This window comes from Gracilinanus agilis, chromosome 2 (genome assembly GCF_016433145.1).
Source record: "Gracilinanus agilis isolate LMUSP501 chromosome 2, AgileGrace, whole genome shotgun sequence".
NCBI classification, from domain to species: domain Eukaryota; kingdom Metazoa; phylum Chordata; class Mammalia; order Didelphimorphia; family Didelphidae; genus Gracilinanus; species Gracilinanus agilis.
In genome coordinates this window covers 522,157,584-522,225,057 of record NC_058131.1, presented here as the reverse complement: position 1 = coordinate 522,225,057, position 67,474 = coordinate 522,157,584, and the positions used below count along the sequence as shown (strand labels likewise).

The 67,474-nt window shown below is 38.2% G+C and overlaps 1 protein-coding gene across 1 annotated transcript; it reads left to right on the top strand.

The window, feature by feature from the left end:
• Nucleotides 1–7,748: 7,748 nt before the first annotated feature.
• EGLN3 (egl-9 family hypoxia inducible factor 3) lies at nt 7,749–47,665 on the top strand. Its single transcript, XM_044662158.1, has 5 exons — nt 7,749–8,412; nt 42,792–42,911; nt 44,476–44,612; nt 46,031–46,104; nt 46,232–47,665. Exons 1-5 carry the CDS (start codon nt 8,056–8,058, stop codon nt 46,261–46,263), a joined length of 720 nt encoding a protein of 239 aa, XP_044518093.1. The 5' UTR covers nt 7,749–8,055; the 3' UTR covers nt 46,264–47,665.
• The last annotated feature ends 19,809 nt before the right edge of the window (nt 47,666–67,474 follow it).

Here is a 67,474-nt window from a genome sequence, read left to right as displayed (position 1 = left end):
CTGTCCAGCTGTTTTATTCACTATTCCAGTGAATTACTTGACTAAAGCTCCCTTCCCTGGCCACCACTTCCCTAGGTGTGTTGTTTTCCCCTATTAGAATGTAAGCTCCTTGAGGGTAGAGGCCATTTGTTTTTGTTTTAGTATCCCCAGCATATAACAAAGTGCTTGGTACATAGTAAGTGATTAACAAATGCTTTCCATTCATTTATTCAGTCAGTCAATCAACATTTATTAAGGCCTACTATGTGCCAGGCACAGCAGGCTGAGGCTGGGGATATAAGGAAAGGCAAAAGATAGTCCTTGGGGTCAGTGGATAAAGGGTTATCAAAGCTTGGGGAAGGGAAATACTGGGTTCAAATCTAACCTCAGACAGTTCCTAACTGTGTGACTGTGGGCAAGTAATTTAATTCCACTTACCTGGCCCTTACTACTCTTCTGCCTTAGAACCAATACTTAAGCATGGATTCTAAGACAGAACATAAAGGTTAGAGTCTAATGGGGGAAGCCAACACCCAAAAGGAAGCTGAAAAGGCAGAGAGGAAAGTACCTGGCCTGGGTCCACTCCATAAATGGAGGTTCTGGGAGAGTCATCTGCAATCAGAAGGAGGGAGAGGCCCAAGGGAAGAAGAATACTAATAAGGGGTGATCTTGACATGATCTTGCAAGATGAAGAGAGTGGCTAGAGGTATGATAGACAAGTCCTGAGGAGTGCAATTGGGTGGGGAAACAAGGAGATGGCTGGCTTGGGTGCCTTTTTTAAATGGAGATTTAATCATTTATTCATTTATTTTCACTGGACAAAATTGCTCCTGCTGTGATGCCTGGCCTTTAAACTCATGGAACACAGGAACCCTGGGGGTCAGGGTGTTGATTGCTGGCAGAGTTAACAGTATTTGATGATCTCCTCTAATTCTCTCTTTTCTCCCACTTAGTAAAAGTCTGTCTAAGTCATTCTAAAGCCCTTTTCTCCTTTGTCCTTATCTTCCACTAGATCCTTGGAATCTTTTTTTTTTTTTTAAATTCTAGAAGCTTCATTTTCTCTTAAATCTCTTTCCCTTATGTTTCTTCCATCTGATATCTAATGAAACAACTTTCTTCTGAAGATACCACCTCTCTTGGCATATCCTCTAAGGCTGGTTGCTCTTTCCTTCATACTCCCTGACACACAGGGCCAGCAGGAGGAATAGGCATACTCATACCCAACTTCTACTTGCATAACCTGCCTTTGCCTCCATCCATCAGTGCAAGGCAGCTGGATAGCTTAGTGGATAGAGAGCCAAACCTGGAGATGGGAGGTCCTGGGTTCAAATCTGTCCTCGAATTCTTTCTTTCTTTCTTTCTTTCTTTCTCTCTTTCTTTCTTTCTTTCTTTCTTTCTTTTCCTTTACCTTCTATCTTCAAATTAGTACTATGTATCGGGGGCTAAGCAATAGAGTTTAAGTGCCTTTCCCAGGGTCACAAAGCTATGAAGTGTCTGAGACCAAATCTGGACCCAAGATTTCCTGTCTCTAAGCCTGGCTCTCAATTTCCTGAGCCACCTCACCGTCCCCTGTTATGTCCTTTCAAGGAACTTTAGTGCTATTCAATTATTGTTCTCTAGAGCTGGAGGCAGAAAGCAAGGGAGGCACATAGTGTAAAGGTATAGGTGAATATGAAGTATAGGTGTACAGGAAAGAACCATAGTGTAGGGGCCAGATGAAGAAATGCTGAAAGTTCAGGGTCATTCAGGGAAAGTGGCTTCAGGAGAACAGGAGTATGGTCTGAAGATGGCTAGGAGATGGTCACTTAGTCATCCACACACTCACAAAGCCAATTTGGAACTTGTCATCTAGGCAAACGATTCTCTCTAGTAATAGATATCTCAGCCTTCATTGATTTAGCTATGGAAGTATCAAGTCAGTATTCTATTCAAGAAGTATATGTTTTCTAGGTATCTTACTTTCTGGCCCAATTTGCCCTTTTCCTTAATTTGTTTTCAGTGAAGTTATATGGGAAATCAACTAATTCAAAGTTCTTGACCTTTCCTTTTACCCCAAACATACATCAATGGACACCACCATTGTTAAATTTTCAGCATGAGGATTTACACCTCAAAAATCAGAAAGGCTAAAAATCAGGGCTTGATTTATGTTTTGTTAATTGTCTAGATTTAATAGTATAACTGAGAGAATGTTAATAATGCAGATTAAACTTATTTTGTCAGAGTAAGTTGTTACAATTACAAAGAAACCCTCTCAGTTCCTTGTGCTCCTCCTCATCCCCTTTGATTAGGCAACCCAAGGTCCCTTCATCTCCCTCTTCAGTACTCCTTCCAGTGTAGAAGGGGTAAGCAAGGTGAAGAGATGGTTCTTCAAAAACTGATTCCCACTCCCCACCTCCAGCCCAGTTTATAAATCATAGAGGAGAAGGAACGGAGAAGGAACAGAGAAGAGCCTATTCTACGCTATCCTTTTATAAAATGTGACATGTCCTGATGGAATGGAAGGGCATCTCCATTGCCTAGCATAAGAATACTACATCTGTGGTAACCTTTAAAAAGCTAAACTTTGCCCAGAAAGCAATAAAACTGTGTATATCCTTAGATCCAGCAATACCATTGTTGGGTCTTTCCCAAGGAGATCAGGGAAAAGGAAAAGAACCTCTATGTTCCAAAACATTCATAGCTGCTGTCTTTGTGGTAACAAAGAACTGGAAATCGAGGGGATATCCATCAATTGGGAATGACTAAACACATTGTACTATGTGGTTGTGGTGGAATGCTATTGTGCCATAAGAAATGAGCGGATTAATTTTTTTTAAACTTGGAAAGAACTACATGAGATAATGAAGAGAGAAATGAGTAAAATCAAGCAATTGTCTATAGCTACAGATATAATATTTGAAGAATAACTTGTGAATAACAGAGAACTAGAAACATTAAAGACAATCTATATACTTTGCCATATGATGCCTTCTATGATGTGAGGGGAATGGGGAAAGGGGCTAAATGAATAAGTACATAAAAGCTAAATCAGCCACCCTAAAAGCAGGAAAGGCACAAACGAATGTAAATGTAGTTTTATGGAATATGCCTTTATCAGAGGACAGCAATAGGGTGGGAAGACATTATCTTCTAATAGGCTAGAAGACCTGTCTGAAGACCCTAGAAGCCATTTTAGAAAATACCTCTAACTTTGAGCTAATTGTATCTACTTTTAATGATCAAAGTAAACAATTTGGTTGGAGTTTGTGGGTTACAGTTTTAGGAGTCCAGACCCAAAGAGTATCTTAGAATCTATGGAAGTAATCTCCCTCAGGGGAAAGAATCTATACATTTTTGATGACCAAATTAGGGAGAAAGCCAAAAAAGGGAATGATTCTTCAAGGGGTCTTGACCAATCAGGACTGGCTTCAAAACTGATTGATTTCCTCTGAAACCTACCAAATGTATTATCTTGAGGAAATGGAATGAATGAGATTTTTTGAGCTGTAAGAGGATCCATGAAGTCCAAACTTCCAATTTAACAGCTGAGAACACCGGGGAACAAAGAAGTTGAATAATTTACACACAGTCATAGAAGAGTTGGCATATGTTGGAGGCAAGATTCAGAACCAAATCTTCTTTTCTCAAGACCAGTACTGAGTCTTGGAAGAAATATGCTTTGGACATTGATCTTGGACCAAAGACGGATTAGGAAGAAGCCTGATTTGTGTTAATACCTTACCTTTGCACTACTTCTGCCCACCTCTCCCCTTCTCTTTTTGTTCCCTCTCAGATGCAACACTTTGGGGGCATTTTATCTTGCTCTTTAATCCACTATGAAACTAATTTCAGACACTAGTACTTTGCAGTAGTATCTAGGACTATAAACAATTTTTTAGTGGACAAGAACAGAACTCCCAAGACAGGTAGGGAGCACAATGGACAGAGTTCCAGACCTGAAGTCAGGAAGGCCTGAGTTCAAATGTGGCCACAGACTGGCTACATTACCCTGGGCAATTTACTTAACCCTGCTTGCCTCAGTTTCCTCATCTGTCAAATGAGCTGGAGAAGGAAATGGCAAACCCATTCCAGCATCTTTGCCAAGAAAACCCCCAAATGGGATCACAAAGAGTTGGACATGACTGGAAAATGACTGAATAACAAAACACAGAAGTCCCACAGAGAGTAATAACTAGGCAATTAAAAACCTTTAAAGTTGCTCAGTCCCATGTTGAGAAGGACTGACTTGTACTTCTGATGAGAAGATCAGAAGAACTTTTGAGGTTAGTTTCCCCTTTGGGTTGCAGGAGCTTGTTTCTTTATTTGGAGCAATAAAGTCTAGGCTCTCTGGAACATGTCTAAAGTTTGGAGCTGAGAGACCATTGTTAGTTGTGTCAATGAACTCATCAATACTATATGCAACACTCCCAAATAGGCTAGAACCAGATTAAAATGTAATTGGAGAATATTCAACAAAATAAGTACAACTTTTTGTTATTTAGTCATTTCAGTCATGTCTGACTCTTCATGATTCCTTTTGGGATTTTCTTGGCAAAGATGCTGGAGTGGTTTGCCATTTGCCTCTCCAACTCATTTGACAGATGAGAAAACTAAAGTAAACAGGCTTAAGTGACTTGCCCAGGGTCAAACAGCTAATAAGTATCTGAAGCCCAGATTTGAACTCAGGAAGATGAATTTTCCTGACTCCAGACTCTGTTATTCTATCTACTGGGCTACCCAGCCACCCCCAAATACAATAAAACAGAGATAATATTACATTTTAAAACTTAATCAATATACAGTCTGCAAGGATCCTTATGTATAGATTAGTGACCCTATTTCTATCTGAATTTGACCCAGGAACCTAGACCACTAAGGATTTAAGCAATTTATCCAAAGTCACATAGTCAGTAACAGAATTTGTACCCAAGTCTCCCTGTCCTGCTGCATCTTTCCACAATTTATTTAAAGATTGTATCATTAATCATCCCCTCTCACACCCAAGTTTCAGGTTTCTGTTGTATTTGCTTTCTTTTACCGCTACCAATTCCCACTCCCCATTTCCTTTAAAGTAGATAGAGCCAGTTTTCATTCCCCTTAAAGCAGGTACAGGGAATATTTCTCCTGTTGATTTTCAAGTTTTGGTGTTTGGCCTCATTCTTTTTTTCTGTCATCATCTTTCTTCTGGCAAGTGAAAAGAGAGCAAGGGTATATGATAAAGGAATGAGTAGTCAAATGTTAAATATATATCACATATATATTAAAATATATCCATAACTAACATTTACATAACGCTTTAAAATTTACAAAGTACTTTATAGAATCATAACCTATATAGCATTTAAACATGGAGTACTCATATATGTGTATATATGCAGAAATAATTAAAAAAAACTTACCTTCTGTTTTAGTAACAACTCTATGTCAGAAAGGCAAGGGCTATAGTGGAATTTCGTGTTGGCTATGGGAGGGGAGTGGGAGGAGGGGAGGGAAAGAACATGAATCATGTAACCATGGAAAAATGTTCTTAATAAAATAAATTTTTAAAAATTTTTAAAAATTAAAAAAAAAAAAAGGCAGGCAAGGACTAAGCAATCCAGTGCAAGTGACTTATCCAGGGTTACACAGCTAGGAAGTATCTAAGGCCAGTTTGAATGCAGGTCCTCTAGACTCCAGGCCTGGTTCTCTATCTACTGAGTCACTCAGTCTTCCCTAAAACTTAATTCTTACAGCAACTCTCTGAAAGACGTGATATAACTCTTATCAAGCCCAGGATACAAATGAGGAAACTAAAGCTTAGAGATTAAGTGACTTTCCCAATATCCACAATAGCCAGCATTTATGTAATGCTTTAGGGTTTGCAAAACACTTTACAAGTATTATTTCATTTTTATCCTCACAATGACCCTGGGAGGTAGGTACTATTATTATTCTGTTTTTACGGATAAAGAAACTGAGGCAAACAGTGGTTGAGTGGCTTGCCCAGGGTCATATAAGTAGTGCCTAAGTCTAGATTTTAACTCAGGTGTTCCCGACTCTACATCCAGCTTTCAGTCTTCTAATTGTACCTTTAAAAACTATAATTTTTTTCTGTTAAATTCAAATAGAAAAAAACATTGAATATCAATGCCTCTTATACAGCAAAATAATTATGCAAGTTATAATGCCTTTTTTGTCCCCTTTCAATTCTGGTCACTAGTGTAGAAAAGGAAGGAGAATGTGTAATAAGTTAAACTGGACTTTTATCTATAGATAACTGAAATTTTACTTGTTTGGTTAAGCCCATCCCTAGGGTATAGGGTATAGTTCATCGTACTATTAAGATACAGCCATAACAACAACAACAACAAAGCAGGAGTTGGGGTTTAATTACACTGACACATATGCCAAAGCAAACATTTTTCTGGCCCAAATCCTCTGGCCACCCAGCACATCTTGCAAATAATGGGCAGTCAAATATGCAGGTTATTATTGAAGAGACTTAAGACTTCCTCCCTTCTTCCTTGCTTCCTTCCATCCTCCTTCCCTCCCTTTCTCCTTTCCTCTCCCTCCTCCTTTCTTTCCTGTTTCCCTTCCTTCTCCCTTCCTCCTTCTCTCTTTCCCCGCCTCCTTCCCTTCAACTTCCTTCTTTCCCATTGTTTTAGTTTAATTTTTTTATTTTTAAAACGATCATACATTTATTTTCTCTCCTTCCCATCTCCCCCTTTCCCCCAACCAAAGAAGGATGGGAGGAATGAAATCCCTCTAACAAACATGCTTAGTCAAGTAAAAAATCACCCCAACTGGATGCCTCCAAAATACATGTGTGAGTTTGCAACCTGTGTACAATACCTCTCAGTAGGAAGTTAGCTTGCCTTGGGAATCTTAATTAGTCAATGCATTGATTAATTTATGTTTTCTAATAGAAGATATGATTTTTAAATTGCTCATATTTGTATAGTACTTTTAGGCTCTCAAAGCAGCTTACAAATATTATCTCATTTAATCCTTACAACCTTAGAAGGTAGATGCTATTATTGTCCCCACTTACAGATTAGTAAACTAAGGGTAGTTTTAGACTTGCCCAGGACTACTTCAGTGCCTAAGATGAGATTTCATCATTAGGTGAAATCTCTCTCTCCACTGGGACACCTACTCGATTAGTTTTTTTTAAATCCTGGTAGGCAATACACTAGGATTCAATATAGTTTCAGAAGTTGGTATAAGATAAGTTTCACCGAGTTTGGGTTCAGTAGCTCAAGTTTATGAAAAATGTATAGAAACACAAAAACAAGCAAATCAATGGTATCTTGAAATTTGGCTTTACCCCTGTCAAATTGGCCAGACACACAGATGGTTACCTCTCCTCCTAAACCTAAAGGAAAGAAAAGGAAAGAAAAAAAAAAAGAAAAGGAAAGAAAAGAAAGGAAAAGAAAAGAAAAGAAAAGAAAAGAAAAGAAAAGAAAAGAAAAGAAAAGAAAAGAAAAGAAAAGAAAAGAAAAGAAAAGAAAACCAAATTATCGAAAAAAAAACACTTGAATTCCGCCTAAGGAAAGCGAACCGTCCCCACTTTTATAAAGGGGCGAAGGGGGCGGGGTCCACTACCAAGCTGCCCGCTCTGCTTGCTTCAGCCAGGGGCGGGGCCTCCTGACGTCCTTAGAAGTGAGTGTTGCCCAGTTATGGGCGGGACCTGGTGACGTCCAGCGGAGTTTGGGTGGCCCGGTAAGGGGCGGGGCTGGGCGGGAGCGGATACTCAACCCCTAGGTCCCTGTCTGGGCCACAGAGGCTTGCGCTCGCGCTCCCAAACGGTCTCCATTCAGCTCTCTACCCTGGGCCAGTCCAGTGGTGGGTCAATGAGCCCCGCGCAAACTCCACAGAAGCGCGGACGGGCTTTTGTTAAGTGGACTCCACTCCAGGAGTTGTGAACGGCATCCCCTGGGACCTTGGAGTCCCTTTCGCAGCTGCTAGTGTGGCGCCGCCCACCGACTTCTAGGTATTGGAGCCCTGGGTCCACGGGGCCCCTACTCTGGGTATCTGTCTCCCCTAGTAGTGCACACGCCGCCTCCAACCACGCACGCTGGGGCCCCCGCGGCTCCTCTCCCCTCGGGAACCGCGATGCCCCTGGGTCACATCATGCACCTGGATCTGGAGAAGATCGCCCTCGAGTACATAGTGCCCTGCCTGCATGACATCGGCTTCTGCTACCTGGACAATTTCCTGGGGGACGTAGTGGGCGACTGCGTCCTGGAGCGCGTGAAGCAACTGCATTGTAACGGCGACCTGCAGGACGGGCAGCTGGCTGGACCCCGCTCCGGGATATCCAAGAGGCATTTGCGGGGAGACCAGATAACCTGGATTGGGGGCAACGAGGAAGGTTGCGAAGCCATCAACTTCCTCCTATCCCTGATCGACCGACTGGTTTTGTACTGTGGAAGCCGCCTGGGCAAATACTATGTCAAAGAAAGGTCCAAGGTAAGGGCGCTGTTGCTTTCAATTGGGGACTGGGAAGAGCGGCGCTCCGACGGATCCCAAAGTTAAGCACTCCACTCACTGCAAGAACTTTCCTCTTAAAAAATTATAAGACAAAGAATACCAGTTTGGGTTAAAACAAAAAATACTAGTTTTGAGTTAAAATCTTGGACCAAGGCTACTGGCACTTATTTTAAGAATTAATCCTGCTGATATTACGGCACAGTGGAATGAGCCCTGGACTTGGAAACCTAATCCTGGCTTTTGCCAGTAGCACTTGTGTGACCTTGGGCAAGTCATTTCCCCTCCTCTGAACTTCAATTTCCTTATATACAAAATGAAGGTGTTTTACTAGATGTCAACCGAGATCCCTTCCTATTCTAAATCTGTGATCAGCACCACTGCCTTCGAATTCATGTCTTTGGTTGCTGGTAAAAGACCAATAAACTCTTGTTTCCCGGTATTTTGGTGATAGTTTGATCTGGAGATCAATTAAGAAGAGAGGTTACCATTAGGAGTATTTTAATGATTTGGAATAGGAGTAACCTTTTTTTAAAAAATTTTTTTTATTTTAAATACTCCTATAGCCCCCATACCTGTTGTTAAGGTATCCCTCCAGATACAGTCTTTGAGGACCCGCAATTGTTTTGTTTGTCTTTCTTAAAGTGACAATTTCTTGGACTCACGGGAGTTCCTCTCCTCCCCCATTTCAGTCTGTGCATTTAGCCCATTGACCCCAAGACACAGTTGAGCTAATTTGTTGGTTGTCGAGATCCTTTCTTGCTACCATTAGAACAGGCCCTTCTGTAGCAGTAAATAGATGGTGAAATCCACCCAAACAACTAATTAATTGATCATGAGAGAGTAGTCAAGTACTGTTGGAAGGAAAAGAGGTTTCGGTTCACTTATCCTTCAAGAGATCCCCTTGACAGTAATTTCTTAGAAATGTTTATAGCGAATACTGGCAGCATCTCTGCAAAGGTGAGAAGTTACCTTAATTGTTGTACCTACACAATTCATCTACAGACATGGAGGGACCACGTGCCATCTGTCTTCAGGTGTTTGTTGGTCCACCCAAAGTTGTTTCCGGCAGCTGTTTCAAGTGACTCCATTTTCTTTTATCATAAGCAGACGAGTGGTAGACTAGAGCATGAATAATATTTAAAAGCCTGAGGTGCACCGAGGAAAGCAAACTGGCCATAAGCTACAAGATCAGACACCTATGTCCCATTTAGGGGAAAAATAAAGAGTGTTTCACAAGTCAAGACTGATCTTGAGATAAAAGGAGCCACTGCTGTCCCATTTGGCCCATGAACTGAGATGAGTACTAAGACAAAAAAATAGAGGACAAGTGGCACAGATACATTTTTGAGTCCTTGAAGAAGTGAAGGAGGGAGGCAGAAAGGAACAAGTATTTATTTAAGCACCTACTATGTGCCAACCATTGTGCTAAGTGCTTTATAAATATTATTTCCTGGTGTGTGTATGTGTGTGTGTTGGGGGGAAGTATCAGGACACAGTATATGCTTTCCGTATCCCTGGGGAAACTAAAAGAATTATTTAAGAGTAGTTCAAATTCTTTAAAAGCAAAACCAGTCCCTAAACATTTGCTTTTAATTTGGGGAGAGTGCATCACAGAATTTTTGAGGTCTATCAATAGGCATTTATTAGGCACTTGGTCATTTTAATTAATTAATTTAGGTACTAGACTTGGTCCTATTTTGAAGGACACTAAAGATGCCTAAAGTTCTTTAAGTTAAGGTAGTAGAGAGTTTGAAATAAACGAATGCTTCTTGTTGCCCTCCTTCCATCCCCTAAAAAATATATAATTTTGAGGTGGTGGTGAATAAATAACCAAGAAGGTTACTCATCATTCCACATAAATCTCTCCAGTTCTAGCTTCTTATGATTAGCAGCTTGGCTCACTTAGAGTTAGAAGGGATCTAGACACCATCTCTCACAAGTTCTGTTTTACAGAGAGGACAAAGTGACTTGCCTAAGTTACTCTTAATTACTAATAAGTCAACAAGCATTTTATTAAGTGCCTACTATTTATTAAGCATTGGGCTTATGTCAAAAAAGATTTAAAAAAAAGTGAGCGGAGCTATTATTGGAACTCAAGTTCCAATTCAAATTAAATGTCCTTTCCACTGGACTACTCTTTTTGTAATTCCTATCTTTTCAATCCTAAAAGTTTAAGGGGGAGATTTTATTGGAAAGAATTTGAAACTTGCTCAGGGCAAAAAAAAGTGTACATGGGATTTGATGGTTTTATCCCCTATTGGTGGGATATCATCCCATGATTGAAATAACTCGATTAAGTGTAACTCATCCAAAAAGTAAGTGGATTGTAAAATCTTTACTGGATGGCTCACTCAAATACTTCTCTGGCTCCCTTATTATACTTTCATTACAAAACCAATTCCCACTCCCTTTATGATTTGCAACATAGCAAAAATAGATGTTTGTTTGTTAAATGAATGAAAGTTGAAGCTAGGAAATTTGATACTGTTGTCCAATCTAAGAAATGGGATTTAGGAAGCTTTCACAAAAAAGCCTACTTTTGTCTACATTCTCATCTGCTATCTTAAACCATTGTTCTTCATATTCAATTTGTATTCATATTCTAATTCATACTCTAATTGTACATTTTTTTTAAAGTAAGGAAAAATATTCCCAAACAAATGAAAAAATGTACACGGTGTCATACCTTGACTTGAAAAAAAAAAAGCTATATCAGAAGGTTTGATTCAAATTTGGTCATAGAAAAAAACCTTTTAGCTTTTTGAGGGCAGAGCTGACTATCAAGCTCTTCATTTAATAAATTTTGATAGAAAGAAATCCATTTTTTTCCCCTAGGAATTTTCATTAACTTTGCCTATTTATTTGTCTTGATTGTCCTTTCCTTATTTCCTTCAATCTCCAATATGGAGAGTACATTTCCTTCTGTGAATACCTAGGCATGGAAATCTAATCGAACATAAAGCAGAATCTGCTAAATCTATTTTAGGTCTTTTGCTGTTCTCATTCATATGAGCCCATGAACACACTTTTCTTAGTTTTAATGTGTCTTGTGAGGAAGCAAAGGCCATCAAAAAAGAAGTGTGTCCCAGAGATTGACTAAGTCAACAGGCTGCAGAGCAGAAATGTTGTTCAGACTTCAGTTGCTGAAGAAAAAGGATTGTTAGGATATTAAGGGAGCCCTTCCTTAAGTTACCTGGGCTGAATTGACCTTGGCAGTTGAACTTGTTGGAAAACTGTCTTTAGGGGCTTAATTGAGGAGTCTGGGGAAATCTTTCCTGGTTGTAATTTCTCCCAAAGTGCAGCAGTATGGCGCCCCCTAACTTCAAGTGTGACCCCTACTCAAAGACCCTCCCTGTATTCATTTCCAGAACTGCTCCCTCCTTTTTCAGGAATGTAGGAAATCTCCAAGACAAATATTGGTCACCACTTTCTCCTTTTACTTTGCTGCATAAGTCTCAGGGAACAAGGATTTATTTTCCTTGTAATTTATAGAACCAGGAGTATTCTTGCTCAGTAATAGTCAACAACTAGTTAGAGTTCTCATGATAACTCACCAAATAAAAATGTCACTAACTCACAAGAGTGGATATATACATCTATGTATTTCTATGTATACACATTCATGTTCATATGTATATGTGTATTTATTTAGATATAATATCTATTGCTGAACTGCTGGCCCATTCTAATTCACATTTTACTATTCCCAGACTTTGCCCTTAAACAACTAGAGAGACCAATACTGAGTTCTTGGAAAACTCAAGAAAAGGCAAGAGCTTTCCTAGTGTTTCCCACTACTATTTTTAGAAAATCCACTTATTAACTGGGTTGATCTCAAATAGCCTTAACTGGAACAGCTCCAGAAGGTGGTGTATTTAAGGACACAAAGGAAGTAGCTTCCCTTCCCCAAAGGGATTCTTGTGTGAACCAGTCAAATAGTCCTAGGCCAACCCTCACCATTTCACCTTGAATTACTCTTGGAGAACAATTAAATTAAAAAGCAGCTTGTAGAAATTAAAACAAAACAAAACAAAACAAAAACCCAGTGTAGACTTCTGTGGATTTTATTTCTGTGCTTATTAGTAGCCTTTCCTATCAGAACTTGACCACTTCTTCATTGGCCATTGAGAAAGAATGAATTCTAATGGGAGGGGGAAATTGTTTGCTATTTTTTCTTGGGATATGTGAATATAGGCTGTCCTAGGCATAGATAAGACAATGCTGTCCCCAAACTTCTATTTCCTAACCTGGATAAACAATCCGGTTCTTACTGCCAGGAGTAATATCCTTGATGTAGAGTTTCTCCAAATAATATGTGTCACATCCTTACACAAATACATTATTGAGGCTTCCAGGCTGGTTTAAGTTATTCTCGAGAAGGTGCTTTGATTCATATGAACTCTCAAAAAGTCATTGCATTGGCTTTTTCTAGGACAACTTGGGGAGAAAAGGACCTTCCTGATTATTTGGGAACTCTTCAGTTCCCAAATTTCTAATGGACAAAGAGGGGACTCGGAGGAAAAGAATTAATTTTACATGAGCTTTTGAGAATGTGTACCTTTTTTTCATTTAACTTCTACAAATTTGATCAAGTCTCTATTTGTTTCTATTTGTTTCCAATGAATTGGGTTGAATTGTACTGGGTGAATAATCTTAGATTACCTTAAATGCCAAAAATAAATGGCTTTTAAAGATAATATTCTGGTATTAATGGTAACATGTTGTGGCTAAATATTGAGATCTTGTCATTAATAGATATAAATCTTCCTCTAAAACCTTCAGTAGTTAGCACTTTGGCAGTTTAAAACAAAACAAATTCTTGGCTCTTGGGCAGAACACACCCAATTTGGAAGTTTCAGTCTAGGGAAGCGAAGCATCTCTAGAAACTGATTTCCCAGGCTTCTCTGCTTTATCCATTGCAGTGTTGAATTATCTTTCTAGACTCAAAGTGTATGTGTGCTATTTATTTCACTCTCTTGCCTAGTTTATGGCTATTTCCTTACATTTTGTGTTTAGTGAAGCTAGACCAGCTGGCAGCAATTTGATTATAGCTGCCAACCCTTGTCTTTTCCCTAGACCTAAAGAAATCTAATTTTATTAATTTCTCACATATTCTTTAATCTCCTTTCCTCTCTGGACCTGCTTAAGTTTTAGGAAAAGAAAACCTGTAGGCTTAGAAAAAGGACCTTAGAAATCCTGTATTCTATCTGTCTAGGCTTAATTAAGCTTCTTTTGTTTAGAGGAAAGATGAATTTCCAGCAGGAGTATTTAAGTAGCTGAGAGAATTGAAATTGGTAAGAGGTTAGATATGAACTTGATTAGGTTAGACACGAGGTTGATAAGAACTGTATTAAGAAATCTTAGAAATGGGAAGGAACCCCAATTGTCCAAGTGGGCCTTAAAGGATATAGAAAATAAATTTGCATGGATGTGGTAGTCTGGAATATTTGAGGGCTATTTTAAAATTATTTACTTTTATTCATTTTGGATAAATAAAGCTTTTTATTAAGCACTTTACTATGTGCACAGCCTTAAGGATAACAAATAGAAAAACAAGACAGTTCCTGATTTAAGGTGTTCATATTTTAATGGAAGAGACAGTGGGAAGGTACAGTGGCATTTCTGTTTGGAATATTTGAGATAAAATTCTGACTCTTTCACTCATATGAATCCTAAAAAAAGGATAGCCACTATAGAATCATAGATTTAGAGCTAAGTGTCCTTAGAGCTATTGAGCCTAGTTCTTTCATTTTGCTGATGAAGAAACTGAGGCAGAGAGGTTGTGACTTACCCAGTGTCAAATAGAGGTAGTAAAGTGTTTAAGGCAGTATTTGAATGTAACTCTTTATGACTCCAAGCCCAAATCTCTAACCCTTGTATCATCACCTATGTACTTCCAGCCATCTGATCCTTCTAATCATATGTACATTGAACTTTTCCCTATGTTTCTTATCTTATTTTTTCATTCCTCTCTTATTCTTCACCTTTCCTCTGGTAAAGCAGTTTTTCAACTCTTACCTTTTTTTTTTTTTAAATTTTGACTGTGGCCTTTAAAATCTGTTACTCCTGTATTTTCTCCATTTGAAAATCATCTTATACTGATGACATAGAAAGGTATTTGTATAAATATGAATGAAACACTAAAACATCTTTTAATCAGTCTACAAGCTTTCATTTAGGACTCCAGCAATATGGCTCCCTTTAATCTTTTAACTTTTAGAAGAATGCTCAAGTCTCCGTCCTATGGATTGAGATAGATGGTACAGTGTGAATAATCTTAAATTGTATTCTTTTAAAGTGGGGTGTATGTATGTGTGTGTGTGTGTGTGTGTGTGTGTGTGTGTGTGTGTGTGTGTGTNTTAAAGTGGGGTGTGTGTGTGTGTGTGTGTGTGTGTGTGTGTGTGTGTGTGTGTGTGAGAGGGAATGCTACTGAAGACTTAAAATGCAAAATGGGTTACAGTTGCTGAATTTAAGGAACTTACTTTTTAATAATGGAACATTAAAATTCATTAACACTTTTGGAATACCCTAGACTTTGATAACGGTATTTCAATATGTTTGGTTTCCTTTATATTCTATATTTTGTTTTGGGCATTTAAAAACATTCTGAGAAGGGGTCCTATAGTGGCAACCAGACTGTCAAAATGATACATGATTAAAAAACAAAAAAGGCAAGAACCCCTAATGTTGATTGAAGGCAGCTCTTGAGCTCCCTGGCAGGAAATCTGAGATTTCTAGGAATACCAAGTACTGGAGGATTTAACTCTTTTACTGCAGGAACTCCTGCTCTGGGGCCCCACAGTTCTGATCATAGAATTACCTCACTGACTGCTGGTATGCCTATAGTGGCCCCAAACCATGATTCTCTTCTTTCCCTGACCATGTACTCACCATTGAACTTATGCTTGAACTCACCCCCTTCCAGCTCTCGAGCCATAATCAAATCATTACTGTCTTTGCTCCTAGAAAGAATTTATCCATTTCTCTTATGGCCCACCATCTCCGTAGTTTTCCAAATCAGAAGAACTTTCCCTTCCTGCCATCTATTCCCCTTTAAGTGATGTCTATGTTGGCTTAACAGATTGGTACCTTAGCTCTTTGAGGACAAAGGATTGCTTTTTTCCTTTTGTCTTTGTTTCTTAGCCTCTGTGTTTGGCTCACTTTACTAAGTTGCTCAATAAATGTTTTTTCATTCCTTCAAGGTAAGGGGGAGTGGAGGGCCTCTTATAAAAAGGGAGTGCCTGGGGAGAGAGGGAGAACATCTTCTTAGTGCCCACCTATGTTGGGCAATATAAATGGATCACAAGGTCAGTGGCTGGGAATAACTTTTTGGAAGAGGCCAGTATGTGAGGAGATTTAAATGCCAGAGAGTTTATATTTGATTCTAATGGTAATAGGGTATTGAGATGGGAGTGGGTAATACTGTCAGAAACTTGCAGGGCAAACAATATGGCAATATATTTTATTAGTGATGGGTGGATTTGAGGGCCACTAGCTTTGCTGCTCAATAAGGATTCACCTTTGTGGCTCTAGGTAAATCAATTAACTTCCTGATCACAGCAGATGAAGATGAAAAAGTAAGGTTTCAGGGCAACCATCTGCAAAGGTGGCTTTTGTTTTCGATAGGCTTATGAATTCTTACCAAGCAGCATGCATTGCAATTAGCTGACAATGAGCTCTGTTACAATATTTCTTCAGTAGTAGTACAGTAGCTATCATTTTTCTTTCTCTAGTTCTAATCAAATGCACATGGTACATTCTGGCATAATAGTGGATTCAGATCTGTTCCCCTGGGCAACTGCCAAGGTGCCCAGTGTGGAATTGAGTCTACAGCCACTGAAACTGTAAACACCGAAGACAAGTCATTTTTATGATATCCAGCTAAGGAATTCAGTTTTGGCTGAGATCCAAAAAACCAGTGATTTGGCTTAGATTCAGAGTTGATGTTTTATATCTGCGTTAGTCAAGCAAGATTAGTTAGCTTGGTTAATTATACATAGAATTTGTTGGGTTTTTTACCTTGTCTTATCTTGTTATTTACATGGTTGAGAGTTTTTGGTTGTTCTTTCTGTAAATGTGTGATCTCGTATAAATGTGTACTCACACACTCCCCCTCCACTTTTTTTTTTTTTTTTGCAAGGTAAAAACAACAATAATCTATGGCTTTCTTGAATAAATATTCAGCGAATATTTATTGATCACACTTTAAGTGCAAGGCAATGTGAATATCTAGTCTTAAAATGGAATCATTTAAAAACCTACGATATTTTATTATTATTTTGGTCATGTCATATGAATTTATCTGTGTGGAGCCTTTCCAGTGAGAATAGTCTTAGTGATTTTCCTGCATCACTAAGAAATTAAGTGACTTGGTTATTATAGCTAGTATGTGTCAGAGTCTAATGTTTCTAACCCTTAAATCTAACCCTCTGGGCTACATTCCTTTTTTGGGATATTATGTATTATAGAAAATTACAATTTAGTGATCAATATTTTCCAAGATGTAGAATATATCTGTTTCATTTGCAAAACCTTTCGGACTTAATCAGAATGAAGTGAAGTGGGGTATTTAATATAACTTTAATACAAATAACTATTTCCATTTTTTATGTTTGTACATAAAGCTAAATATAGGAAAATTCAGAAGTTCACTGTAATTAAAGGACCTCATTTTTTAGCTCCCATGGAGCATTTAGAGCTTATTATATACATAAGAATGTACACCCCCTTGAAAGCAGGAACTGTTTTCCCATTTTTTTTCAAATGAGGTAATATTTATAGAGTGCTTAGCACTGTGTCTGATAAACAATAGGTGTTTAATAAATGCTTGTTCCCTTCCCCTTTCCTTTCCCCTCCCCTTCCCCTTCCTCTTCCCCTTCCCAGGAGCTGGTAAAGAGTTGCAGAAGCAATCTGGAATTTATTCCAGGTATTACATTGATATTAGGTGCTGTTTTGAATGCAATTTTTACTGAATTATTGTGCAGAGAATTACTGTGTAGGGACTTTTGCATGTCCTGCTAAGTAGCCCTACAGTAGAATTTGGTGTTTTAACTGGATAAACAAAGATTATGCTGCTGGAACTCTCAATTTCTTCTTCCTGTGACTAATAGGATACACCTAATCATGTCTGGTGGGATCAATATCTGGAGAATTCACTATCTATATGATTAAATTCTACCTCATTTGTATTTTGATAGCCTCTTTTCTATTTCTTTTTTTTGAACAACTATACTAAAACTCTTCCCTTGCAATCTCTTGGGAAACAGGGATTAATTATAAGAGTAGGAGTGGGGAAAAACTAAATTTTATCTGCTTATCAAATTGTCAATCAACAAAAAAGCATTTATTAGGTAATAATAGCCAGGGTTGCTACAATAGTCCTATAAAATTCCCAAAGTGCTTTTCAAATATTATCTCATTTTGTTATCACAACCCTGAGAGGCAGGTGAAGGGAGGGATGTTCAGGGACAACTACAAGGGCTGCTCATCCACCTTTCACCCAACTCTCTCACTGGTGGCTCCAAGAAGCTATAGCATGTGCAGCAGACACGCCTTAGTAAAGCCACTCTTTGAGCTCAGGGCCACTCAGTAAAAACTCAAAATGGCAGAGCAGAGCCAGTCGGCATCAATGGAGGGAGTTTTTTCATAGAAAATTTCCTACATCCATAAAATTATAGGTCTGGTTTAGAATAAAACTCAGTTATTTTGGGTTTATGATTTTTAAAAAACAAATATGTAAATTAAATGACTAAGATGTCCGTACTCTTTGAACAGAGACTTCATTACTGGCCCTATACTCCAAGAAAGCCTTTGATAAGAAGTTGTCCCCATATTCTCCAAAATATTTATAGCAGCATTTATTGTAATAGCAAAGAATTGGAAACAAAATAGATTAATCATAGTTTGGAGAATGACTAAACCAATTGTGGTACACAAATGTAATGGAATATTATTGCGCCGTAAGAAATGATATGTGTGATAAATATAGAAAAACATGGAAAGAGCTATATGAGCTGATACCAAATAAAGTAAGGCAAGCCAAGAAAGCAGTACATACACTAACTACAATAATTTTAATGGAAAAGAACAATAATATACCAGAAATCAAAAGTAAACGTAATAGAATTATAAAGATCAAGCTGGACTCACATGAAAAGATATGAGAATATACCCTCTCAAAGAAATACTATCATTTTGGATGACTCTTTAGGAGGAGGAGGGAGAGGGGAAAGGATATTTGGTAGATTATGATGATGTAATAAATAAAGATCAATAAAATCTTATTTTAAAAAACTGAAGCAAAAAACAAAGACAATCTTTATATTTCAATTTAATAGATTTTAGATTCATTCTCTCATCTGGTAAATGAGGTGGTTAAACTAGATTCTCTCCTAAATCAAAGATTATAGAATTCTCTCCTGTCTTAAGTATATATCAAGCCTTTTGAATCTAGCTCATGCAGGTCTGCTAAGGGATAATCGATAGGACTGGAGTGCTGACTTCAGTTGGATTCCTAGAGCAAACACACATACCAATCTTCTGGAGTTTCAGACTGTATTAGCCTTGACATACGTGACAGTAATCCTCAGAGGTAAAAATCCAAGACTTAAAACAACAATACTAGAAAAGTTACAGTTGGAAAGTTCCTGCCAGGTTTATAATCTAGACATATGAGGAGAGCCAAAAAAATGTCTTTATAACAACTTTCTGGTCTCAGAACTGCTTTACACTTTTAAAAGTTATTGAGGACCCCAGAGAGCTTTTGTCTATGTGAGTTATGTCTATCAGTATTTACCCTCTCAGGAATTCAAAGTCTTAGTATTATTGTGAAAATAATGATGACCTCACGGAACCAACTTTGAGAACTTGTTGCTCTTGACCATTTAGAACTCTCTTTTATCCACTCCCCAATATTTAACTAATTCAGTTACTTAATTATAATTTCTCTTCACTGTTGTGATACTAGATGTTTAGGTAAATGAATACTTCAATTAAAATTGCTGCATTTATTTAATAGTGAAAAAGATGCTGAGAAATAAGAGATTGAGGAACAGTTTTGTGGTCAGATCTAAGAGTCCATTAATGTAATATGCCAGACAACTCAGACATCTTTAATCTTCTCAATCATATCCTGTTTAAAAATCTGTCATAGCTATTTAAAGTTCTAGCATTCTTTTGAGTGGAAATTGACAATATTAAACATATAGAAGTGGTCCTTAAAGTTACTATTATCTGAACTCATAAAGCTGAATTAATCAGAGCATGGAGCTACCTTGACCAAAAAATCTAAGGTTGATTTTTCTCTGTGTTATTCCATAGAGAAAATCAATTTTACTACAGCCTTCAACCTGACCAATAGCTTTGACCATAGCCATAACTGATCAGTAGCCTTGATCATAGCTCCAATCCTAGCTAACCACCTTACAAATATATGTTGATAGTCACATCGGAGAATGGTTGAAGGTGGAGACTTGGCTCAGTTCAGGTCAGCAAACATTATGTGCCAATATTTGCAGAGTATTCTGCTATGCCCTGGAGATATAAATGAGAAAAGAAAAAAAAAACACACATTGCCTCTGTCCTACTGGACATTTATAGCCTGCTAAGTGGTACATAGGTCAGTATAATTCCAGATGCCAGCAGTGTGATAGGACAAAAGAGAGATCCTAATAAATGCTGTTGGAAAATTTCAGGATATGAGAGAACTCTAAGTTCCAGTGAAGATGTTAGGTGGAAAAGAGATCCAAAAGGCCTTATAGGGGGCAGCCAGGTGGCTCAGTGGGTTGAGAGCCAGACCTAGAGACAAGAATTCCTGGGTTCAGATCTGGCTTGGATACTTTCTAGATGTGGGACCCTGGACAAGTCACTTAACCCCTATTGCCTAGCCCTTACTGCTCTTATGTCTTGGAACCAATACATTGTATTGATTCTAAAAAAGAAGGCAATGTTTAATAAAAAAAAGGCTTCATAGAAGAGGAGGCTTGTAGTTTATTAGGGAAGAGAAGCAAGTGTATTTCAGGCATGGGGGTTGTTGGTCAAAAAAACTCAAACCTAAGGTTTTTAGAAAGAATTAATACAATTAATTTAAAAAGTTGATTTGGCAAAGGAGAGAGTGGGGGTGAGTGGTGGGGTGAGGTATGGCTGCCTTCCCCCTCCAACCAAGGCTCTGCCAGTTTTATATGACTATATGGTGCTCAAACAGTGGGACAAAGAGTGACCTGTATGCAGGCAGTTCCTAAACGGGGTACAAGTGTAGAAATGGGCGCACAAGGTAGGCAGTTTCCAGAGAAGGTGAGGCTTGGGATGTATACCAACAGGTAAATCTAAACATTCAATAAAACTTGGCCAATTCAAAACACAAGCTTGGGTGGAGCCCCAACCATTCTTTGCAGTAATCTCTGGCTCCTCCTGTAGGGTCTCATCTCAGACCTTCATGTCTGAGTTAAATAATATCTAGCCACACAAGGCTATGTTCAAAATAATAAATAAATCCTGTTTCCCTAATAGTGTTATGAAGTTTTCCCCCCACAGGGTATAGCCTGTGCAAATATACAGAGGTAGGAGATGATACTTTGAGTTTAAGCAATAGACTGTAATTGGTTTATAATACAGAATAGAGGGAGGGAAGCCATATAAGATAATGCTCTAAGGCAGGTTAGAGCCAGCTTATGGAGGATGTTAAATGCTAGGCAAAGGAGTCTGGTTTATATAGACTTTAGGATAAAAATGTACTGAAAATTCTTAGATATGGGAGTATTGTAGTAAAATTTTTGTCTTCTTGAATGTTATGGAAAAGCTGGACTGGAGATAGAAGGGAATGGAAACAGAGAGACCGCTTAGGAGGCTTTTATAATATTTTTACTTAACAACAATATTCTTATGTAGAATTATACATAAAATATTTTAAATAAAAAAGGTGCTGGCAGAGAGAGAGAGAGAGAGAGAGAGAGAGAGAGAGAGAGAGAGAGAGAGAAGGAAGGTATTTAGTGAATCTCTTACAGAAGAGAGGAAGGAAGGGTATGGAAGTGTTGTTTGCTTGGTTTTTTTTGTTTTGTTTTGTTTTTTGTTTTAGAAGAAACATTTATTTCCAGGGAAGTTCTTTATTCATTTAATTAATTAATTTAGAATATTTTTCCATGGTTCCATGATTCATGATTTTTCTCTCCCCTCCTCCCACTTCCCTCCCATAGCCAGCATGCAATTCCACTGCTTTTTACATGTGTCATTGATCAAGATCTATTTCCATATTATTAATATTTGCACTAGGGTGATTGCTTAGAGTCTACATCCCCAATCATATTCCCATCAACCCATGTGATCAAGCAATTGTTTTTCTTTCATGTTTCTACTCCCACATTTCTTCCTCTGAATGTGAATAGCGTTCTTTCTCATAAGTCCCTCAGAATTGTCCATAGGACTTATTCTTGAGTCATATATGTATATAATTAAGGGAAAGTTGTGGGAAAAGGTAAAAGAAAAGTTAAGCTTCTATTCCTAGGTGCATGATTCATTTAACAATCATTTGAGTAGCTAATGTGTGTGTGCTATATAGCCCTAGAAGAATCTAGTATTGAGGAAAATACATTCTCTCTTATTTGCTACCTGTGTGACTGTAGGAATCTCTCTGAGACCCAGATTCTTCTTCATCTTTTTTAGTGAGGACAGTATATTATTTATCACTTCTTTTGATATCAACTTATACTCGAATATTTATATTGGCAACTTTTAATACCCTTATTGTTCCCTAAGTTTTTAAAAAGACCTTAATTCATGGTGCAATGGATGTACCTGCTGGATTGAAGACTTGAATTTCAAATTCTGCCTCTGATAGTTACTGTGGACTTTAGCCAAACTGCCTAACCTGGCTGTACCTCAGTTTTCTCATCTAGAAAATGATGCTGTTTGATTTGATAACTTCTAAGGTCCTTTCCAGCTCTATAGCTATGAAACCATGATCTCATGTTTCTCTCCACTCCATGGCAACTTGACTGCCCATCATGGTGGTCCCCCCTCAACATTGTCACCATCGATGAAAACTGTCCTACTATAAACTCTGGTCTTACCTTTTCTCCTTATTTCTCCTATATGCCTGTCTTTCACAATTAGCAGTCTGTCAGCCCTTCTTTGACCTTATTTCCTTCTCATCTGTAAGGTCCATTATTTCACTGATCTCTATCCTTAAAACACTAGACATTCTTGTCCTTCTTTTCCCCTCCCTGCTCCTGATTCTAAGCTGTAGGATACTGCTAAAGGCAATTAAGACACCAGATGTTTAATCTCAACTGGACTTCTACGTGAAATCTTTTCATTCATCTCCTTTGAACTCTTTTTTTTTTTTTAACCCTTACCTTCCCTCTTGGAGTCAATACTGTGTATTAGCTCCAAGGCAGAAGAGTGGTAAGGGTAGGCAATGGGGGTCAAGTGACTTGCCCAGGGTCACACAGCTGGGAAGTGTGTGAGGCCAGATTTGAACCTAGGACCTCCCGTCTATAGGCCTGGCTCTCAATCCGCTGAGCTACCCAGCTGCCCCCTCCTTTGAACTCTTCTTTTCTTTTCTTTTTTTTAAATACCCTTAATTTCTGTGTATTGGCTCCTTGGTGGAAGAGTGGTAAGGGTGGGCTTTGAACTCTTAACACATTCTCTGTTCCAAATGTTCTTTTCTCTATCCCCAAATCTCTCCTCCTCTGCCTCTTCTATGTAATTGAGGTCGTCTTTTATGAACTTCTCCATCTCTTCCATTTCTTTAAAAGAAGCAGTTATTAAGTCAATAAGAAAATAGTAATGTTAAGCAAGTCATTAAGTCAGACAGCTATGGAGTGCTTGGAGTTTGGCTAGATGTGAAAAAAAACAAGGTCATCCACTGTATTCCAAATCATTGCCAGTCATCTTGATGTTTGTCTTGCCATTGGACTTCCAATGAATCTGCCTCGTTTACATCCAACTTATGTTCGAATCAAAAGATATCACCAATTAGGTCATTTCTATCCTCTTCAAGGACAAAGAACAACAACCAACTAAACATTTATCACTATATGCCATTACATTAACACTATCTGCCAAACTTAGACCTTAGAATAGACTTAGACCTCCTTAACTCTTCTATTCCTCTGATTCTCCTTGTGAAGGGAAGAGCTTCTATTATATCCTAAGCCAGTGATGGTGAACTTTGGAGTGCCAGGCCCCACCCCATACCCCAGACCGAATGCTGGTATTGCTTCCCCCCACCCCAAGAGGCCATGTGCCCTGTCCCCCTCCTCTTATCCCACATAGGGTAGGGAGAAAGTGCTTCCATTGGGCTCCTGGGAGGAGGGCTAGGGGAAGTGAGGAATGTCCTCTGCAAGTAGAGAGACGGGGAGAGGAGTGGTCTGAATGCTCTGCTCCCCTCCAGCTCTGCTCCCTGTGAGTTGCCCACCTTCCCCCCGTGTACTCCCATTGGACTGCTAGGCAGAGGGGTGGGGGATGTGAAAAAATGTAATCAGACATGATGGAGAAGGGGGGGCAGGAGCAGCTTTTCCTGAGTCTCTCTACCTTTCTAGTAACAAACTCTGCAGGGAGTGGAGGGAGGGGGAGGTGACCAAGTGCCCACAGAGGGTGCTTTGCATGCCATCTTTGGCACCTGTGCTATGGGTTCACCATCACTGTCCTAAACTGTCTCTCTACATGACATTGCTAAAACCATTATCCTCCTCTACCATGTCTTTTAATCTTTATTGACTCTTCTTTCTATAATCATACTGTTTTTTTTGCTGCCCTTTCAAAATAAAGAAATCAAAAAAGGACAAACCCTTATCTTGCCTATTAAGTCTTCAAATTATCATATACTGTCCCTCTCCAATTTCACTGCTAAACTTCTAGAAAGAATAATGTGTCACTGTCTTTACTTCGTAACTACCCTCTCCCCACTTTACTGAAATGACTTTCAAGGTTAACTGGAGACCTTATCAATAAATCCTGAGATCCAGTGAGGGTGGGGAAGTCATCATTCATACCATCAGTCTTAGAATTAATACTGAGCATTGAAACTATCAGTTTCAAAGCAGAAGACTGATAAGGGGTTAAGTTGGGGTTAAGTAACCTGCCCAGGGTCACACAACTAGGAAGTATCTGAGGGCAGAATTTGAACCCAGGACCTCCCATATCCAGGCCTAGTTCTCTACCCATAGAGCCAATCAAGCTGCCCTCCCTCCCCCCCCCCCCACCCCCCAATCCCTTCTTTCCTTCTTGATTCCCTCTCCTGTCCTATTCTTGACACTTTTCTTTTTCTGACCAGCCTTCGGAACATAGATTTTAGAGTTGGAAGAAGCATTACAAGTCATCCATACAATCTACTCATTTTACAGATGAGAAAAACTGAGACTAAGGCAGAAGAAACTTGCTTGAGGTCAAAGAATAGCAAGGATCTGAACTTAGCTTTTCTAACTAAATTTCATGCTCTTTCTTTCTGTCATACTCATGCTATCTCTGTCTCCCTTGTTGGCTCCTCCTTTTCTTCCTGCTCTTTAAACTGTCCTGGGGCCTTTTCTTTCCCTTTTGTCTTTGTTCTAATTTCTCATGGCTTCAGCAGATTGATGGACCCCCAAATTTGTAGTTCTATTCTGAGTCTTTCCCCAAGGATTCCAGTATTTTATTTTTATCTGCCTTCTCTTCAACATATGCAAGCCAAAGCCATTATCATGTCCCCAAACCTGCTGGTCTGAACCTTCTCTATCAGTGTTGATGGCATCATTTTCTTGATTCCTAAATTTATAATCGCAACTTTATGACTCATCGTTAGGCAACTTTTTCTCCTCCTAAGCAAAGATATGTTAAAAAATAGAATCTTAAGTAAAACATTAGATCATTGACTCCAGAGTCTGAGGACCTGGATTTAATCCCTTCATTGAAGCTTATTGCTATCTTTGTGGAGGCATATGTGGCTCAGTGGTCAAGTGCACTACGCATAGAGTCAGGAAGACCTTAGCTAAAATCCGGCCTCAAATACTTTCTAGCTGTGAGACCTTGGGCAAGTCACTTAATTGTATGCCTAGGAGGTGGCTCAGCTGGGCTTCTGGTCAGGATGACCTGATTTCAAATCCAGCTATATAACCCTGGACAAGTCATTTAACCTCTCATTGTCTGACAAATGGATCCAGCAGAGAAGAAAAAAGACAAACCACTCTAGAATCCTTGCCAATAAAACCCTATAGATAGCTATAGTCCATGGGGTCACAAAGAGTTGGACAAGACAATTACCAAACAACTACTTCCGTGACCTTGGACAAATAACCTCCCTTCAGCCTCAGTTTCCTTATCTTTGAAATGAGGGGGTTGGTGTAGATGGCCTCTGAGGACGCTTTCTGCCCTGCATTTATAACCCTGTCATTTAGATACCTTGTGCGAACTCTTCCATAAATATACAATGCACAAATAGAGGAAGCTCCATAGAAATCCACAGCTCGCAGTCCCAGAGCTTTGGTGCTGCCATTTTCTTCTGGTGATTCTTTGACATTTTCATCTGATTAAGTTTCCTCTCTCTTTTCTCTCTTTCTCTTGAATCCACTGAGTTTGCCAAGATCACCTATTCTAATGTGGCAATATTTCATTTTCTATCTCAGATCCCTTCTTTTGATTTTCACCGTTTTCACTTAGGTTTTCACTTCAACTATTGCAACAAATAGCTACCTAAACTTGCTATCTTTTGACCTGATATCTTCCCCTTTCTGCATAGGAGTTTCCAGCCCAAGTTAGACTATATCCCTTCCCCTTTTCCCTCCTTTGGAGTCTTCTCTTCCATTCATTCTCTTGCTATTGCCTATGCTTGGAATGCCTCCTTCCTGCCTCTTCCCCCTTCCTGCCATCTTCATCTATTGAAATCCCTCATTATGAGGTCCATCTCCAGTGCCGTTTCCCCCAAGAATCCTCTGACATCAATGCCTCACTTTAAATTGTCTTTTAATTTGGGTAATACATGTACATGTTATTCCCTCTTCCTTCTCAAAACAACACCTTATTTTGATACATATCCAAAAGGTAAGTTTGAACTCTTTCTATGTGTCACAAATGCCTTCTCCTTAAAGTGGTATATCAGCCCAGGAAAAACTTAAATTATAAGTAAGATTTTTTTCCCCCAAGCTGTCTTCATGCTTTTGTAGAAAAAGTAAGGTTTTATCCTTAGAATGACTTAAGTATTAATGTATGTCTAGTGTCAAATTAGACATGCAGCATACCACGTGTCTTATTTCTCACCCTTAATATGCCCTAAGGGAAAGAAAGCTAGCCTTTCTTTTTGAATTCTTGGACATGGACTGTTTATTAGAAATACCCATCAGTAACCCCTTATTTCTAATTTTCAGAGTAATTTGTCCTTCAGCCAAGATTTTACTGACCTTGCACTGAAGTCAGAATCAGTTTTTCACCCAGGTCAACAGGAAGAGTCAGTGAAGGGTTGAAAGTTTTATAGACTTCCTTCCCATAGGGACAAGGCATATGAAAGAACTGAATATAGTACTCAGTTCTAGGAAGGAAAGTCAACTGAACCTTAAGGTTTGGAGGCAGAGGGCCTAGTTAAAGTCTCAGTTCTTCCACTTTTCCACCAGTATGACTTTAGACAATCCCCTTTAATATCTCTAGCCTCAGTTTCCTCATTGAAAAAATGAGGTTATGGACTAGTTGACTTCTAAATCTCTGAAACCGAGTTGGTATAGTCAGCTTATCTTTAGGTCTGGTCACTGAACACAGACAGATTACAAAGTCAATTTTGAGAAAAGTGCACAGTGGAGAAGCCAGGAAGTTGGTGGTAATAATAACTTACACTTGAAGATTTGCAAAGTGTTTTCCTCACCACAACACTGGGAAGTAGGTAGTACAAGTATTAGCATTTTAAAGATGATAAAACTAAGGTTCTGAGAGTGATTTGCCACAACTCTCAGTTACTTAGAGAAAACTACTTTCCCAACCGGAAAAGTACTTAGTCTAAAATGCCAATCTATATATTTTTAGAATTTTACTACATCATTTGGGCAGATAACATCAATGAACGCCCTAAGTCAAGAGCTTTGTGCCATGAAACTAGAGTTGAACTGTTTAATATTAGGTTCTTTTGGTGGAGTGAATATATTGTTTGAGAAACTTGGTTACTGGAGTTGAAAAGAGATGTAATAAGAACTACTCCTTCATAGAATTCAATTTAGAGTTGCAGTTCCTCGACTGTTTGTTCTAGGCTTGGCATTTGTCATCAAGAAATGCCCTTTTTTAATGTGTGTGGTGAAAAGAGAAATTTCTGGAGAGGAAAAGGGACAATTGGGAGAGGGATGACAGGCATTTAACACTGAAGACATGATGTAAACATAAGCATTTAAAAATACTTAAGATTGCCCAGTCTTTGAATTTGTATTTAAAAAAAAAATAGATGGTTCAAGTCATCTTATGATGACAAATTTAGATAATATTTATGAGAGTTATGAATTAGTGAACATTTTTTTAGAAGCATATTTAAAATCTGGCCTCAGTTACCCCATTTGTAAAATAAGGTAAATCACGGATTGGATGATTTCCAAACCCCATTTCATCTTGAAATCTGAGAAGCTATGAAGCTGATAAGAAGCCATATTCAATTAGCAGGACTCAGGAATCACCAATTAATGGAGCTATCTATCCATTAATTAGTGATTCCCAAGTCCTGTTAATTACATTGCTGTCACAGTGCTCTTCCAGGAGTTAAAGGATTAATTTCAGAGGGAAATTCAACATGCACTAATCCTAACTTTTTAAAAGCTTTTATCTTTTAAAAAGTGGCTTTTGGGGGGTTTTGTTTCCTGCTTATTTGGTAACTGGGGCCATTAACAGCAGTAATATACAATAGTTTATGATTTTTAAGGCAAATGTGCTCTCTCAGTGAGAAGTTTTGTATTGGCTTGTTTCCTTTGTGCAATTATTTTTCATAAAAATAAATTGACCTGAATAAAGACGGCTTGTATAAAGACAGCCATTCTCAGAGTTAGGAAGACAAGAGTTCAAGTTGGATCTGTGACATACTAGCTTGGTGACCACAGTCCCCCTGCACAATTCTCGGGAATTTTAAGTTTCTGAGAAGTTGTTGATCTCTATTGGCAGGAGTTCCCACACAGGCGCTAAGTCTAGACCAAAAAAAACCAAAACAAAACAAAACAAAAAAACGGCAACTTGAGGGACCCTCTCTAGGTCGCCTTAGATGGATAGCAGAAAGGAGCCTTTGTGCTGGATAAATGTCTAGAAATGTATTCTAAGTAATTTCTTGGTTCTTCTGATTCTCTGTAACTAGGGGAGGATGTGGTGAAATCCAAAAGGATATGGTGAAATCCCTAATTTCAGTGTGACTTAAAGCAGGGGAAACCCGGGGTTGACAGGCTTTCCAGAATATGAGGAAACCTAGAAGAGGTGAATGACAGCGTTAATAGGCTGTTGACTGTGAGCGGGGCAGGTGAAAACTGAACTGAGGAGTATGTGGAGTCCGCCTCAGTCCTCCCCACCCCCCAACAGTTTCTTTCTCTCGGCTGTGTTCTCTGGAATGAAGTTGGGTGTTTGATTGCCGATACCCTCACGCCCCGCACGTAGCCCTGTCATTAAGCCATCATCCAGCTGGCAGGGAGCCAGGCCTCCGCGGCGAAGGGGCCGACTTCCTAAACCAAAACAGCTTTTATTGATAAATCGATATTGCTGTAGCTGTTTACAGTTGCTAATTGGAGGGCTGTCGCTGAAACTCCTCCTAGGAAAGTAATTAACCGGAATCTGAAAGTAATGACAATGGCCTCTTAAGTTCCTGGTCTCTGAAGGTTTCTTTTGAGGGGATGGGGGTGGGGAAGGGGATGGGGGTGGGGTAGGAGATGAGGAAGAGTTGAGGAGGCGGGGAGGAGGGTAAAAGCTTTGGGGCCGAGAGGAAAGGAATCCCTCAGAGCCTCGTCTTAAACTTGGAAAAATTGCATGCAAAGTTCCATAGCCCTGTGACTTGGGATGCTACAGAACCGAGGACAAAAAGTTCATGGTTTGAGACAAGGTCCTGAAAAATGTCAACTCTGAGAGACAAGTGTTAGAATAAATTGGGAGGAGGTTACAGGGGGTTAGCCAAAACATTCCTCTCTTCCCAACACATTCAACTCGAATGCCAAGAAGGGGCAGGCAAATCTAGTATTTGTTTAGCTTCTTGTTGATTTCCATTTTGATTTTCTCACTTATCTTTACCGTAATTTTTTTCTGAAAGTTTTTTTTTTTTTTAAGAGGATATTGTAGATCATGGTTTCTGGAGGGAAGTTGAGATAACCCTCCCCCATTTTGCCCTCTCCATACACTGGAAGAAAAACGAATGAACTTTTGGGACTTTGGGGGATGATGAGTGTCTGGATTAGGATAAATGAAGAAGATGGAACTGGTGCTGGGTTTGGACTCAGTTTCTATTTATCAGAAATTTTCAGTGGAATCGCTCCCAGAAAGTTTTTCCTTAGAGATTTAGAAGAAAGAAAATTAAAAGTGGTTTTTGTGCTCAATTTAGGAGTGGAGGAAGAAGGGTGATGTGGGTGTATCACTGGAGGATTACAGTGAACATAAAAAATGAACTGGAAGATACTTGCACCAAATGGGATGGATCTGCCCATGTACTGGACTAGAATGATTATATTAGGGTGATTTTTTTTCTTTCAGTGTCCAAAAAGAGAGTAATTTCCCTGAAAAAAAAATAAAAAGAGGCAGGGGGCTTTTGTATTTGATATCTCCAATCGAAAAAGATTTTCTGTTTTGGGGTGTTTTACCCCCCCATTTCATTTGCTATCCCACTCTTCAGTAGGATCAATAATGAAAGTTTAAGTAGTGTATAGCTCTTCTGAACTTAAATACTCTCTAAGAAACACTGAAATATGATCCTTTTGATTGCCCTGATCAAACTGGGGTTAGGAGTGTGAAGGGGAAAAAAGTATTGGATGGAGTTAATATTTACCCTTTTAGTTGAGGAGTACCTAAACACCACTAAAGTAGTAATAAAAACCACATATCTAATAGCACTCTAAAGGTTTACAGAGTACTTTTTTTTTGTCAAAACCACTGTTACGAATGTTAGAGTTCTTTGAGCCTGTTCTGCTTATCTTACAGGTGAGATGGTTGTTCCTCGGTGAGGTGGGGTGATACCAAGATGAGATTGCTAACTATTATTGTTGTTTATTTATTTCAGTCATATCTGATTCTTTGAGACCTCATTGGTTTTTGTGGCAAAGATCCTCGAGTAGTTTGCCATTTCCTTCTCTAGCTCATTTGACAGATGAGGAAATTGAGGCAAAACAGAATTAAGTGACTTTCCCAGAGTAACACAGCTAGTAAGCGTCCATGGCCAGATTTGAACTCTGGAAGATGAGTCTTCCTGACACTAAGCCTGACATTCTATCTATTGTGCTACCTAGCTGCCCTGACTTTCATATTTGTCTTTGTGGGTACTTTTATCTGTATTTAAATAGCCAGAGTTTGCTGACAGAGTGGTGGGTTTTTATAAATGCATACTCGGAGATTCTTCAGTTTTCTTCCACTTTCTCCCATCTAGCTTGCAATAACAGAATAATGGTGCTACAGAACTACCACGTGGTTTAACTCTGCAAATATTTATAAGCCACCTACCACACCCAGTGTTAGGCACTGAGGATACAAAGGCCATAACAGTTCCTCTAGGATCTCCAGGAATTTAGTTCTTGGTGGGGAGGTAGGGATATAGGGGGAGCATAAAAAAGCTGGTGTAAACTTTAATTAGTAAGTGGTAAGGAGGGACCACTAACAAAGGTGGTATGTGGGAGAGGGGAGTGAGGGAGAGGAAGGGAAAAGAGGATGAAAGTTAAGACAGAAATCAGATGCGGACAAAGAGAAAAGAAAGAGAAAGAGGGAAGGAAGGAGAGAAGAGTGAGAAGAAAGAAGAGAGAGAGAGAAAGAGAGAGAGAGGGAGAGAGAGATATTTACTCTTATTTAAGTCATTTAAGCCTAATTCTTTTTAAAAGTGAGTAGTAGGGGGCAGCTGAGTAGCTCATTGGATTGAGAGTCAGGCCTAGGGAGGGGAGGTCCTAGGTTCAAATCTGACCTCAGGAACTTCCCAGCTGTGTGACCCTGGGCAAGTCACTTGACCCCCATTGCCTACCCTTACCTCTCTTCTGCCTTGGAGCCAATACACAGTATAGACTTCAAAACGGAAGGTAAGGGTTTAAAAAAAACAAAACAAAAAAAACAAAAAAGTGAGTAGTAAAATGATTGCCCTAAAGAAATATGAGTAATCCTCATTAATTACTGGCATGGGCATAGTAGGGAGATGGCATGGACACTGTACCCCTTAACTCAGGCAAACTGTAAACAGAGAAATTTCCTTGCTCCTTTCTGTCCTTGTGACTCCTAACCCAAGAACATCTGATAGCTATTATAAGACCCTGAGATTACTATCTTTGGATTGTCCTTTAGGTTGAGATGGACGAGATTTACCTCCAGGCTACACCTTGATACCATGGGACTATATCTCAGGCATCCATCTGTTACCTAAACTATGAGGGTCTCCAGGCAGACCCCAGTCAGATGACCTGAACACCCTACCAAATGCCTAAGTGCTTACCACTCTAGAGTCATATCCACACCGTGACACAGCGTCAGGTACTCACTGTTGCAAAGAGTATAAAAACCCCTGAACTAAAGCATTCTGGGAGCAACCCCCAGGGTTGTTCCACTCATGCTATCTTGCTGGCCAATAATTCTATCTTACTAATAAATCTCTTTTTACTTTTCAACTAAGTTTTGGAGTCTTGCATTTTTGTAAAAGGTATCCTTCCCAAACCCAGGGATTCACCATTGTACCCCACAACACCTGGTTGTAACCCCACAACATTACAGTGTTAACATTTTGACTTTTCATTTCACATTGATTAAGTATGGGAAGGAATTATTGGATGCCAGACAATTTTTGTGCCAGTTGCCTTTGAAACCTGAGAAACAATACCATCCACACTCCTCCCAATAAAATATGTTTACCATTGCTAGAATCTCTTGGTAAGGCACTTAAGGGAAAACTTTGGATTCAGAAAGTAAGAGATTCTTGAAGATAAAGTACCACCCTTTTCAATAGGATCCTAGAGGGAAGGGGAAAAGAGCAAGAAGAAGCTTACACACAAATCTTATTTCCTTTCATTTTCCCTCTGGATCAAAGGTGCTTGCCCTTGCAAAAGATTTTCAGAGGTTATTTTGCAGCCTTTTCCTCTCCTCTTGACATCAGTCAAGTAGAAAATAACCGACATTAATATTTTGGTTTTATTTGCCATTAAAAGACCTTGCCTCTTTTAAGTTGTCTCACATTACACATGGCAATTTAGGTATTTAAAAATTTCTTTTAAAAGCGCCTCAGTACCTGGACTAGTTAAAAAACCAAACTATCTGCAAGAAGAAGCATAGCAAACATTTTAAGTGTGGCAATGAAAAGAGGTTTATTTTCTTTTCCTCAATAATTGTCATTCCCCATATCTCCTTTTTATTCCAGAGTTAGTCTTTATGTTCTCAATACCTTGGATTCAGTAAATTTCAAATGCAAAAGTTTTGTTTCCATTTCCATCTCTTTGGCTTTGCACTGTCTGTGTCTTCCATGCCTGAAATGCTCTCGGTCCTCACTTCACCTTGGACAGTCCTGGTTTCCTTGTCATTCCACCTTTTTCTGATTCCTTTCCTCATACTCCCCAGCTGCTAATGTTTTTACTCCCTAAGGTTATCTTGCATCTGTTTTGTATGGCCCTTAGAGCTGGGGATAGGAGAACTCCTGGCTATTTCACTTGAGTTCCAAATCTCCATTCCAGCCATTCTCTCTGGCTATTCCACATGCCTGGAATACTCTTCCTCCTCTGCTCTGATGACAGACCACCACTGACCTCCCAGCTTCCTTTAAGTCCCAACTAAAATCCCACCTTTTACTAAAAGCCTTCCTCTATACTGATTAATTCATTTGCCTTTCCTCTTTTAATTACTTTCTATTTATCCTGTATCTACCTTGCTTTGTCTATATTTATTTGCATACTCTCTCTCCCATTCAATTGTATGTTCCTTGAGGGCAGGGACCGCCTTTTGGTGTCTTTAGTGCTAAGCACTGTTCCAGACACAAAGTAGGCACTTAATAAATGTTTATCTATTGAAGAATTGAGTGAAGATGTAGCCATTAGTAAACAGTAGCCAGGGATCTGGTGTCCTCTAGTTAAAGGTCAAAACCAGGAAGTAGAGGAAATATTGGCTGACTGGTTCTAAGAGATTCTGGGTGGGGCAGCTAGGTGGCCCAGTGTACAGAGCACCAGGCCTACCGAGTCTGTTCAAATATGGCCTCAGACACTTCCTAGCTATGTGATCCTGGACAAATCACTTAACCCCAAATGCCTAGCCCTTACTGATCTTCTGCCTTGGAATCAATAAGGCAGAAGATAAGGGTTAAAAAAAAAAAAAACAAACCCAAAGGTTCCTATGGGTAAATAAGCTAAGTGTTGGGTGAACTTGGGGCTGGGAGGAGTTGACTTCAGGAGATAATTTAGCACACTTTCATTTTAAAGCTTTGAGATTTGATTACTAAAGATTTGAGAGCCAGTACATTAAGAAGTGGATAGGAGTGGAGTGTTCCTTTGGTGGAGAACTTAACAGAATTGATAATGTTTGCATTTGGTGCCTCAAATTTCTTCCTTTCAAGTATCTTTTGTTCTTTGATTAAAGGAATTTGGTTTCTGGGTTGGGTATGCAGAGGGTGGCCTCCATCTCCTCCAGCCATACAAAAAATGTAATCTCCATTCTGTAATGTCACCTTGGGAATTACATCTTTTTTGGTGTTTGATTTTCTGGATGGGGACCTGAGGCAGAGCTATGATTGCAGCTTTGACTATAATCTTCTTGGACTAATTCTGTTTCCTTACCTATAAAATGAAGGTGTTGGACTAGATGGTCCCTGAAGCCCCTTCCAACCGCACACCCATGGTCCTGTGATATTTTGTCCCATTTAGAGTACCTGGAGTCTGTTGCTGGTGTTCTTTGTCATCTGCTAAGTGGCAAGCTCTTGGCTATGGATTCACTATGGAGATCTATTCCAAGGGGCTAGATCAAAGGCCCTAAGTACTTATAGGCTGGGAACACATTGCATCACAAGGAAATAGTCCCAACACCTTGTACTCTTGATTGTAGGTGACCACCTACTAATTATGTTATTTATTAGAAAGGCCATATGTGGCAAAACACTGGAAATCAATCCAGGGGATGCCCATCAATTGGGAAGTGGCTAAGTTGTGGCATATGATTGTGATAGAATACTACCGTGCTATAAGAAATGATAAGCAGGTTAATTTTTTTAAAAAATTAGAAAAACCAACAAGAAATTGAAAAAGTGAAATGAGAACATTATCGATAGCTATAGAATTAATGTTTGAAGAATAACTTGGGGTTGCAAACCAGAGAAAGAATTGATAAATAGAAACACAAAAGATATGTGTGTGTGTGTGTGTGTGTGTGTATGTATATAATTTTTTTTTTTTTTTTTGTCAAATGATGCCTTCTCTAGTGTAGGGAGGGAAGGGAAGAAAGGAGATGCCTGGGAATTTTAATGTAAACAACAAACAAATAAAATTAACCCACCCCAAAAAATGGTTAAGACCATGTAATATGGTCATAGAAAGTTAGGCTGAGAGTAAAGAAAACCTGAGCTCAAGTCTCATTTCTGACATATAGATGGATAGATAAAACATTTATTAAGCACCTGCTGTATACCAGGCACTGTGCTAAACATTAAGGATACAAATAAAATCGAGCATGAGAATCCTTGCATTAAGGGGCTTGCCTTCCAATGGGGGGGAAAACACACAAAGGAGACCTGAGGGAATAAAGGGAGGGGTATCATATGGTGTAGAGATGACCAGGAAGAGACCAGGATGCTTGGTTCTAGGCAATATAAGGCAAAAGCTTCTTCACTATCTGCCCCTCAACCAGAACTTTGGGCTTTCATCTTGAGTACCAGGCTGTGATAGGTGAGCTCTCATCTCTATCTTCTTCCAAATCAGACCTCCCCAATATTTCTAAAACTCTGGCCATCAGCTCATCTTCTTCCTATTGGAACTCTGAATACCATCCAATGGAAAGTTGGCTGATTGGTAAGCTTTTGCCTTATATTGCCCAGAACCAGGCATCCTGGTCTCTTCCTGGTCATCTCTACACCATATGGTACCCCTCCCTTTATTCCCTCAGGTCTCCTTTATGTGTTTTCCCCCTATAGGAAGGTAAGTCCCTTAATGCAAGGATTCTCATGTTTGATTTTATTTGTATCCTTAATGTTTAGCACAGTGCCTGGTATACAGTAGGTGCTTAATAAATGCCTTATCTATCCATCTATATGTCAGAAATGAGACTTGAACCCAGGTTTTCTTTACTCTCAGCCTAACTTTCTATGGCTATACTACATGGTCTTAACCATTTTTTTTTTGGGTTAATTTATTTGTTTGTTGTTTACATTAAAATTCCCAGGCATCTCCTTTCTTCCCTTCCCTCCCTACAGTAGAGAAGGTATCTATCATTTGACAAAATATATATATCAAAAGTATCATAGGGAAATGGTGAAGGGACAGGTTAACTCAACTCTGGATAAGTCATTCATTTCCTAGTACCCCAGGAAACTCACTAACACTATAAGTTTCCTTATTGAGAGTCCCCTCTGCCAATAAAATCATAGATAAGGTTCAAATCAACATGAACATTTTTTAATTTAAGTTAATTTCAAAAGAGATTTGGGGAAAATTTTTAAAAGTCACTAGCATCCTTGCAAGTATTGCTTTGTAGGTTTGTCTCAGGGTAATCTGGGCACTTTGGCAAAGTTCTTACTGTCCTGAAGCTCTCTGCTCTGCTCTTTTCTATGCTCCCTGCCCCCCCACCCCCCTACATACCCAGCCCAGGGAGGCAGAGATAGCCACTTAGTTGACCTCACCTTTCTGTGTTTGTAGTGTGGCCCTGAAGCAGCAAGTTGGCACCCACCATGAGCAGTTATAAAAATAACATTCCGGCAGCTTGTTTGGGCTTCTTGGGTTACTTTAGAACATGTTGGGAATTCTAGGCAAATAGCTGGGAATCCAGACCTATATCTCCTATGGCACTGAGCCAGGCAACACTGATAAAACTGGATATAGTTTCAACAGGCTCTAGGAGACTCACAATGATTTCCTTTCATTGTTTCAAGCTTTATTCAAATGACATCAGGTGCAAGCTGGAAAGGATGAATATTTACCTTTGCAATCACTGGACCCAGGAATTTCCTCTCTCTTCCCATAAGACCTATGGGAATTTAGCCAAAATCTTAACTTCTGAAGTCTGAAAAAGGAAATACTATGTGAAAAAAAGCTTCCAATTTAGTGGTAAGATTCCTAAGAGATATTATCTTTTAGTCTAGATTAGGTCTTGTAATATAGAATATAATATACTAAATGCCATATTGAAATTGTTCAGTCACTTATACGAAAAACAGAACGTTGGAACTGGAAATGAACACAGACCCTCTAGTCTAACCAAACCCATTATTTTCCTAAAGAGAAGACGCATAGGGTGAGTTCACATAGCTAATCGATGGCCCCAGTTTATATCTCCTGAATCTTTAATTCAGGATTTGCTTCTTTTCATAATGATAACATCAAAAATTTAAAAAATTTTCTTTTTTATTTTGTCCTACCTACAGATAATCCTGATAGGTAATTATGATTTGTGATCATTATTTAGCCAAAGAAACTCCTGAAACAATGTAGTAAGCAGAGATTTTTAACTTTGTGTTATGGTTCATTAGGCAGAAGTCTATGGATCCTTTCTCAGAATATCTTTTATTGCATAAAAAAAAACATAGAATTATGTGAGAAGTCAATTATTTAATCATATCAAAATATAGTTATTTAAAAAAAAGATGACAGTTCCCAGCTTAAGAATTAAGGAATGAAGAAGTTGAAAATGTAGTGCCTTTGTCAATGAATCTAAGATTTCTTAAAATATTAAAATGTGCCACCCACTGTGTCAAAAGTTCTTAAAACAATGGATGTCTTCCAGATGCAAGTAGCAGTTCTGTATTACTTATCTCTTACCCTTATTATTGTTGTTTAGTCAGTTCTGACTCTTTGTAATCCCATTTGGGGTTTTCTCACCTATCATGCTACATTAGTTTGCCTTTCCCTTTTCAGCTCATTTGATGGATAAGGAAACAGAGGCAAATTAGGGTTAAATGATATGCCCAGAGTCACACAGCCAGTAAGTGTCTGAGGCTAGGAAGATGGGTCTTCTTGCCATCAGGCACAGCATTCATCCACTGCACCACCTACCAGTCATTTTTCCTTTGTTAGGCATGGTCAATAGGGTTGCCCCCTTTCTCCAACAAAAAAGGGTCATTGAGACATTTTTTAAAAAGTGAGAACAGAAAGGCTGAAAGAAACACTGAATATGACTTTTTACAAACCTCAAGCCTTCTTACATTAGTTCTAAGTTCTTATCTATTGAAAGAGGTACCAAATTCCCATGAATCCCACTACTCCCCATTTGAACTCCTTGTTTCATTGCCATTTTGTATTTAAAGATACTGATAGAAGCTTTGAGAAAGCAAGGATCTCCTCTCCATTGATCATAGGGTTATCTTAAGATTTACAGCTGATCTACAATCTTTAGGAGTCATCTGGTCCAATCCTAATCATTTTACAGGTGAGGACACTAAAGGCCAGAGGTCACACAGCTGATAATAAGGGCCCAGGATCTTTATCTCTCCCCCAGAAGGACATGATAAGTGACTTGAACACATGAATTCTGATGGGGAGCTGTGTGTATGTGACTGAAAACATATGTGTTTTCTATCTTAGAGAGTGAATGAGAGATCAGAGTTCTCAGGGCTGTGGGTCATTCCTGTGATTCATAGACTAGTGCTTTTTGACAACAGTTTATTCTTCTAGCCTTACTGAGGCTGGGAGCCTCAGTAGGAGACTCTGTCTTTTATATTTCACTGAGGCAAGGAGAGAGCTCTCACTTTGAAATCTGCACAAGGATTTTCTGAAAGATCTGGCAGTTTAAATAGATCTGCTTCTTTTACTAAGGATTTTTTTTTTTGTATTAAAAAAAAAAAAACAAAAAAAAAACCTTACCTTGTCTTAGAAGAGTGGTAAAAGCTAGGCATTGGGAGTTAAATGACTTGCCCAGGGACATACAGCTAGGAAGAGTCTTGAGGTCCTCCTATCTCTAGACCTGGCTGTCTATCCACTGAGCCACTTAGCTGCCCCTTCCTCTCTCCCATGTTTTTGCTTTTCAAAGCTCACCCTCACCTATAATGCAAAGGGCTCTGGATTTGGAGTCAAATTCTGACTGTGTTACTTTGAAACCTTGTGCAATATCAGATTGATTTACCATCTCAGGGAAGGGAGAGGGACTAGAGAGAGAGAATTTGATATTCAAATGTTTTTTAAAATGAATGTTAGAAAATATTCTCACTATTGATGTTACCTATTATTAGTAAATAACTAGATACAAAATAAATGAAAACGAATACAAACAAATGAAAACCCTTGTGTAAATCACTCACCTCTCCTGCATCTGTAGAGGAGGTGGGATCAGAGGGCCTCTAAGGTCCCATCCTGGCTCAGGTGATCTCAGGATCTTTTTTTGTTTGGTTTCTAGCTTCTGTAGGAATATGAGTTAGGGACAGATTTCTAGGATTGGTTAAAGGAAGGGAATTTTGAAATAAGCCCTGGGAAAGGATTTTGGGAAGGAAAAGGAATTGTGGGAGCAGGTATGACCTGACTTAAAGCCTTTTCTGATCCTTTCTAGTTGTTACTGCTTCGTTTCACTTCCAAATATCTTATATTTCTTTCTTGCACAGGTTATATCCCTCCTATTCATCCCTCCTTTTCCCCAGACTATTAAATGCTTTGAACATAGTTTGGTACACACTTTGGCAGAGGATGGAGGGGAAAAATTCTATTTAGAATCATACCTTTTCTATGTAAATATTTTAAATTCATTTGAATTAGTTTAATACTTAATATTTTATTTTATAATTTGAATTTTAAATATTTTTAAGTTCATTCTTTATTCAAAATATAACATAGGAACTAAATATTTCTCAGACTGAACAAATTAAAAGGATATTAAAGGCCTAAAGGTATAGTGGTTAAGAGCACCTGACCTGGAATCAAGAAGACCTGAGTTTAAATCTAACTTCAGACACATACTAGCTGTGTGAATCTGCGCAAGTCACTTCATCTCTGTTTTCCTCCATTTTCTCATCTGTAAAATGGGAATAATAATCAACACCTATCTCCCTGGATTGTTGTGAGGATCAAATGATAATAATTGTAAAGCACTCAACAGCACAGTGCCTGGCAGGTTATAAGAACGGTGTAAAAGTAAGCTATTATTTTATCCTTTTATTTTTTCTGGGACAGCTAGGTGGTACAGTGGATTGAGCACTGGGCTTGGAATCAAGAAGACTTATATTTATGAATTCACATCTAACCTCAGATACTAACTAAACTGAGAACCTGGGCAAGTAACTAACCCCTGTTTGTTTCATTCCTCATCTGTCAATTGAGCTGGAGAAGGAAATGGCAGACCATTCAAGTAGCTTTCCTTCACAAAGAGTTAGACCCAACTAAAAAAAAAAAAAACTCTAAAAACAACTCACTCTTTCTAAAATGAGATGATGTTGTGAAATAATGCATTCCATTTTTTGTATTTTAATTTCCATCCAAGCCAAAATTATTTTTGTATACTTTTTATTCTAGTAGAATCAGTGTAGCAGGAAGCTGGGAGCATTCTAAATGACTAGCTCATGCTTTCTAAGTTCTCTTTAAGTAAAAATGATTGGACAGATTGTGTTGGTATCCCTTCTGTGCATTGAGCATAATCTTGGCTGTCTTCCCAAAGATGGCAAGATGCCATTTGTCAGGAAATGTGACCAGAAGATCCTGCTATACGTGTATACTCAAGGTTTTAAAATGGCTGGAGGAATTACTGTTCTAGCTGGATATGAACTGAATTAAGAAGGAAAGGACTCTAGCCTGTGTTGCTAATTTATCTTCCTGACTCAAGATATACAACTTCTTAATGATATATGCTTTTAAAAAAATGAAAAAAGTACGTTAAACATTTTCAGACACTGCTAATGTGAGAAAGTTTTGCTTGATTATGCCTATTTGTTATGTGGGTTTTCCTTTTTTTTTTTTTCCCCCTCATTGGGAGTGAGGAGCAGTAGTGATAGGTTTGCAAAAATAAAAGAAAGGAAAGAAGGAAGGATAGTGCCTCACCCATTTTATTCCTACCACACACTGCTATTTAGAGCAACCTAAATTTCTAGGGCTTGTGCCAAAAAATGGGGAAAGCAGCAAGGTTATCTATGTCAAAATGGGGAAAATATATTTTTTAATGTACCAAAGGCTAGAACCAACCAACAAAGAATGACGCTTTGAAAGTTATAAGTTGACTGGAAAGACTTACATAAACTGATGCAGAGTGAAGTGAGCAGAACCAGAACACTGTACATAGTAATAGTAATATTGTATTGTGATCTACTGTGAATAACAACTATTCTCATCAAAACAATATCCACCTCCAGAGAAAGAATTAATGGAGTCCGAATTCAATTAAAGCAGACTACTTTTTATTTTATTTTCTTCATTTAAAAAAATGTATCTTTTCCCATAAAATGGCGAATTTAGCTTTGTATTATAGAACAAATATAACCAAAATGATTGCCATTCCCGGGAGGAGGAGGAGCCCAAAATGTTAAAAACAAATGCCAAAAATTGTTTTACACGTAATTGGGAAAAAATAAAATTTTACTGAAGTATTAAAAAAATAAAAAGGGAGGAATGCTTTTATAAAAAGAGAAAGTTACAAGTTGAATTTATAATATACTGAAAAAGAAAAAGAAATGTTTTGCTGTGTATAAGAGAGGCTCAACTTTACGTACAATCCTGCTCAGAGTAAATCTGGTTTTTACAATGATAGGGGGAAAATGACTGTTGATAACTTGATTTTTCCCCTCCTCATCAATTAGTGGCATGTACTATCTCTAGAATTCCAAGACATTTAAAAATAGCACTTTAAAAATTACATTTAAAATAATGGTGGATTATAAATTTGTTGATTTAACTTTGATTCTGTTTATCTTGTAACTGCTTTATTAAGGAGAGATTAAAGCTAAAAGGTTTATGTCAGGTGGTCATAGGGCCTCCTTTTTCTTCATCTGTAAAATGAAGAGATCAGATGAGATTGCCCCTCAGGTTCCTTTCTAGATCTAAGCCTGCATTCCTAGGACTTTTAGAGTTTTCCGAAAGACTTTTATAGTATTTTTTAAAATTATATTTAAATTAAAAAAAACTAACAAGGATTTATTTTTCTTTCTCTTCTATGTCCTCTCTACCCCCATTCACAAATGCTTTATGTACATTTATCTTAGTTGATATTCAACCTGTGAACCAGTTAATAGCACAACTATTACTTTCCATTTTACAGATGATGAAACGGAGTCTCAACCATTGTCCAATGGAGTAGTTATTAAATGATGGATATGTGACTTTTTAAATCCCATCCTTTTTCTACTATATCAAACTATTCTTAGACCTTTCTGGTACTGTGGAACTACTTTAGAAGTTAGCTTCAGAGTAGGAAATGTCACGAAAAACACTTGAATGACTTCCAGAAACATTCTTAGTGATGCACACTGGGTTCCTAAGACTTCAGGATGTTGCTTTCTCCTTTTTATGTCCTGCCTGTGCCTGAGTCTCAAACATGACATTCTTACCTTTTGAACTTCTTAGAATGCCATAGATCTTGACCGTTGCATGTCTAGGACAGTATTCATTGCTCACTTGGGCATCTCAGTCTTTGACTTCCTTCCAAGATTGCCAGCTGAAAAGAGACTATCATTGGTTATAAGTTTAGGAAATAGCATTGAGCTATACGAATGAGTTGAGTTTTCAGGCTGAAAATTCTGTATCAAAAGAGAATTAACTTAGAATAGCTGCAGTTACTTGCCAAAGACAAAAACCAAAGGTTTAAACAAAAGAGCATAAGGATATTCCACAAGTCCAAATTCAGTAAAACTTACAAGTTCATGGAGACTTTGAGGAAACCATATAGTAATAGAATTCTGTTTGGAGGACATTAGGTTGTGTCAGTAACTGTTTAATTCTGAGTTTCTCTGTACTTCAGTGTGTAATCCACACCCCTTTTATATGTTGTCTTTTCTCATTTGAATATAAACTCCTTGAGGGAAGGGACTGTCTTGCTCACTTTTATTATATTGTTAGTGATTAAATCAGCAACTGGCACATAGCAAGCCCTACATAAATGCTTTATCTCTTTCATCTACCTATTAGGCAATGGTGGCTTGCTATCCTGGGAATGGCACTGGCTATGTTCGACATGTAGACAACCCTAATGGAGATGGGCGCTGCATCACCTGCATCTACTATCTGAACAAGAACTGGGATTCCAAGGTATGTCAGGGACTTGGAGTATGTATAAATGTGCATTGAGATCTAGGCACGGGGAAGAGATTATGCTAAGAAGTTTGAGGGGAGAAGTTGTATAATTCAAAAGTAGAGAAAACTTCAAAAATACTAAAATATTCATTTCTTCCATAATATTTGGGGGGATATTATCTCTTCTCCCTCCCCCCCCCTTGAAATTCAGGACTAAAGGAGATAAAATGAAAATAATGGTTCTAAAGCAGTATCACCTCCCCCTCCTCCAACCCCCCCCCCCAGCCAAAACCTCACCCCAGAGTACTTGTCTCTCAGAGCAGAAGAATCAAACGTTGAGCCCAGGCAGAGCTGACGTGACTTAGACTGCTGAAACCTAATTAGTAGCAACAAAATACACTTTTCCTCCCAGCAGCAATATTGAGAGGGTTTCGCAAAACTGATGCTCTAGGATATAAAAGCATCCCCAAGAGAGAATTTCCCACACAGCCTCTCTCACACAGAATGAAATATCTCATCAGTGGCCACTTGCCATGGCTTATCAAAGAGTATGAACTCCAGGGGAGTCTTGGCTTATTTTATATATTTGACAATGTGTGTAACGTGTGTGTATACTTAGACAGATTTAAAAACCAGTATATCTGGATTGAGGCATTTTTGAAAATTCAAGGATGATTTAGTAGTTTGGGAAGTGAGGGAATTATTCCAGCTTATTTGGCTTCTGAACTTTCAGCATCCCTACTTCCTGTCAGTTGAGGTCAGACACAGGCTGCCTTAGAGAAGTTCTAAGGTTTTTGTTTGGGGGCCAGAGAAGCTATTAAACCAGTAAGAAAACCATGAGTGGATGAAAACACTAGGGGAAAGTTCATTTCTTCCATCTTGACTTTCTTTCCCCCAACATGCTGAGGCTAAAGCATGTCCTTGAACACATCAGATTTTGAAAGAGTAATAATTTTTTAAAAATTTAATTGGCAGAGGCACCATGGCATTTTGGAGAGAGAATGGGTCATGAAACCAATAAGACCCAAGTTCAAATCTTGCCTCTTATACTTACTGACTTTGTTTCCCCAAACATCTCAACTTCTCAGTATTCTAGGTGACTCATAAAGACTTTTTTTTTTAAGTCCATTAAATTGCAGAGAAGGTGCCAACCTACAGTGGTAGGAGGAGTTTCCTCACCAGTAGTTGTCCATTACTAATGAAACTACAGACCTTTTCCTTCTTCCTATCAAACATGATACTTTTAAATGCCCCAAATAAGATCTTCAAATAGCACTACATTTTGAAGTTTAAGAACCTCAAAATATTTTACTTCTGTTTACTCCTTTGTAACATTGTCATTCAGTGTCTAGTACAGGAAAATGAAAAGATTTAGCTAAGGTCATAAATAGACAAATGGCGTAGCCTTCCTTCCAATGGAGAATGTGTGTATATGCACGCACACGTGTGCTCGAGCTCCAACTTGGAACAGAATAGGGGAATCCGACTCCCTGTTCCTCATCAGTAGTAGGTTGATATGTTCATCCCAGCTGGTGAATTATATCTGTGCTCAGGAAATAACCTTTATTGTGTTTTTCAGCTACACGGTGGGATCCTTCGAATATTCCCAGAAGGAAAGTCCTTCATAGCAGATGTGGAACCTATTTTCGACAGGCTACTTTTCTTCTGGTCAGATCGGAGGAATCCACATGAAGTACAACCTTCCTATGCTACGAGGTAAAATGTTAAGAATGACAAATACTCCCAAGGGCAGATTTTCTTCTGGAATAACCAAAGCATCATTTCCAAACAGAATCATAACCCTTTGTTTTTATTTTTAAGGGCAAGAAAGCTCCTTGGGTACCTGAACTAGTTCAATCTTCCCTCCCTCCCTCCTCTCATTTTACAGATGAAGAAACTAAGACCTTTATTTGGCTTCCTTTATGACCTTGAGTAGCTTATCACACTATAGTAATTTTTTCATATTGAGTATGTTTAAAGGGAAAATTTTGGATATATAGGCAAGAGAAAACCAGAACTTTGGATTTGAAATACTCATTAATTCTACTACTTAAAGTTAGCAGGAATTATAGTTTCCCTCTAATTCTCCCACAGACACCTCTTTTTTTGGGGGGTAGAAGCAAATCCAAAGGGAATATCATGTAAAATTTCTTAAAAATTTATTTTGTTTTGGGTGGTACCATAGCACCCTTAAATAAAACAAACCCACAAATCCTGACTTGTACCAAGCAAAAGGCATGCTATATTAGCTCCATTCGCATCTGGTCTAGTCCAGTGATGGGCAAACTACAGCCAGAGGGCCAGATGTGGCCCCCTGAAATGTTCTATCCGGTTGTGTGACATTATTCCTAGTCTGACGAATACAATGAGTAGGATACAATACAATGAAGCTTCGAAAGAGTTGCCTTAGAAACAGACTGACAGATGAGCATTTCCTTTCCTTTAGCCCCCTCTTTAAAAAGTTTGCCCATCACTGGTCTAGTCCATTCCCCACTTTTTACATATAAAGAAATGGAGGCCCAAGAACACTAAATGCTTTCTGTATATCATGTGGTCTTTAGCTTGGAATGGAGAATAGGAAAAATCAGACTCTGTTTCTTATCAGCGATAGGTTAATATGCTCATAGTTTTACACAGTAGGTTCTGGCAAACCCAGGGTAGAAATCCAGATCACCTGGCTTCTAGTTATCGAATGTGTTTTCTACAAATAGCTAGTGATACTTCAGACCACTATTAATTTGTTTCAGGGCTAATAAACCAATAAAAATTAGTTGTCAGCCTTTTGAGAAAACGATGTAGAAATGATAGTATAGTAGTTCTTTAACTGTACTCTCAGAAATTCAAAACACTTATGGTTATAATAGGTTATTCTTTTATAGATTAAGAGGAAATAAGAGCAGATTTGCTTTTTGTCAGTGCTAATGGTTGAGAATTTTAAATCTGATAGTAAATATAGGTAAACATAAAGTGAATCTTTTTAAAGTAAAATTATATTTTCTGCTGGAGGGAAACATTTTAAGTATTTGGTTTTCTTTTAAAAATATTTTTATTAGTGTTTCATTTTCAAAACATGTGAATATTGTTACTTTTCTCCCCAAATTTCATCTAAATCTCATTTCCCTTATCTTTTACAGATATGCTATGACTGTTTGGTACTTTGATGCAGAGGAAAGAGCAGAAGCCAAAAAGAAATTCAGGAATCTAATTGGTAAGTCTTCCAAATTTTTGCAAAGAAAAATAGGTTGATCTGTATACCTCTCTTCCCCTCCCTCTCAGATAACAGTGTTAGAATGCAATTTCTTAACTTCCAATTCTTGTTTCTGTCGCCAACACAGGGAAAACGGAAACCTCCCGAAATGAGGACTGACCTGGAGATCAGTTGGCACTGTTCTTCTCAGAAACATAATTCCTGAATTCTCTGCAAGCAATCAGATCCAAAGATGACCTCTTCATTGACTCGGGAAGGATATTCTTTCCCATATGCTAGAAACGCACCGTTCGTGTCTCTTATCTTGCCTGTGGTACTCAGCATTCTTCTGCCAGGACTATATCCATCTCCAGACATTCTCTGTGACTTTGGAAGAACTTAAAGACTTACCTACTCCAGAAATATTGTTGAGCAATGACCCGTTCAACAAGTTTAGCAGATGACTTTTTGGCTCCACCAGTTGTAAAGATGATGAACATGGAAACATAGGGGAGGAAACAAATCTTATTTGCACTTTATGTAAACTTTTTTGGATTGAAAGAAAGCTTTGCCAAGAAATGTTGCCTCTGGAAGCAATTTGAGAGGTTGACCTAAGGAAACAGTTTAGTGTTCTTAGTACACCGCTCAACTAGATATAATGTAGGGCTATCGGGCAGGCTTTCTATAGCATTAGCTCAAGTTTATGTTTTCACTGTCTCTACAAAGGGCTGTCCTTGTCATTGTAATACATTCACATAAACCTTGTTGGCTGTTCTAATTTTGTTCCTTCTTCCTAATATTGGAAGTAAAGCTTCTTGCTTCTGCTCAAGTTGGGTGAAAGTATTAATCTTGGATGAGATAAGAGTACCATTTACTTCTCTTTTTATTTTCTTCCCTCAAGAGGTTGGTTCAGTAGTCTAGCCAAGGTTGTAAGTTAACCACTGTTATACTGTTTCTTTAATAAGGTAGAGTTTTGGATCCAAGGGGAAAAGTCTGTCTGGATCTTAGAACCAATCTATAATTAGGTAAAATCAAACCAACAAACAGACTGGTTGGCAGTCTTTTTGTTTGTTTAAATTAACAAAATTTTCTCTTCCCACCCCACCCATGATAAAAAAAATACTTGTGTCAATAACTCATGCCTTGTTGAACAAAACAAAGTCCTACGTTGGCTGTATCCCAAATTATACTTCTTTTCCTTGAGACATCATTTCTCTGTCAAGAGGTAGATAGTAGCATGGTTCCATTGGGCCTCAGACTTTATATGTGTGTTCACTTGTTCTGGTGGGGAAGAGGGCCCAAGAGAATTAGCAATGTCTTCCCCTTTTAAAAAAAAAACGAGGCCATACTCTTTTGAGGAAGTGGGGTAAGAAATAAAATCTACATTTTAAAAAGAAAATAGAAATAAAAAATTCCTGGAAAACAACTATGTTGAGTCATTTGACTCTGACTCACCCCACGAGCTTTCATTTCTACAACCAACTTTTTGGTTTCCTTGCTACCTCGGGCTCACACCTGTTGTCATTGTTACAGAGGTCATTTTCATTTACATAGGTGTAATAATGAGATTGTGAAAAATATTCTGTTCTCCATCATTGTTTGAGGAAACATTTTTCCTTATACTAAGCCTCCATTTCACATACCACAGTGGCATTTCTTCACCTTTATCCGGAACACTTTCTGTGTTCCCTTTTGTGTCTTGGAATTGTCTCAATTCCCTACCTATACGGTGAAGAAGGAAAATGGAAAATACTTTTATTTTCTTTGGATAGAGATGTTAGATTTTAGGGAAAAAACTAAAAGTTTGCCTTTCAAATGATGGTCAAAAAGCCTCAGGCAAATATAACTATCACCACCTGCTCCACATTTTTTCTACATGTATCTCTAAATAAGCACAAAATGTGTTCTTTTCTCCCACCTTTTGTCGCCTTGGTGTGTATTTACACAGTTTTCTACCAGATTTTATTTGTGAACCCAGAACCTAAGTCCTAGAAATCTTCAGGGTCATGATTAGTTTGGAGAATGAAATTGATCTTATTTTCCCCAAGTGTTGAGTGTAGAATAGGCTGTGAACCACTATTGGTTGAAAGACCAAACACACAGGATTTCTCTCCACCACATTGGATCATGAAGAATAGAAATTTCTCACTGATGGATATAGCTTCAGTTGCACTAAGATAGATCTCTAAGAAAAATGGGAAAGATGACAGTGAGAGAAAAGATGGTTTACCAGATATCCTGGCAATCAACAGTAACTTTGTGTTTTGAAGCTGACTATGTTGATGTGGAGTTTTTTTCCTTTTCCCCCTTTTTTTTGGCAGTAGACTAAACCCGTGACTTCATCAGTATAGAGAAATCCTAGCCAGGAATTTTCTCTGGGTGATAAAATGCCAGGTTTAGAGTCAGGAAGATCATCTTACTGAGTTCAAATCTGACCTCAGCTACTTACTAGCTGGGTGAGCCTGGGCAAGACATTGAACCCTATTTTCCCCAGTTTCCTTCTATCTCAAATGAATTCAAGAAGGAAATGACAAACCGTTCCAGTATATTTGGCAAGAATACCCCAAATGGAGGTCTTGAAGAGTTGGACATGACTGAACTGTCTCTTATAGTCTTAGTTGTCTAGGGCATCAACACATTAAGTGACTTTTCACCAGTCACAAAACCCTCTATTGCCTAAAGGTAGCAAATAAGCCTACAAAACTAATTTTAAGCCTTTCATCAGTCTTCCTCAAGTCCACTAATGGGGCATATGATTGCTAGGAGCAAATACTAATTGATTGAGTAGTAGGATATTAAAATTGGTGCAGCCTCACTCTGGTACTTCCATTTTTTTGCAAGTTTTTTAAAAAAATTTCTTCAAGGTATGACTTTTAAATCTTACCTAAACCCTTGGGAGAAAGATACCATACAGTCAAATGTTAAAAAGTCATCTAATTTTATCCTTGGCTGATTTGTATGACTGAATTATCCTCCTAGAAATTAAGTACAGATTAGGTCAAAGATGAAACCATGTACCTAGGGACTGTTTTTTGGTATTCCCTTAGAACTCCTTGTTTGGGAAGGACTGAAAACTGCCAATGGAAAGTCATTTGGTGAATAATCAGATCAATTTCATTTGTATTCCTGGCAATAAAATGCTAAGAGCTTTCCTAACCATTATATCATCTAAATATGGCAGGATTGTCCTTAGCAATAGATTGGATTTTGATCCAAAGATCCAATTTTATGGGAATAAAAAGTCTTGCCTCAGTTTGGTAAATAGATGTACAGTAGAGTAGTTAAGACCAATTAAATGCAGAGCTGTCTAAATTATGGATCATCTGTATGAACTTGATATCTTTTCCTTTTTAAATTACTCTGGCTTTTTAGTAGCAGAACTGTCCTTATTTAGTCTAAATATTTCCTTTAAAAGAAGTAGTGGGGGGCAGCTGGGTCGCTCAGTGGATTGAGAGCCAGGAGGTCCTAGGTTCAAATCTGGCCTAAGACACTTCCCAGCTGTGTGACCCTAGGCAAGTCACTTAACCCCCATTGCCTAGCCCTTACCACTCTTCTGCCTTGGAGCCAATACACAGTATTGACTCCAAGACGGAAGGTAAGGGTTTAAAAAAAAAAGTAGTGGTGGGAAGTGCCCACATAGAGTCAGCAATCCTTAAAAAATAGCTCTTGAAATACAGATATTTAAGGCAGTTTCTTTCTAAAGATTTGACTGATCATGAAATGATCAATTGTGATGAGATCCCCAAAATGGCATTGACGTTTTTTAGTATTAGAACTTGAGTTGACAGAGGGCATGGTCAGCTAGCTATGTGGCTCTAGAGTATCTCAGAATTAAAAGAATGTCAAGTCTTAAGTAATTACTTTAAAGACAGGAATTGCCTGGTGTTCCCCACCCTAGCCCTATTAAAAAATAGTTGACACATTTAAAGAATTATTAAAGAAATCTTTTAAACTCATTCTACCATCTCCAAATGTGCAATTCCTCAAATGTGAATTTCTGATGCCAATGTGAGCAGGGCAAATGATTAATCTTTCCAAAATGAGAATGGATTTAGGGTTATTCATCTATCAATTCCTACCTGATAAATGGCTAGGATTTGCTAGGGGACTACAATATTTTGCCATAGGACCACCTCTAGTGGAGAAAAGATGAGTCCTCAAATCTTGAGGCTGGAAGAGGTACCCTTGACATCATCTAGTGCCCCCTTCTCATCTTCAAGATAAGGAAACAAACACCTAGAGAAGTTTAAATGGATCCTATGGGCAGCTAGGTGGCACAGTGGAAAAAATGCCAGACCTGAAGTCAGGAAGATTCATCTTCCTGAGTTCAAATTTGGCCTCAGTGACTTACTAGCTGGGTGACCCTGGGCAAGTCATTTAATCCTCTTTGCCTCAGTTTCCTCATTTTTCAAATGAGCTGGAGAAGGAAATGTCAAACCACTCCAGTATCTTTGCCAAAATCCCAAATGGGGTCACCAATAGTAGGACATGACTGAAAAAATGACTGAAAGAAGAACAAATCTTACTCTCTGGACAACTTTGGAATGACTGGTTTCGGTCATTTGAAGAGCAACAAACTTAGTTGTATTTTAAAAGGCACTTTCAGCTGCCTTTTCCTTGATATTATCTTTTTAAGGTTGACTCTGGGAACAGAGGTCTTGATTTGAGGTCCATGAATTTTAAAAAGTATTTTGATAACTATTTCAATAGGATTATTATTTTTGTATTTTGGAAATTCAAAAAAATTCAGAGACCAATCTATTGGCATTGCCAGCTTGCTAAGGGGTCTATGAGATAAAAAAAAAATTAGGGTCCCTGATTTAGAAGAGCAAGGTCACATACATCTGTATATTAAATAAAAATTAGTATGAACTCCAAAAAAAAAATGCAAAATTTTTTTTGCTTGTTTCCTGAGAACCTCTAGTGCTTCGGAGGAGTTTGAGAAAACTTTGTCTTAAAGGAATCATAGTTTGAAAGGAACCTTGGAAGGTATCTAGGTCATTCTTGCCATTTAACTTATGAGGAAACTGAGCCTCTGTGAGCAGAGGAGGAGGAGGAGGAGAAGAGAGAGAGAGAGAGAGAGAGAGAGAGAGAGAGGTGGGGGGAGAGAGAAAGAGTGTTGAGGGGATGATTGCCCACAATTAGCTTGCCACATATGCAGAGCTTGGGGTTCAAATCCAGGAGCAAAGACCGAACCCAGCAGACATTTTATAGTCAGCATTTCGGTGTTCTTATAACAAATTTGGAAGGAAGTAGATAAAGTTCCATTCCATGTTGGTATAAGGCTAAGGGGTGGGGATGATGATTTTTGCCCAAGCCTAGCACAGCAAATAAGCACCCCCAGCATTTGGCACAATATCCATATAGTAGATACTTAGTGGATTTGATTGATTGGTTGAGGTAGGGACCTAAAGAAAAGTCTGAATCCAGTGTGCTTTTAACTATACGCCAAGCCAGCCTGTTGCCTAAGTTAATTTGTAAAGTCGTACCATAAACCTATCAACAAGGGGCCACATGAGGCTGAGGGGGAGAATTTTCAGTGGAAAGGAGATGATTCTCCAAGAGATGGAGCATCTCTTGGCTGGAGCTGAACATTATCGGCCCCTCTATTGGATTCTGGGCATTAGCTGTAAGGTGTGAACACACACATCATAGCTAAGTAGCACTTGCCATCTGGAGTGAAAACATTTGTGGTTTCCCTACTGTACTGAGTTTGGAGCCCTCCCTTAGGCACTGCATTGAGTTTGAACATCGGTTCTGGCATATTGCTGTTCTTTGTAAGAGAGGAAACTTGATATGAGAAAAGGATATATTCCCCTCTTCCCCTTTAAAAAAAAAAGTCTATGCCTTTCCATTTAGGATCTACCTGTATATAAGCTAGGAAAAGAGATCCATGGAGCTTAGTTGCCCTAAGGCATTATTTCCTCTTCAGATGGATCCTACAAGTAGGCAGAGCCTCAGTCCTTCTGCCCTCTTTGTTTTTATCACTCCAGGGACCATTTTGGAAAGTCTGAGTTCTGGGGATATGATGGAGAGCTCCAAACACTATTTTTCAAAGGCTCCCTTTTCCTTGGACTTTTGTAAGATTGACTCTAGAACAGAGCTTGTTAACTTGGGGTACTTGGACAGGTTTCAGTGGGTCTGTGAATTTATGGGGAAATTTACATCTTTATTTTCGCTAAACTCTAAAATTTGGCATTCCTTCAATTATGAATTTTAAAAACAATTCTGAGAATGGGCCCCTATCCTTCTTCATCAGACTGCCACTGATGTCCATGACATAACAAAAGTGAAGAACCCCTGGACTGAAAAAAGATCCTAGTCAACTTTTTGAGGGTTTGTTTTTGTTTTTTTTAGCTCTTCAGTATATTCTGAAAGTTGAAATATGGCCCCTAGTTCCTTTTTTTTTTTTTTATTTCCTTTTTAGCAATTTTCCTGAACTTGCTGTAGTAGAATGCTTTGGAAAATAGTTGCTTTTTTTTGTATCACTCACAGGTAAATAATCTTCCATTCATTTCAGTGCTTGAGTATTTTCAGAAAAATCTATAAAGACCACTTTGTGATTTCAAAAGGGACAAAGCCTGCCTGGGGCTGTGTGTGTGCTGGTCACCACCACCTTTGGATTGTGGCTGATTAAATGTGTCTATGTTGCCCTTGCCAAACCCTACAGGTTGACTGACTTAAATTGTGAAATGAAATCACTTCAGTATCAATAAACACTGGGTTATGTTCAAATCTGTGTTTAAGCCCCTTGTTTTTAATACTCATTTCTTGAGAGGGAAGTCACATTTTGGTTTTTTTTTTTTAATTTTCAGTTCCAAATTCTTTTCCTCTCCACCTCCTCCCTCACTCATTGAGAAGGCCAATAGATATCCATTACCCATGTGAGGTCATGCAAAACATATTAGCTATGTTGCCAAAAAGTAAGAAAGAAAGATCAAGAAAGTGAAAACAAATATTTTCCAATCTGTGCTTAGAGTTCATCAGTTCTCTCTGGTGATGGACAGTATTTTTCATCATCAGTCCTTTGGAATAAGTGCCACACAATGAATTTATCTGTGTAGCTAAGTCTTTCACAGTTAATTATCTTTACAATACTGCTGCTGTTAATGCATACAGTGTTCTACTGGTTCTGCTCATTTCACTGCATCAGTTCATATAAAACTTCCCAGGTTTTTCAGAAACTATCATCTTTATCATTTTTTAACAACACTATTTAATCATAACCATATGCTACAAATTATTTAACCATTCCCCAATTGATAAAAAGCCCCTCAATTTCCAATTTTTACCACCACAAAAAGAGCTGCTATAAATATTTTTGTATATATGGAACTTTTTCCTTTTCCTTTGATCTCTTTGTATTGCTGGGTCAAAGGATTTGATGACCCTTTATATCTAAATTAGGTACCTGCTGAGAACCTGTCTTGGTAGATTTCCCTTTTAAAGGTGGACATGAGGTGGCAAAACCAAGAAGAGTGAAGATCAATTATTAACAGAAATGAAGGAGTGTAGACTATCAATGAACATTTATTAAAATGTTTCCTATATGACATGTGCTTAGGGGGGCAGCTAGGTGGCACAGTGGATAGAGTGCCAAGCTTGGAGTCAGGAAGACCTGATTCAAATTTGTCCTCAAACACTAGCTGTGCAATCTTGGGGAAGTCACTTAACCCTGTTTGCCTCAGTTTTCTCATCTGTAAAATGAACTGGAGAAAGAAATGGCAAATCATTTCAGTATCTTTACCAAGAACCCCCACATTCCCAAAGGGACTGCTTGGGCATAACTGAAAAATGACTAGACTAAATGATAACAATATACCAAGCACTGGGCTAGGCATTGGAAATACAAGTAGAAAGATAGTTCCTGCCCTCATGGGACTCACATTATAATAAGGGAAGATAATATAAGAAAGGGAGATGAAAAGGATTGGGGAAGGGGAAGGTATCCAACTTGAGAGCATGGGAAAAGTCCAGTGTGAAGTTTGCCTGCAGAAACTCTTTAAATGAAGATCTTGGACTGAACCATCCAATCAGGGAAAGGCTGAAGGGGAAGGGTTCTTTCAAAATGTGTGAATTCCAAGGCTGAAGTGATGGATGGAGAGCTGGGTGCGGCTTCAGGGTGGTAAAAGAAGTCTGGAGAAGATGGAGTATCTTTTTAAAAGTGGGAAAAAATCGATTCAATTGTCAAGATCAGAGACCAAATCTGGAATCTTAGAGGTCATCTAGTTTGGAGAGTAAGATGCAATTTGAAAATGTTAAACAAAATAAAAATCCAATAAAACATCAATAATGTTAACTTGTGGTTTTCTATATGAACTACAGGGATTAATTTCTTTTTAAGTTTGACACCACTGATCTAAGTCACCACCACCACTTATTTTTGCAGAAGAGGAAGCTGAGGCCCAGAGAAGTTAGTTGTAATGCAAAGATGCAATAAAGGCTTTTGCCCTTGCAAAAGTTAACTGAAAACTTCTGGCAGTTAAACCTTAGAATCTTGACAAACAGTCAGTTGGTTCCTGAGCTTTAAGAGAGCGGAAGGACCAACTGTAGCTCTGCCTTTGGCTTTCAGCTTTGCTTTTGGCCTGTGCCTTGTCTCTGGACAATTTGAACTTAGCTAATTTCTCTGGACCTCTCCCTGACCTTCTCCATACTATTTCCCTGTTACCTTTCCTGTTTTTCCTGTGGGCTCTAGGAGGAAGGGTGGCTTTTGGGTTTTAGTGAATAGATTTTATGGGTTTAGTTTCCCCATAGGCAAGTAGGACATCCTTGAATCAAACCATCCCTTGCTTTATTGATTTAGCATACCCTCTACTTTAAAAGCAGGCAAATCTTCCCTGGCTGAGAGAGCAGGTTCTCTCTCAGTCTAAACCATTCCTGTGACCCTCCCCCATCTTGAGTTTCTCCCTAGTAGCTGTCAGAAACCCTAAATCCCTCTCTCCTTCAGACCAACCCTGAATTTCAATAAATCCCCTTGTTACCTAATCAAACCCTCTGGTGAATCATTGTGTTGAAGAATTAGGCAAGGGTTGAAGGGGAATAAATTATTCTCTTTTATTTCTTGAGGGAACTGGAGGCATCCATCTTGGGAGGAAGTAGTTGCCCAACACTTCCTTCTGAAGCCCTTCAGTTTCACTGACAGGGAGGAGCCTTGCGACTCCTCCTTTGAGGACTTGAGAAACTGACAAGAAAGCCCTGGTCAGATTCAAACCATTTCTGACTGGCCCTATTCCTTGTGTCTAAAGAAGTACCTTTCCTGCCTGGAAGGGTTCAGCCTATACCCCTCCAGTGTCCTCTGTCTCTAGCCTGAGTGTCTAGTTTGTATTAGCTGCCTCTCCTGAATACCTCACCTGTACCCTTACTATCCAAATACCACCTTGTCCATTCTTTCCCTGAAACTCAGCCATCCCTTTCATTCCTCTCCTATCACCTCAATCACTTTCATTCTTTCCTTTAACCTAAAGATTCAGAAGATTACCCATACATTCTCCATAACATAGTTAAGTGACTTGCTTCCAAGGTCATACAGCTAGAAGTGTTTTGAATCTAGATTCTTTGACTCTAAAACTAGGCAGTTTTTTTTTTCAACTATACCATATGATATCTTATAATTTTTTTTTTATTATTTTTTTTAGTTCTGGCAAATGAGGGTCAAATGAGCACAGACTAATGGATATGATGCAAATAACATTACCTGGCAGGTAGAAAGTATTTCATAAATGTATATTTGGGGAAAGAGGTCATTAGTACTATAAGAAAGAGTAGATCTCAAAATAAGAACTGGGGTCAGTTCCCAGCTCTGCCACTAATAGCTATGTGACCATGTGTTAGTCACTTCTAGACCACAATTTCCTCATCTATAAATAAGTCATGCCTGTTCTTAACCTTGCTCTTCACCCCCTTTCTGCTCCAATTGTCTGGATTTGAGAAATTCTTAGATTTCTTGGAAATCTTAGAAATAGTCCCAGAAATCCTTAGATAGCTAGAACCCTGAGTTGTAACTCTGAGAAGGATCTTTCTCACAATTCACATTTCAGTTTCGATATTTGAGTTATTGATCAATTGCCAGGATCAAAGGGTCAGAGACTGGAACTGGAAGAGATCTTAGACCATCTTTTCTCCTCCCTCCCACCCCTTACCCTGTGCCATCTTTTCAAAAGATGAGGAAAAAAGATCAGAGAGGTCTTGCCCAAGTTTGTTGACCAAGACCCATACAGACAGAAGTGGCAAAGTCAAGATTTGAATCTAGGTCTTCTGATGACCCAAGTCAGTGAGAATCCTGGCTGGAACAATCCTGGAAAGATAGTACCTTGAGAAAAGCAGTCGTGACTCCACTTGGCATATTTGGCACCTACTTTTGGGCATTTCCTCCTATTTTTATGGTTATTCATCCTGTGGACTAGACTCTCCTTGAAGTGCTTTTTTTTTTTCTTTCCACTCTCCTGTTGGTCAAGATAACATTTTCAGAATTTAATCCTCATCTGATAAGTTTATTTTTAACCACCCCTACATCCTTTCCTCCTTGCTTTTTATTTTCTTTAACCCCCATCTCGCCCATTTACTGGCTTTCTCAGGAGGTGTAATTGCTAAGAGGTTTCTCTATGGTTACAAAAACACGGAACAAATTGACTGAGAGCCAGGGTTTTCCCATACAGTAGCTAGCAGCTCGCTAAGAGTTCTGGGAAAATCCACTGAAGGTTCACACACAGTGACTTTCTTCTCCCCACATGTTCCTGTTTTCAACTGAGAAGCTATAGTCATCCTCTGCCCCTCCTCTGGGTGTGTATGTGCAGTCCATAGTTTGGCCATCAGAAAGTCTGTGTCATCCCTAGAGAGGAAACTTACATTTAAAAAACCGTGTGAAACAAAGGTTTATTACCTTGAACAAAGTCACGCACCTTACAAATGGCTTTACAGGGCATTGAACCTGATACTTCTTTGGCTATGGTTGCATGATTGAGAGATAACGCATTTAGTAAGCTCTTACAGTGTGCATGAAAACTAGACGGCCTCTTTAGGCTATAAATGCTTCTTTATTTGAGGCTAATGAAACTGGCCACTTTCCATTTAAATGCAGGGAAGGTTTGTGTTTCCATGTGACCTCTGACTAAAGTTTTTCCAGATAAGCTTGTCAGGAGTAAATGATTATCTTGCAACTTTGGGGGATAATTTTTTTCTCCCATATTTTTTTTTTTTTACCCTTTCCCTTATTGCTCTCTTCCCCAAAGGAATACAGATAAATAGGGTTATGAAAATTCCCATGACTGTGGAAATTTTTCCAACTACCTCTAGGGTAAAGTGAAAATTTAAAACTCATACAAGGAAAGGGTCTTTCAGTGAGTAGATCAATTCCACAGGGATTGTTGTACATGAGATTAAATTATCCTTCTGTCTTAGGAACAATACTAAATATTGGTTCCAAGGCAGAAGAGTGATAAGGCTAGGCATCTGGGGTTAAGTGACTTGTCCAAGGTCACACAGCTAAGAAGTATCTCAATCTAGATTTGAACCCAGTACCTCTCTAGACCTGGCTCTATCCACTGAGCCAGCTAACTGCCCCTTCTGACTGCATTTTAAACTGGATATACATTTTTTAATATTTTAATAATGCTTTATTTTTCCCCAATTACATGTAAAAAACAATGTTTTTAACTTCATTAAAAATATATTTTTGAGTTTCAAGTTCTCTTTCTCCATTCCACCTTCTCTTCTTTCCTTTCTCCCACCCCCAACCTTTCCCAATACAAAATAGATTCACATGTGCAATCATGTAAAATATTTTTCCATATTAGTCGTTTTGTGGAAGAGATGTTAAACAAGAAAAAAGTGAAGAAAGAAATTGAAATACAGTATGTTTTTGTCTGCATCCAGACTCTATCAGTTCTTTTCTGGAGGATGATGGCATTTTTCATTATGAGTCTTTGGGATTGTCTTGCTGATAATAGCTAGTTTATTCACTGTTGTTCATCATATTATATTGCTGTTACTGCATACAATCTTGTTTCATTCACTTCACTTGCATCAGTTCATGTAAGTTTTTCCAGGTTTTTCTGAAATCTTCCTGTTCATCATTTCTTATAGCAAAAGAGTATTCCATTACAATCATATGCAACAATTTGTTCAGTCATTCCCCAATTGATGGACGTTTCCTCAATTTCCAATTCTTTGCTACCATAAAAAGAGGTGTAATAAATATTTTTGTTCAATAAGTCCTTTTCCCCTTTCAAAAAATTTTTCTTTGACATATAGACCTAATAATGGTACTGAATCAAAGAGTATGCAATAAATATCTCTTTTTGTTTGCTAATATTTATAATGTACATTTTTGTTCTTTTAATTTTTCTCACTCCTACCCTTTCCCCATCTTCCTAGCTTTTTTCTTCATTAATCCCTTAGAGCTGTCCTGGATCCTTGTCTGCCTGATAATAGTTGATCATCATATATTATTGTCTTTAATGTATACAACATCTTCCTGGTTCTGTTCATTTCACTTTGCATCACTTCATATAAATCTTCCCAGAACTCTGTGTGTGTGTGTGTGTGTGTGTGTGTGTGTGTGTGTGTGTGTGTGATCATTTTGTTTGCCATTTCTTATGGTTCAATAGTATTCCCTTACAATCATATACCGCAATTTGTTCAGTCATTTCCCACTTGATGGACATCCTTTCAGTTTCCAGTTCTTTGGCACCACAAAAAGAACTGCTTTAGATATTTTAGAACATATAGTTGTTTTTTTTCCTTTATCATCTGAGGAAATTACAATTTCTCAGTGAGTCTTCTAAGTGTCACTGAAGTTTGCCTTTTTAGAGTATGATATATGGGATCATAGTTTTAGAACTAGAAGGAATTTTAGAGGTCATCTAGTCCAACCCCATTGTTTTATGTCTGAGAAACTAAGGCTCAAAGAGGTTGTTACTTACCCATGGTTCCAGAGGTAGTAGATGGTAAAGCTAGGATTTGAACCTAAGTCCCATAATGCCACATCCATTATTCTTTATGTGGCACTTAAGAACCTATTTTTGCCACACATTGTGATAAACACTTTACAAATTTGAACCTCATTCGAACCTCACAATGACCCTGGGAAAGAGGTGTTAAAAACAATCTCTGTTCTCAAGGAGCTCCCAGTTTGAACTCTGTTAGAGACAAAATATCCATACAAATATGTACAAACAAATTATATATAGACTAATTTGAGGGTGTTCTTAGAGAGGAGGCACTAAGATTAAAGACTCCTGGGAAAGGTTTTTTTTGCAGAAGGTAGGACTTCCACTAAGATTTGAAGGAAGTCTCTGAAGCTAGGAAGCAAAGAACAGAAGGGGGAGTTCCACACATAGGGTTCAGTCAGTGAAAATGTCCAGAGTTGGGAGATGGAGCATCTTGTTTGAGGAACAGCAAGAAGACTTGTTGTTAGATCACAAATTATGCAGAGAGGAAGAGGGTATAGTCATCCTCATAAATGCCTTTGTCTGGGACATGCTTGTACCTGCTAGTTCTATTCCTTGATTCCTTTGCTAGTCAAAAGACCTTCATTCCCAGTCACAACCTCATTCTCTTATTTGTTCCTCTTATAGCTTCCCTTGTCAGCCCATAAGAATTCAAGTAAACCATTCTCCCTGCAAAATTCCATCACCTTCTGTGCAATTTTTACAACACCTATAACTGCTCTTAGAAGCATCTTGGGACTTTAACATAAAATCATGCTGACTTCATCTTCTATAAATTTATAGTGCATAACCTCAGTTGGACCCTACTAGACAATCCTTCTAGTCTGCTATGATTAACTATATCGTTCCCCCAGTAACTGTTCCAGATTACTTTCTCTGTCCTCTAGACCTTAGCTTTTTTTTTTTTTCTTCTGAAACCTAACACATATTCCACTGGCTCTTTCTCCATCTTCTTCGAATTCCCCAGGTACCATTCCAACCCTCTCTTCTACTTTACCTCTGAACTTTATTTTTAAATTTTACATTATTTCTTTTAAACATTCTTTTCTTTTTTTAATTCTGAGTTCCAGATCCTGTCCTTTCTTCCCACCCCTCCTGCACCCACTGAGAAGGCAAACAATATATCAACTATACATGTGAAATGTAAAACATATTTCTATATTGTCCTATCACAAAAAGATTAAAGAAAGTGAGAAAGGTATGTTTCTCTTTGCATTCAGGGTTCATCAGTTCTCTCTCTGGAGGTGGATAGCATTTTTTCATCTGAGTCCTTCAGAATTGTTTTGGATCATCGTATTGATCAGAGTAGCCAAGTCTTTCACAGTTGATCATCATTATAACATTGTTGTTGCAGTGCGCAACGATCTCCCAGTTCTCACTTCATTTTGTGTTAGTTCATGTACAGAGCTTGCCAGGTTTTTCTGAAACCACTCCCTGATCATTTCTTATATCACAATAATACTCCATCACGATCATATGCTACAACTTGTTCAGCCATTCCTCATTTGATGAGCATCCTCTCATTTTCCAATTCCAAAAAGAACTGTCATAAATATTTTTGTACATATAGATCTTTTTTCTTTGATCTCTTTGGGGAACAGTTCTAGTAGTAGTATTGCTGGATCAAAGTGTATGTACAGTTTTATAACTTTTTGAGCATAGTTCCACATTGTTCTCCAGAATAGTTGGACCAGTTCACAACTCCACCAACGTACCTATTTCTCCTCATTCCCTCTAGCATTTGTTATTTCTCAGAGGTCTGAAGTGGTACCTCAAAATTATTTTAATTTGCCTTTCTCTAATCAATAGTGATTTAGGACATTTTTTTCCATGTGAGTATAGGTAGCTTTGATTTCTTCTTTTAAAAATGGCTTCTTCACATCCTTTGACCATTTATCAATTGAAGAAATGGATTTTATTTTTTCTAAATTTGACTCAGTTACCTATATATTTGAGAAATGACTCCTTTATCAGAGAAATTTGCTATAAAATGTTTATAGCATTTCATTGTCTATAGTACTTTTTAGTAAATTGTAGTTTCCCTGATTATCTCTTTCAATTGGGTCTAATTTTGCTTTTGCTTTGTCTGAGATCATGATTGCTATCATCTCCTCTTCCACTGTAGCATAATAGACTATTCTTCAGCCCTTTATTTCAATGCTATGTTGCTTTTCTGTCCTAAGGGTGTTTCTTATATACAGTCTATTTTTAGATTCTGCTATCCAATGCATTCTTCTATCAGCTTCCATTCTATGGGTCAGCTTATCTTATTCACAGTCAAAGTTATAATCAATGATTGTATATTTCCTTACATACCATTTTTCTGTTTTTCCTTCTTTCTTTTTATTCTGTCCTTCCTCAAAAGTCTATTTTACTTCTAACCACTGCTTTCCCTAATTTGCCCTCCCCCTTAAAATTGCCTCCATATTTATTATCCCCTTCCTCTCCTATTTCCCTATAGGGTAAGATAGATTTCTAAACATACACACACACACACACACACACACACACACACACACACACACACACACACACACATTTTTCTCTCTTTGGACCAATTCTGATGACAATGAAATTCAAACATTGTCTCCCACCCTCCACTTTTCCCTCCATTGCAAAAACTCTTCCTTTTACTCTTTCTTTATTGTGAAAAATTGCCCCATTCTGCTTTTCTCTTCTCTTAAAGTGTCTTTTTTTCTCATCCCTACATTCTTTTAGTTTTGAGTTCACCCTTACATGATTGACTTACACTCATGCCCTCTCTCTACACAGCCTAGTTCTAACTGCCCTAATGATCAAATTGCTAAGAGTTACATGTATCTTCTTCCCCTATAGGAATGTGAGCAGTATAACTATAAGTCCTTTATGATTACTCTTTCATGATTGCCCTTTTTTATATCTCTTGAGTCTTCTCTTTGAATGTCAAAATTTCTATTCAGTTCTGGTATTTTCATTAAGACTGCTTAAAAGTTCTCTATTTCATTGAATATCCATTTTACTCCTCAAAGGATTAATTCAATTTTACTGGGTAGGTAACTATTAGTGGTAATCCTGGTTCCTCTCCTAATTCTTTTCCTCTTCTTTCTCCTTCTCCTCCACTTCATTGTTCTTGTACGTGTTATTTTCCTCCTCCTCCATCTTCTTATTCCTTAAAATCATCTTCATCATTATTAGATTTCTGCTTGGTCTCAGAGGACAAAAATTACAAAGAAACAATTTTGTTTTATGTAAAGAAAAACTTCCTAAGAATTAGTTATCTAAAAGTTGAATGGGCTGTCTTGGGGAGCATAGAATTCTCCCTCATAGTATATCTTCAAGTAAAGGTTAGATTGCGACATATTAATATGTTATATAAACCTTATATATTATAAAAACTTACTTTGTGATAAAGAGGTATCTTTCAAATGATCAGATGGTCATTGAGATAATAACAGAATTTATATAGTCCTTTAAAGACTGCAAAGTGTTTCATAAATCTAATCCTATTGTATCTTTACAGCATCCCTGGGAGCATTAATGCCATTTCACAGATGAGGAAACTGACACACACAGAGCCTAAGAGACTTGCCCTCAGCTAGTAAAAGTGTGAGGCTGGATTTGAACATTTCTTCTTAACTCCAGGTCCTGAAAAGCAACAACAACATAGATTTGGAACCAGAGGATTCATGTACAAGTCCTAATTCTTCCACTACTTCCAATCTGATTTAATCTCTGTGCCTTGGTTTATTCATCTGTGAAGTAAGAGAGTTGGACAGGATGACTTCCAGTGATCACTCGGAATTCTTAATTTATGATTCTATAATGGATTCCTACCTGAAAAATCACTGTCTATCATGGATAAATAGATGGGTCAGAAAAAAAGATTAAGGAGAATCTGAAGAACATTACAAGCTCTGAACTGTATGATCTCCAACATCTAGGCAAAGTTAGTATGGAATAGCAGGAATAACATCAGACTTGGAGCTCAGAGATCTGTGTTTAAGCTACATACTAGCACTGAATGAATAGATTAAAAAGCATTTATTAAACACTATATGCCAAGCTTATAGATTGGGTGGTTAGGTTATTAGTGTCTGGAGTCAAGTAGAGCTGGAGGAGGAAATGGCAAACCACTCTAGTATCTTTGCCAAGAAAACTTCAAATAGGATCCTGAAGAGTCAGACAGGTGTGAATAATGACTGAACAACAAAAATATGCCAAGAACTCTACATAGCGCTAGGAATACAAATACAAAAAGCAAAAACAGTCTCTGCTTTCAAGGACTGATAAGCATTTCTATTGACCATATGCAGTTCTACATGGTAGTTCCAGGGTGAAGAGGAGTGCTTGTGGTCAGCATAAAGGAACAGGGGCCCTGGCCATAATTCTGAGGCCAAAAGAAGCATTAGTACTTGTGGATGCAGGGATGGGGCCCCTTTCTAGGTAAAAATAAGAGGGCAGAGCAGAAGAGCAGTGATCACAACTCTCCTAGGATAATACCACTTTGGAAGTATCCAAAACTTAAAGATCCTCAGAACTAGCTTGGAAAAAGTCTGAAGTTTGGGATATTGCCTCCCCACTCCCAATAAGCAAAACTCAACTTTAATATGAAGATCAAAGTTAAGAAATAAGTTAGGAAAATGAGCAAATAGCAACAAAATAATTTGACCATAAAAAGCTACTATAGTGCAGAGAGCAGGATATAAAATTAGAAGAAAACAATGTGAAAACAATTTCAAGCAAACTCTCAGAGAAAAATACTAATTGGACCCAAAGCCAGCAAGAGTTACTGCTTACATTTTACAGATAAAGATAGTAAGGCACAAAGTGCTTAAGTGATTCTCCTAGGGTCTCACAACTAGTAAGTGCCTGAGGAGGGATTTGAATTCAGGTCTTCTAGATTCTAAATTCTTACCCACTGTGCCACCTAGCTGCCAGACTTGGAAGAATCCTTAGTTACCCTCTAGTGAGTCTAGCCCAACCTCTTATATGAACAAGAATGATCCTTGTGGCCATCCAACTCCAAGACTCTCATTTTATTTCTGGACCATTTAATCATTGGAAAGTTTTCCCTTTAAGCTCAACTCTGCCTCTTTTCATCCTCTACTCATTATTCCTACCATTTTGCCTCCATTATTCCATATTGTCCTCAAGAAATAGTACAAGACTATACCAAATACTTTGCTAATGTCCAGTTAAATTGTACCTACACTGCAGCATCTCCCTGATCTGCTAGTTTGCTTATCTAATAAGAAAAAGAAACAGGGTTAATCTAGAATGATCTATTAATTGATGAAGTCATACCACAGTGGATGACAGATTAATGGTAGAGTTGCTTAATTCTTTTTATTTTTTTTCCTACTCTTTTTTGTTTCCTCTGACAAAGAGAATGATCTTGGAACAGGAAAAGATAGACCCCAAATGGTTCAAAATACAAAGGGCTTAAGCTAAAACATATCATTTGGCTACGATGAGTTTGTCTTCAAAGAAATCCATACTAGAACTTTTAAATAATTAGTGGATAGGATGGCAAGGCAGCATTCTTTGAAAGGTAATGTAGAGCCAGGACTAGAGATGGGAGGTCCTGGGTTCAAATTTGACGTCAGATATCTTATAGCTGTGTAATCCTGGGCAAATCATTTAACCCCCATTGCCTAGCCCTTACTGTTCTTCTGCCTTGGAACCAATGCACAATATTGATTCTGTTATGAGTAAGATTAGATTAGCTAGTTATTAGGAATTAAGTTGTACCTAGCAGGAAGGAGCTGGAGCTGGGAATTCCAGGTTGGAATGAAAGAGGAGGAAGTGTGTCTGTGCCCTGAGTGTGGACTCCATTAGTGGTGGGCAAAACTGTTGCCAGCCTGGGAGACCTCAGAGCAAAGGACACCCTGCATCCTGTTTTCCCCTGGGATCCTGTGTGGTGTGGCATCTAGCAAAAGGACAAGAATCTACAGTGCCAAAGGAAGAAGGAGAAGTTTGAAACCTGGTGGACAGTGCTTCAAGCACCCTCTATACCTGGTACCTGAGACAACTTTAGCTCCTGGCATCCAGAGATCATCAGTGGATTGCAATGAGAATCCCAAAGCCACAAAGCCCTAGCTGTACTCAAGCCTGGCAGGTTCCAGGTTTGAGGCAGAAACCCAGAGACTCCATTTACAGCTCCTTGGGCCCTGTTAGTTTAGATCACTTAGATTAGTGTAGTAGAATAAGTCCTTCCCTTTCCTTGTGGGGTTTTGTTATTAGGGGTTAAGGTTTTAGAGTAGACATTCCTATCCCTCCTTTTGTTGTTCCTAATTAAACCCAGTTTCATCCTGTAACCTTGTCAGTTGAATTTAAGGCCTCTGGCCACAGTTGGCTGTTATTTTTTCAGTTGCGAGTGGCTTTGCTGTACAAGTCTTCAATGTTCAGTTTTAGTCTCTCTTAAATCCCAGAGTGTGTTCCCACAAACCCCTTAGTTAATTTATAATATCCCTGGTGACCCCATTACCTCACTTATATTTTCCTACAATTCCAAGATAGAAGATATGTGTTTGTTTGTTTGTTTTTTAAAAGAAAGATAATGTAGAACAGGAAAAGTGCCAATGGACCAGAGAAGGGCAAATGTCTTAATCTTCAAAACAGGAAAGATTTTAGAATCAAAGAACTCTAGGCATTTGAGATTGATTTTCTTCTACATGATGCTCCTGAGTATTTACAAAGAGATTGTTGACATGCATTGATGGAGGGAGTTTCCCACACCTAAAAAATAGCCACAAAACATGGGACTGGGACAAAATTATAGCTACTAAAATATAGCTAGTAAATGTTAGAGTCAGAACTTAATATATTATTACATATTAATATAAAATAGTAATGTAATAATTATATTAAGAACAATAACTAAGATTTATATAGTACTTTAAAGTTTGCAAAGTGCTTTATATACATTAATTCATTTGATCCTCCCAATAACATTGTAAGTAGGTTTTATTATTATCCTCATTTTACAGATGAGGAAACTGAGGCTAAAAAGATCAATAAAAACAATAAGGCTATCTTATTTCCTTGTATTTGCATTTGTATCCTTGGCTCTTAATCTTTACAATGCTTGACACATAGGAAGCCTTGAAAGGATAGCTAGGTGGCACAGAGAATAGAGCACTGGACTTGGAGTCGGGAAGACCTAAATTCAAATTAGAGCTCAAATTCTTATTGACTATGTGACTTTGGGCAAGTCACTTAACTTTTGTTTTCCTCGGTTTCCTCATCTGTAAAATGCGGATGACAATAACATGAATCTGCCAGGTTGTTGTGAAGACAGTTAGCATGATGCTTTAGGTACTATATTAATGTTAGTTAATATTAATAAATCTTTAGTTATCTATTATTTAATAATAACAATGACAAGGACTTACATTTGTATTTTGCAATCTGCAAAACATTTCAATATGAATTACTTTATTTGGTCTCTGAAGCAACCCTTTTAGGGGTCAACAAAGCAAATGCTGTTGTCTTCTTGTAACAGATGAGAAAGGTTGGGACTTTAGACTATAGTAATTGGGTGACTCACTTATAATGCTGCAGAAAGTAGCATAGCTGGATCTTGAAGCAAAAATAGATCTTCACATTCTAATTTCAGGTGTGTTTTTTTTTTAACCCTTACCTTCTGCCTTAGAATCACTACTATGTATTAGCTCCGAGGCAGAAAAGAGAGAAGGCTAGGCAATGGGGATTAAGTGATTTGCCCAGGGTCACCTAGCTAGGAAGTGTCTGAGGCTAAATTTGAACCCAGGACATCTCATCTCTAAGCCTGGCTTTCAATCCACTGAGTCCCACCTAGTTGCCCCCTCAGGATTCTTCAGCATGGATTCTTAATGTAGGGTCTATGAAATTTTAAAAAATTAACTACTTTTTGTTATAATTAGAGAACTGGTTTCTTTTGTAATCCTTTGTATTTTATTTTATTCATTTAAGATCTTATCCTGAGAAGGAGTCCTTAGTTTTCACCATGATCCAGAAAAGGGCAAGAACCCCAGATTTTGGCTATACTATGCTTTCTACTTAAGTTTCTTAATATAGATTTAACACAAATATTCTCAGGTCACTAAAAAGAATTTTGGAATAAAGTATGTCCTACATTCAGTCGATCAATTTTCAGGGCATGTAAAGCTTTAATAAGACTTTGTAAAATGTGCTAGTATTTTAACAATACATCACCTTTAATATATGCATTTTTATTAAATTATTTTGTTTTTTATGAGAAATGTTGGAGTTGAGCCTTTTGCATGTCATCTTAAAATAAATTGGGCCAAAAGAATATTAGAGGAACGAAAACCAATTTCATAAAATAAAAGGATACAGTTAAGTGGGGAAAAAAGGAAGTTGAAATTTTGGGGAAAAAAGTATCTAAATAGTGTGGTCCCTATTTTTCTAGGACCTACACAGAATTATAGGATCATAGTATTTCAAGGCTGGAAGAGACCCAA

Bases quoted from the DNA above. Each gene is read 5' to 3' on its own strand.
- EGLN3 (XM_044662158.1), top strand. From the start codon at position 8,056: ATGCCCCTGGGTCACATCATGCACCTGGATCTGGAGAAGATCGCCCTC. The intron at 42,912-44,475 runs GTATGTCAGGGA...TGTGTTTTTCAG, and splicing joins ACAAGAACTGGGATTCCAAG to CTACACGGTGGGATCCTTCG. The intron at 44,613-46,030 runs GTAAAATGTTAA...TATCTTTTACAG, and splicing joins CAACCTTCCTATGCTACGAG to ATATGCTATGACTGTTTGGT.